Source organism: Phascolarctos cinereus, unplaced genomic scaffold, assembly GCF_003287225.1.
Source record: "Phascolarctos cinereus isolate Bilbo 61053 unplaced genomic scaffold, phaCin_HiC Scaffold_4;HRSCAF=312, whole genome shotgun sequence".
In the NCBI taxonomy this organism is placed as follows: domain Eukaryota; kingdom Metazoa; phylum Chordata; class Mammalia; order Diprotodontia; family Phascolarctidae; genus Phascolarctos; species Phascolarctos cinereus.
In genome coordinates, this window is record NW_027555847.1 from 727,326,274 (window position 1) to 727,398,362 (window position 72,089).

General features: G+C 42.0%; 1 protein-coding gene, 1 long non-coding RNA gene and 1 pseudogene across 2 annotated transcripts; 2 read left to right on the top strand and 1 right to left on the bottom strand.

Moving 5' to 3' along the window:
- Positions 1-683: 683 nt before the first annotated feature.
- On the bottom strand, positions 684-33,048 carry LOC110202540 (vomeronasal type-2 receptor 26-like). The gene is given in 7 exon segments (XM_020978753.1): positions 684-1,591; positions 11,141-11,264; positions 13,226-13,471; positions 22,942-23,008; positions 23,010-23,731; positions 28,758-29,049; positions 32,831-33,048. Coding segments are annotated over 7 exon segments (2,577 nt in total).
- Positions 28,080-28,572, top strand: LOC110202556 (mitochondrial inner membrane protease subunit 1 pseudogene; annotated as a pseudogene).
- A 17,373-nt stretch (positions 33,049-50,421) lies between the features above and the next one.
- Positions 50,422-55,619, top strand: LOC144457168 (uncharacterized). Its single transcript, XR_013486534.1, has 2 exons — positions 50,422-51,132; positions 55,198-55,619. It is a non-coding gene; the product is annotated as an uncharacterized LOC144457168 (long non-coding RNA).
- The last annotated feature ends 16,470 nt before the right edge of the window (positions 55,620-72,089 follow it).

Sequence of the window (72,089 nt, forward strand, 5' to 3'; positions counted from 1 at the left end):
ACTTGGTTTTGTGTTATCTGCAAAACTGATTAAGGTGTCTCCTTTGCATGTATCCAAATCATTGATAAAAAAATCTACTGAACAGTACAATGAAAAATATAGAGCATTGGACTTTAAGTGAAGATAAAAGAGGGTGATTCACTGATCCAAATGTCAGAGTATAGATTGCATTTGACAAAGAGAATAGTATGGAAATGTGATGTTGCCATAGACTTTCAAGATAATCCAAAATATCAGTTGTGGCTTCAAGAACATTATGTGTGGGACCCTAAAAAGTGTTGGCACTGCTACATTTCTGCTAAAATAAGTTCCTACCAGCTCCAGAGAGTTAATTGTTAAATTTTCAGTGAGAGCAATTACACCTTGAAATTGGAAAATGCTGCCAACAGGGCTTGATATATTGTTTTGGTGATTTCTAGACTTAAAGAAGTGATGGAGAAACTGTTAATGAGACAGATTAAATTTTTTTTAAAGTTTGTGGCATATTTTTAGGAAGCCCATTGTTAAACATTTACAAATACAAAGCTGCATTCCCTGAAAACATGTGGGAAATTGGAAAAACAATGAGCTGAAATTCAAATCTCAATGAGATGGCGAATCATAGGCATCACATGCTGATGTATGTTATTATTGAAACTTTTATGCTTCTGGCAAGAATAGTGAAACAATGTCCTAGAATAATTTCAACCCTTAGAATCCACTTTTTTCTTTATCCCTTCTTGGGTATTTCTTTCTGGCCTCAGTAGGATCACATAACATGTGGGAATAAAGATGCAGCATAGTAACCCAGCACTGGAGGCAAGGATGGAGATCTCTACAACCACCATGGCCTTGCCCTTGGTGCTCTGGTATGTGGGAAGGAAGGAGACCCACACACTGCAGAACACCACCATACTGAATGTGATGAACTTGGCTTCATTGAAGCTGTCAGGCAGGCTTCTGGCCAGGAAAGCCACAGTGAAGCTCCCTAGGGCTAGGAAGCTCATGTAGCCCAGGACACAGTAGAAGGCAATATCAGAGCCCTCATTACATTGAATGATGATGTGACCAGGTTCAGAGTGTGGGTCCATATCTGGGAAGGGAGGAGAAGTTCCGAGCCAGATGCCACAGAGAATCACTTGAATGGCTGAGCAGGTGAGGACAACAGAGTTGGACACCCTAGATTGTACCCATATTCTGATTCTACTCCCTGGTCTTGTGACCCTGAAGGCCAGAACCACCATAATGGTTTTTGCCAAAACGCAGGACACAGCCACAGTGAAGATAACTCTGAAAGTTGTTTGTCTGAGGAGGCAGGTGGTTGCAGTGGGACAGCCAATGAAGAGCAAGGAGCAGAGAAAAGAGAAGGTGAAGGAGATGAGGAGAGTATAGCTGAGAGCCCAGTTATTGGCCTTGACTATGGGAGCGTCTTGAAATTTTACAAAAACCCAGAGAACCAGAGTTGTCAGGAGAGAGAAAGAAACAGCTCTAAATGCTAGTGTTATCCCCACAGGTTCTGCAATATCCAGGAAGGTCACAGCCTTTGGGAAGCAGTGATCTCTATCCTTATTTGGGTATTCATCTTCTGGGCACCTCATGCAGTGGTCCACATCTGAAGATGAAAAGAATTCCCTCAGATCCTATCTTGTACAAGAGGAGTTACTGCTAGTGACCTCCTCTCTGAGACTACCTTCCTTCTACTCTACATATCTTCTCATTACCTTACTATTCACATATTGTGTTCCTTATTAAAAGGTGAACCCCTTGAACATAGGAACTCTTGTCCTTCTTTGTATTCCCAGAACTTAGCATTGTGCCTGGCTTTAACATGTATTTAAGAAACCCTACTGCCTCTTGCCTGGTCTGTAATTGGTGCACCACATTTGGTTGGTAGTGGCTCATATTGTGATTCACATAATGTATGACCTAATAAAGCAAAGTGTTCTAGAACCAGTTTCTACTGGGTTGATGTCAGGATATCATTTGTTAAAGAGGATTCACTGAAGTAAAATACTTTTAGATGCTTTATTACCAAAAAATGAAAATAACCCCAGTCCTAATCCCTGAGGGACTCAGTCATAAACCAAGTGATCTGCTTTCATGGAAAAGCCTCTGTTGCCTCATTTTCCTCTTGTGCAATTCATTTCTTTACATAATCAAACATATCTCCACCGTCAGACGTGAGACTTCACTATATGAGCATTTAAAGTTTTTTTTTGTTTTATTCCTACAAATGGGATTGTGATTTCACTAGGATAGTAAATCTTTCTCAGATCTTTACCCTGACCTTTGGAGATAGCAAGAAATCTGGAAGACAAGTTCAAATCTGACCTCAGACCTTTACTAGCAAAGTGACCCTGGGGAAATCACTCGACTTCTGCTTGTGTCACTTTCCTGAGGCATAAAATGGAAACAATACCATCTACCATCTAAGGGAAGGATCAAATAAGACAATATTTGTAAAATGCTTTGTGAAATTCAAAGAACAATATAAATGCCAGCTATTCTTATTTACCAATGCAGGTAGAGGTGTCTTGTCTGCAAAGTAGAGTCTAAGAGCAGTGATTCTTAGCTTGGGGTCCACAAATCTCCAAGTAGGTTTGTGGGAGGATTTCAGAGGGTCCAAAAATTTGGATGCATAAAAGCATATCATTATTTTTACTAATTTTACCTTAAATTTAGTATTTCCTTCATTTTTAAATAAAAAATGATATTCTGAGAAGGGGTTCATAATCTTCTAAGAATGCCATGGCATAAAAAAGGTTAAGAACTTCTGTCTTAGAAAATTCTGTGGGGCACAGAGGGATAAATTGATTTTCTCTGAGTTACAGATCCGGTATTTGGAAATAGGACTCGACCCCAAGACTTCTGGACTTCAAGAGCAGCACCATTTCTGCTACACTATTCTGCCTTTTTCTGAGCTCATAACTGTGATAATCACCTTTGAAGTGTGTTATTTCTCTTAATGGTGTATGTTTGTCATGTATTATTCTGTATCACTGACTCATTATGTGAACTGAATATTATGGCTTAATAGAAAGAGCTCTAGACCCAAAGTCAAAAGACATAGGCATTAATATTGGCACAATCCACACAGATTTGGAGGAGTCAAGTCACCTCTATGGGTTTCATAAATAAACTGAGATATTTGAAAAAGATGATGGCTAAGATCCCTTCCACCTATGAGATTCTATAATTAGTTTTCTAGCTTGTCTCCCTTGGTTGGCATATTTCAGTGACATACGTTCCATTCAGCAGGTGACTAGATGAATACAAACTCAGAATGTTCTACCACATGTCAGGCAAAATAGTCCATTTGAGCTTTTGAGGTGGTTTCTCTAAATTTGTTCATCTTGCCTTTCTTCTGAGCTACTTCAATTCTGCTTTGCTAGTAAAGCCCAGTACCTTCTCTGATGAGGTTGCACAATACTGAGCAGTCCTGTGCCAGCGTGTCCTGTGTCACATAATCAATTACAAAGTTCTTAAGAGAGAGCTTGAGAGTGTTCTTTTATCACTTCTTCTGACAGTCATATAAGTACTTGCCCTGTGTGAGTTCTCCATAAAATAGTATTTTAGCAAGCATACATTTTGCGTTCTAACAGCCAACCCATCAGAGTTGTGTTCTCTGCAGTAGAGTTTGGACTCTTGGTAGTTTAGTTCAAGAAAGGACCTCAATGTCTGGTATCTTATCTTGCCAAGTGATCTTTGGAATCTTCCTAAGACGACTCAAATGGAAGTGATTCAGTTTCCTGGCATGGCGCTGATATACTGTCCAGGTTTCACAGGCATGCGATGAGGTCAGCACAACAGTTCTGTAGACCTTCAGTTTGGTAGTCAGTCTAACACTTCTTCTCCCCCATACTTTCCTTTGGAGCCTCCCATACACTGAACTAGCTCTGGAAATCCGTGCATCAACCTCATTATCAATATGTACATTCCTGAAAATACATTTGACCCAGCAATACCACTCCTAGGTTTATTTCCGAAGATGATTAGAGGAAAAAGAATATGTTCTTTTATCTTCTTTTTTTATTTAGTATTTTATTTTCCCCCAGTTACACATAAAAACATTTTAACATTTGTTTTTAAAACTTTGAGTTTCCCATTCTCTCTCTTTCTGTCTCCCCACCCCACCCTCACTGAGAAGGCAAGCAATTTGATATAGGTTATACACATATAGTCATGCGAAATATGGCCATAATAGTCATGTTGTGAAAGAACACACACGTAAAAAAAAAAAAAACTCGTGAAAAATAAAGTAAAAAGAAAGGGTTTTTTCCATCTCTAGTCAGACACTATCAGTTCTTTCTCTGGATATGGATAACATTTTTCATCATAAGTCCTTCAGAATTGTCTTGGATTGTCATATTGCTGAGAATACCTAAGTTATTCACAGCTGATCACTGTCCATGGAAGTCTTTCCAGGTTTTTCTGAGAGCATCCTGCTCATCATTTCTTATAGTACAATAGTATTCCATCGTAATCACATACCACAACTTGTTCAGCCATTCCTCAATTGCTAGGCATTCTCTCAATTTCCAATTTTTGCCCTCAGAAAAGAGCTGCTATAAATATTTTTGTACATATAAGTCCTTTTCATTTTGATTTTATCTCTCTTGGGATACAGATCTTGTAGTAGTATCGTTAGGTCAAAGGGATTATAGCCCTTTGGGCATAGTTACAAATTTCTCTACAAACTGGTTGAATCAGTTCACAACTCCACCAACAATGCATTAGTGTCTCATTTTTCCTATATCCCCTCCAACATTTTCCTTTTCCTTTACTGTCCTATTAGGCAATCTAGTAGATATAAGGTAGTACTTCAGAATTGTTTTAACTTGCATTTCTCCAACAAATAGTGAGTTAGAGTATTTTTTCATATGACTACAGGCAGCTTTGATTACTTCATCTGAAAACTGATGATATCTTTTTGTCGGTTATCAATTGGGGAATGGCTTTTACTTTTATCAATTTGACTCAGTTCTCGATGTGTTTGAGAAATGAGGTCTTTACCAAAGAAATTTGCTTCAAGATTTTTTTCACAGTTACTAGTGCTGACTGTACTTCCATCCTAGTCTTCCCTTTATGTTATTCTGTCTCCTTTTACCCTGTCTCTCCTCAAAATTGTTTTGATTCTGACTACCCCCTCTTCCAAATCTGCCCTCTCTTCTATCAGCCCCTCTTCTCTTATTAATTCTCCCTCCTACTTTCCTGTAGGGTAAGATAGATTTCTATACCTAATTGAATGTGTATGTTATTCCCTCTTACGAGAGTAGGGTTCATTCGTTTGAGAGTGAGGTTCATTCACTCCCCATCACCTCCCCCTTTTGCCCCTCCACTGTAAAAGCTTTTTTCTTGCCTCTTTAAGTGAGATAATTTACCCTATTCAGCCTCTCTCTTTTGCTTTCTTCCAGCACATTCCTCTCACTCCTTAATTTTATTTTTTATACATCATCCTTATTAAGTCCCTTATGATTTCCTTTTTCTGTTTCCTTTTTATGATTTTCTTGAGTCTTACATTTGAAAATCAGATTTTCCATTCAGCTCTGCTCTTTTCATCAAGAATGCTTGAAAGTCCTCTATCTCATTGAATATTATTATTTTTTTTTTTTGCTGGAAGGGTTATATTCAGTTTTCCTGGGTAGGTGATTCTTGTTTGTAATCCTAGCCCATTTGCCCTGCCCCCAAAAATATCATATTCAAAGCCCTCTGATTCTTTAATGTAGAAATTGCTAAATGTTGTATTATCCTGACTGTAACTCCACAATACTTTAATTATTTTTCTGGCTTCTTGCAATATATTCTTCTTGAACTAAGAATTCTAGAATTTGACTATAGTATTCTTGGCAGTTTATATTTTGGGATCTTTTTCAGAATATGATTTGTATATTCTTTCCATTTCTATTTTGCCCTCTAGTTCTAGAATATCACGGCAGTTTTCCTTGATAATTTCTTGAAAGATGATGTCTAGGCTCTCTTTTTAAATCATGGCATTCAGGTAGTCCAATAATTTTTTAATTATCTCTCCTCGATCTGTTTTCCAGGTCAGTTCTTTTTCCAATGAGATATTTCACATTGTCTTCTATTTTTTCATTCTTTTGGGTTTTTTTTATTGTTTCTTGATTTCTCATGAATTCATAAGCTTCCATTTGCTTCATTCTAAATTTTAAGGAATTATTTTCTTCAGTGAGCTTTTGGACCTTCTTTTCCATTTGGCCGATTCTGATTTTCAAACATTCTTCTCCTCATTTGCTTTTTGGGCCTCTTTTACCATTTGGCTTAGTCTCTTTAAATGTGTTATTTTCTTCAGTATTTTTTGTGTCTCCTTTACCAAGCTGTTGACTCATTTTTCAGGATTATCTTGCATCATTCTCATTTCTCTTCCCAATTTTTCCTCCACTTCTTTTACTTGATTTTCAAAATCTCTTTTGAGCTCTTCAATGGCCTGAGACAACTCACGTTTTTCTTGGAGACTGTGGGTATAGGAGTTTTGACTTTGTTGTCTTCTTCTGAGTATGTGTTTATCTTCCTTATCACCATAGTAACTCTATAGTAAGAGGTTTTTTTCCCATTGTTTGCTCATTTTCACAGATTATTACTTGACTTTTAACTCTTTGTTACAGTAGGGATCTGCTTCCAGGGTGGAGGGTGCACTGTCTCAAGCTTCAGGGGTTTTGTGCCTCTGTTTTCAGAGATTCTTCTGGGACTTGTAACTTTTCAGTTTTTCCAAGGTGATATCATCTCAGGAGAGGTGTTACTACTCTCTTGGCCTGTGCTCTGGTCTATGAGTGATGACAAGCACTCTTTTCTGCCCTGGAACTGTGAGGAGGGTTCTCCCTCCTCTATGGCTACAAGCTCAGTTATGTTAGGGTTCCTCCTCACCCTGGGATTGCCACCTAGGACTGTGACTGGGATCTGTGTATGGGCAAAGCAAGAGAGTTCTGCCTCAGTATCAGCAAAAAGATGCCTGTAATCTTCTGACCAGTTGTTCGACCCCCTTACCCATCTGTGGGTTGAGAGCTCTGGAAGCAGCAGCAGTTGCTGGTGGTGGTGGTGATGATGATTCAGTGATTCCCAAGGCCTGCTCCTAATTTTCCTGGGCCAGCGTGTGCAGGCTTAGACTGCACTGGTCTATGTTCCACTGTCACCCAGGTGTGATGAACCTTTTCTGCTGACCTAAGTTGTCTTTGGTGTCTGGAAACCATTGCTGTTGCCATTGATCCAGTTGCCTTGAGGTCTGCTTCAGGTTTGCTGGGGCTTGCTCTATGATGGCTTGGCCTGTCTAGACTGCACTCCTCTCTCAATCTGGTAGAAGAGACCTTTCCTGCCAACTTTTCAAGTTGTCTTGGGATGGAAATTTGTTGGAGGAGTTTGGGGGTAAGCTTAGGTGAGTTCCTGCCTTTACTCCACCATCTTGACTCTGCCTTCTGTCATTCTCTTTAATGAAATTGTTAAACTCTTGCCATCTTTGCCACTTTGACCTCTGTCAAAGTCCTGTGATGACAGACAAGTGCTGAATAGAAGGTGTGGATACACTGGGTGCTATATTCACAGCTTTGCACCCAGGTTGCCCAGGCCATAGGGTATTTGTTCTTCTCAGTGGAAGCAGCAGAAGGATTTGGCTGCCCCCTGAGTGTCTGAGAAGCCTTTTAAGGGGTGCCCTGCTTGCCTTCCGATATGAAGAAAAGGCTAGGGAAAATGTCCTAAAATTTGTCTGCTTTACCCAACCCTAGCTTTATTTTTTTCAGCAGATAGGAATCCCTTTTGTGTCAAAATACAAAAAAGTACAAAAACTTCTGAAAGATCATTCCACTCACCATAGGTACACAGAATGTGTACACACTTATAGACAACATGAAGTCCAGAAGACCTGAATGATGAATAGCACTTGTTGCAGGTATGGCATCCAAATAGCAGCCCCGCGTAGAAAAAGGGTGACAAATGAATGCCAGCTCACTGAACTTGGAGGTTAATACACATTTTTTATGGATTGGCTGCAGTGAATGGGAGCACCATGAAGCTGGCCTAATATTTGCAGTCAAAACAAATCTAGTTAACTGTCTTGTATGCCTACCAAAAGGAGTGACCTCCAGGCTCATAACAACACAATTGTTACTTGCAGGAAAGTGCCATGCCACCATCATCACTGCCTATGTTTCTGCTGTGATGAACTCTGATGAGGGCAAAAAGAATTTTTTTTGAAGACCTAGAGAGACTCATCATCAATGTGTCAAAAGAGGACAATTCTGGGTGATTTTAATGCAAAAGTAGGTACAGACTACCAGATATAACAGGCAGTCCTTGGAAGGAATGGTGTTGAAAAGAGCAGTAGCAATGGCCACTTACTACTGAAGACCTGATGACCTTCTTATCTCCAACACTGACTTCCATTTTACCTAAATGCAATAAAACTTCTTGGGTGAATCCTCACAGCAAACATTTGACATTGAATAGACCTGTGATTGTAAGGAGAAGAGGCAGGCAAGATATGAGAGTGACAAAGGCAATGTGTGGGGCAGAGTGCTAGACTGATCTTAGACTTATCCGCTCCAGGTAAATATTCACATTTAACAAAAACAGTGTCCCCAAGGCAAGACATCTACCAGAGGACTTAATGTCAAAGGATTAGAGTGCTTCTTTGAGTGGGAACAGTTCCTTGCTAAAGTGGAGTGAAAGCTGAGCCAAAACAGGATTGGCAAAAATGCATTTGTAAAAAAAAAAGGGGGGGCAGCTTTCAAGGATTGAATGTATGGCACTACATTTACTCATGTATGTCAGAACATTCACACATATCAAGAATGGTTGGGCAAAGACGATGGAGAAATTTAGAGGCTGCTGAAGGAAAATTGAAAACTTCACAGGGTTTACCAGCAGCACAGTTCATCCATCTGTAAGAAGGCAGCATTTACCGCCATCAAAAGTAACGTATAAGTGAAGCTTAGAGAGATGTAGTATTCTTGGTTCAGTAAAACCACAGATGAAATTCAGTTTTACTAATAAGAATAATTCAAACCACTTTTATGATGTCCTAAATGTTATTTATTGGTCAAAACCTTTGGTGCTTCTCAACTACTCAGTGCTGCTGGAGCCACATTGATTAGTGAGGACATCATCCTGGAGAGATGGGCTCAACATTGACATATATCAACAGATTTTCATTCATTAATGCTGAAGCCATTCACCATTTACCTCAGGTTGAAGTCAATCCCTCTCTAGCCAAATATTTACCTGAAGAAGAGGTTTTGAATACCATTAGGACCCTCTCCTGCGGCAAAACACTTGCTGCTGATTCTTTTCCAGCTTAGATTTACAAGGTGAGGGGGCCATTGCTCGTACAAAATCTGACTGAAATTTTCTGTATTATATGGCTAGCAAAAGTTATCCCCCAGAAGTTCAAAGATGCTTCCACTGTCCATCTCTATAAAGATAAAAAATATAGATTGTCTTACGAAAATCATGGGCCTGGGGAGGATGAGGGATTCTCTCTATTGGTCATTACTGGCAAGATTCTTGCCAGAGTCCTCCTTAACAGGCTGATCCTTTACCTGGAAGATAGTCATCTACCTGAGAGCCAGTTTCACTTCAGAAAGGGCCAAAGAATAGTCAGTATGATGTTTACTGCCTAACACCTTCAGGAGAATTGCCAGGAACAGGACAGAGGTCTTGTGCACAATATTCATTGATCTAATCAAGGCCTTTGATACTTTCAGTTCCAAAGGTTTATGGGAAATCATGTCAAAATTTGATTGCCAGGACAAGTTCATCAGTATTGATCATTAATTTCATTACAGCAGGCTTGTATGGGTTCTGGATAATGAATGATGCTCTTATGCTTTCTTGGTCACCAATGGAGCAAAACAAACCGTGTGCTCTCTCCAGTGATTTTTAGTATGATGTTTTCAGCAATGTTGTCAAATACCTTCAATGAATACAAACATGGCATTAAGGTCAGCTACCAAACTGATAGTAAATTATTTAACTTGCAAAGGCAACAAGCCAAGAATGAAGTAGAGGGGCAATTGGTGCATAATTTTTTGATTATAGATGATTGTGCACTCAATGCATCCTCTGAAGCTGAGACACAACTAGGTATGGATCAATTCTCTATTGCTTGTGCTAATTTTGGCTTAACAATTAACACCAAGAAAACACAGCTGCTCCACCAGCCAGCACTACAACATCCATATGTGGACCCATCATACACAGTAAGGGGAGAAGCTTTGAATGTAGTGGACAAATTCACTTACCTTGGCAATATACTTTATAAGGACGCACACTTTGATAATGAGTTTGATACACACATTTCCAGAGCTAGCTGAGTTTTTGAGAGGCTCCAAAGGAAAGTATGGGAGAGAATTATGAGACTGCCTACCAAACTGAAAACCTACAGAATGTTGTGATGACCTCAGCGTGAAACTGTGAAACCTTGATAGTATACAAGTGTCAAGCCAGGAAACTGAATCGCTTCCATTTGAATTCTTAGGAAGATTCTGATGATCTCAAGGCATACCAAGTTACTAGACACTGAAGCCCTTTCTTTAGCTAAACTTCTTCACTCTTTGCCTTCAAATTTTACTGCAGAGAGTGCAATCCCAATGGGCTGGCCATATTGTTGAACTGCCAAACATATACTTGCCTAAAACACTATTACAAAGAGGACCCACACAAGACAAGTACTTATATGGTGGTCAGAAGAAGAAATACAAGGACAGTCTCAAGGTCTCTGCAAAGAACTTTAGAACCATTTCAGTGGCGTGGGAGACACTGGAACAGGACCTCTCAGCATGATGTGCCCTTATCATAGAAGGTGCTGTGCTCTATGAGCAAAGCAGAATAGGAGTAGGTCAAAAGAAACACAAGGTGCATAAGTTTAGAGAATCCACCCTAAATGTTCACAGGAACTATTTGTGCCCGACCTATGGTAGAGCATTCTGAGCTTATATTGGTCTGATCAGGCACAGTCGGTTATATTGTAACTTGACTCTAACATAGTGATGTCATTTTGGTCCTCTTCTAGAACAAAGGACAACAACCAAACTCTGCAGTTCATATCCTACTACTTGAGCAGTGATATTACTTTGGGTTGTATATGACTCCAAAAGCTCAACTCCACACTGTTCTGCACAAAGGTCTCAGAAAAGAAGCCCCCGTAGACATTCACCTATTTCATTGGAAATCTCCCCCTCTGGGCACCGGGAACAGCTGAAGCAGCAGACAGGTTCTCCCTCCTTAGTTGTCTTCCTGTATCCAGGGTGACAGCTGTCACTGCACACAGATTGGGGGATCTAAGTCATCGACAGGGAATAGAAAGAATACCATTTACTAAAAAGATGTTTGTGAAGGATGGTGCAGGCCAAGAAAGTGTATCATCTAATACCACTCTGATGATTCTACCTGACTTAAGTGTCAGTGGACATCAAGAGATCTTCTTTCTAGTCCTATCTCTGTTACCAGCTGTGGGACTCTTGCTGAAACTCTTGATGTCTGGGGGCTTGAATTTTATCACTTGTAAAATGAGAGCTTTGGGCCGTATGATCTTAGAACACTTACATCTTGTATTACTAATACACTGTGGATCATTGCATTGCTAATACCCCAAGTTGCAGAATGAAAGGTTGGCAATCATCCAAAATTACATTCAATATTGTAATATGGAAAGAGCATAAGCTTGTAGGATGTACCTGAGTTGACTTACATAATAAGAACCTGGTCAATGGGACTTAAGAGGAAAAGTACGGTGCTTTGTCTGTGGGCAGTCCATGTGGAAGAGGCTGGGCTACTTGCTTCCAAAAATGGGTACTATTTTGTAATGAGGTTTTGTTTTCCATTACAAGCATCCCCTTACATTTTCAAAATTTGCAATCCCATTGTTTTGTGAAAATGAGGGGCTATTTGATTGGCTGCAGAGCCAGAACTGGGAATGCATTCCAAAAACAGTAATTGGCATGGGCTTTTTTTTAACCTGTCTGAGTGAGAGACATGCTGTAAAGCCCTTGGTGGTTAGAGATTTTGGGCCCTCACCAGCCAAAGCCAACATGTGGTCAGCAACCACAAGCCCCTATATTCTGCCTCTTTGTATTTCTTCTGTCTTGCTTTTAGTTGAAGAAATCTTGGGAAGTGTGAGTTTACAAGGTTGGGAGAGTGAGTCATCACAAATTCAGTGAGAAGCATCTACATCAGCATTTTTTTTTTTTACCAGAGATGAAGCCAACACAGCCCTGAGAAGCAAGACCCAAGTCTAACAGTATAAGAAGCAATGGTTTGTCCAGTAGTGAAGCTGAATTTAGAATTTTCTTGGTGGAATAAATTCTTTTACAACTATTTTAAGTTTAGGACATAAAAATACATGTAACATATACACTGTGTATATACACATGTGTATATACACATATGTGTATGTATGTATGTGTGTATACACACATATTTTATATATATATATATATATATATATATATATATATATATATATGCAGCTGGTATAGGAGACAGCATGTTCTAAAGTGTTGGGTAGGGAGAAATGTTTCTACTTTTCATTTTGTAATATACTTTTGTAAAACTAACTGATGTCAATAAGTCAAACAATACTATAATATTGATCCCTGGTGATTTATATTGGGGAAAACATCCAAAAATTGGAACTTGAAGCAACTCATAGTGAAGACATCACCATGACCCCTCCAAATTACCTCTGGAGTCCCAGTAGGGAGATTGTAGAATTGAACTAGAGACACTGACTCATCTTTTTGAGAATCATTGGGATGAGAATTTTTAGAAATTTATAAGAACTAGAGTGCTATGGAGACACAGACTATTAGAGGACATTTAGATATTTAGCCAACTTGGCAAAATGTAGGTTACACTAATTTTCCTTTCAACAGAAAGAAAATTTTGGGCAGTAGCTGAATGAAATTTTATTTTAACTCAATTGAACTGAATGGAAGTTTCATCACCATTCATGAAGATGCAGGGAAGTGGATAAGAGCAATGTTAGTTTTCTTATCTGTCAAATAAAGAGATATACAAGTTTATCTTGAAAGACCTTTCCTCTTCTGCCCTATGAGGCTAAATATTGCTATATTTTGAAACACATACTTTATTGCTTTCTTTCCTCTTATTTACCTAAAAGTTTGTTTTAAAGGCAAAAAACAAAAAAAGAAGTGGAGTAATATTTTCTATACATATTTATGTGTGCCTTAGAGTGAGATGTGTTCTTTTGACTGATCATGTAAGTTGATATATCTCTGACCTCTGGACCTAACCATCCCCAGTTGATGGCTTCCTCATGTATTGTGAAATCTTGGCCAGATGGAGCCTTGGGGATAAATTCACCCACTTTCACCAGGAGTTCGGTATCATTAGGAAGGTACATATAATTCTTGATGTCATATTGAGCCTCAGAGCTTCTTTTCTCATTCATAAACACCTCATCACCAGCACTGTTTTTAAATTGAAGGTCCTTCAGAAAGGAGTGGAGTTGAAAGGGAAGAGAAATCTGTCATTTCTTGGTGTTCGTGGTCAGGGTGCTCCCAGAAGTAAGACCTGTGCGCTCTGCCAGATATGCTGGGGCTGGCCAACTGAGATTTGTGCCCCTGTTTGAAGTGGTGATACATGTGAGCTTGAATTCTGCCTCACCCAGTTACTCTCTCTGTGTCTTTGGGCAAATTACTTATCCTCTCTCAGCCTTGCTCCTTAAAATCAGGTAAAAAAAAAATCTAATAAAATGTACCAAAGTGTATTGTATATTTTAAGGGACTATGAAAATGACAGCTATTGTTAGTTGTCAGCATTATTTTTTTCTTATTTATTGTGAAACCTAAAAGGGGTCAACACAGTTAGAAAAGGAAATTTGTTTCTTGTAAGGGAATCTGTCTGCCTAGGAAGGAATTGTTTTCAGACATGCCATGAACTTAGTGGGATTAGGCTCAAGGCTACAATGTGTTTTTGGAAGGGATACTTTATTCAAAAGGAACAAGGCAGTGCACCAATTTAGTCACCAATTATAAATAATCAAGTTGAATAGTAAGTTGTTCTGGATCCTGCTGCCTCTCCCTTGTCCTCAGTGCCTATAAAATTTGAGAGTTGAAGGGTCTCTGAACAGCAGCTGTCTAATATAAATTCTCATTGTGCCCTGTGGAATGCCTGTATCATAATTAACAAACTTCTTTTCATCTTAAGCTTGCTATTTTCTGATTCATTTCATCTTCTAGCCTTCACTGAGATGAGGATCTAACCTGAAAAAAACTGATTCTTTTGTTATCTTTTCCAGTTCTGACTACACTTTCTCTTATATCTCCTGATTTACTTATGGTGTAGAAGTCAGAATACTCCACATTTCCATTCCAAGATCTTCTCTCAATCCTCTTCATTAAGCAACTTTTACTTATACCTTCATAATATCCACATTTATAAACCAATCCAAATCTTGCTGGTTGTCATCTCCTGACCCCAGAACATTCTCTTTCTTCATAAGGAAAAAGCTCAGTGATTGAAATCTTTATCTTTTTTTTCATATTAGGAGGAATGAAATAGAATTTCAGATAGCCTCATACATCCTTTAATGCCTCTTAATTTATTCACTTGCCATTGTCTCATCCTCAGCTACACACAGAAATGGTTTGTTCCTTGATGTTATGATTACTTACAAGTGTTCCACTTGCATGTTCACCAACTGAAGCATTCTGTTATCCTTATTTATTTTTTTCTTTATTCCAAACTTTTATCATTCTATGTTTCCCAGTGTCTGAGTACTCCTAGATCTGTTGTTCATCTTCGCTATGAACCTTATTCCCTCTTACCCTCATTTCTTTCTTTTTTGTAAAAAAATATTTATTTTATCTTTAGTTTATGGAGTAAAACAAGCATGTCTATAACAGTATCATAAAAATATGATTGCGTACAAAACTACAAATCTAATATGTATAACTTGTTACTCCTTTTAAATATATAATAAAGTTATCATGTAAATTTTTTTGCCTTTTTTTTCTTTTCTCCCCCTTGCCCAGAAGATGGCTACCATTAAACAAAAAATATGGATGTATATGTGTGTGTATGTATGTATGTATACACACATCTATATGTAAAATCATGCTATATATACTTTGTCAGTTCTTTTTCTGGATGAAGACATTTTCTTTCTTCTCATGTCCTTTGTACTTAATTTGGGTATTTATACTAGACAAAATGAAATATTCACTTAATGTTCCTAAAACAATATTGCTGTTGCTATATACAACCTTGTTTTAGTTTTCTTCATTTCACTCTTCATTATATTGTGTAAATCTATCCATGTTTTTCTAAGCTCTTTGAGCATCTATCAATTGGGGAATTACTCATATTCTTAGAGATTTGACAAAGTTCTTTATATATTTTATATATGAGATATTTATCTGATAAACTGCCTGTAAGTGTTTCCCAGTTTTCTGCTTTCCTTCTGATCTTGGCTACATTTGTTTTATTTGTACCAAAACTGTTTAATTTAATGCAATTGAAATTATCCATTTTACACCTCAATTTGTTCACCATCTCTTATTTATTCACATATTATTCTCTTATGTATGTCTGATGAGTAATATGTTCCATGTTCTTTGATTTTTCTTGTAATATTTATCTTCATATCTAGGTCTTGTACCCATTTTGACCTTATCTTGGTGTACGATATTGGGCTATGTTCAATTTATGCCATACTGCTTTCAGTTTTTCCAGTAATTTTTTTTTTTACCAAATAATGAATTATTTTCTTGAAATCTTAAATTTTTACACTTGTCAAATACAAGACTACTATATTTATTTACTGTTATAAATTGTATGTCACCTAACAAAAAATAGAAACATTTATCTATGCTTCCATTTCTCATCTATTATCACATAGTTTTGATAATTACTGCCATATAATACAATTTAAGATCTGGTACTGCTAAATCTCCCTCCTTTAAATACTTTTCATTAGTTCCTTTCTTCTTCTTGTTCTTCCAAATGAAGTTTGTTATTTTTTTTTCTAATTCAGTAAATTCTTTTTGTTAATTTAGTTATTTCTTTCCAAAGCTCGCATTAGCTATGCTCTCCACCCAAAATCAGGGTCAAAGTCAAATAGACTCTTTGGATTGACTAAGGGATATGGTTACACCATCTGCAACCTGTATAAAATCATTGAACCAGTTGGAACTGGGATACTTTGAGGTCTGGAATGAGAAAGAAAGGAGTACATACATCAAAATCTGAGCCACAAAGCCCTGGCAGGAGAGCAGCACAAAGCAAAAGGATAAATAGGAAAGTAGGACTGAGATGAGGCAGCAAAGAGATAAATAGAGGAAGGTCATCTGCAGAAGAGTCTGGTTGACGTTACTACATGTAGCCATCTTTTCAAGGACTGAGAAAAATTCAAAGAAAGGGTTTTCTCTTTCTCCAACTTTTCCTTCTGCTTCTTGTTTACTCACAGGCCTTGTAGTATACTTTTGTGTTTCCTTACCCAAATATTTCTGATAACTTGAATTTTGCTTGCCAGTTATGCCATGGATCAGTTAGTGATTAATATAAATATAAATTATATCAGAGAACTCAACCTCTGCCCAAATGTCAAAACTTTTCCTAACAATGTCTTCAGAGTGATCTTCATAGTAATCTTTTTTTTTTTTTTGGCTTTTTGGTGAGGCAATTGGGGCTAAGTGATTTGCCCAGGGTCACACAGCTAGTAAGTGTTAAATGTCTGAGGCTGGATTTGAACTCAGGTCCTCCTGACTCCAAGGCCAGAGCTCTATCCATTGAACCACCTAGCTGCCCCCATAGTAATCTTAAGTTTCAGTTTGGTACAAACTCCCTTTAGCAACAAAAGGGAAGAATGTTACCCAGAGAGGTTTTTATGTTTTTGAGAAGCTTAAAATAAGCTATTATAAATGTCATGTTTGTATTTATGTACTTTATGTTTAGGATGAAAATATATACTAATAAGAATGCTCTTGCATCCTTTATTCCGTTAACAAGTAATTGATTTTGTTCTGTAACTACTATTGTTGTGTAACTGCTTAAATCCCAGTTTTTTTTCCTCTGAATTTAGTTCAGAGTTCAGGGGGACAATGATGGGTTAGTTTTTAAAATCCAACTCTTTTTTCCTCAAGGAATTTAACTGGCCTTGGGGAATGTGTATGAAAGCAAGGGAATTGGGCATTTCTTTACACAGCAAGGCTATCCTTCAAGAATGAATGGTTTGCTGTCAAAAGTCTGGGCCACTATCTTGAACCTACATTCAAACAATTAGCAATTATTCATTTTATGAGAGAAGTAGAGGGTCATTGTTTGCCCCATTACAAAATTTTCAGCTAATTATGTGGTTCTTTGTGCCTCAGCTCTTTAAGCAGTCATGTTGCTTCACTCTCATGATATCATCTATCCAGTTCTATTTTTGTTCTGTACTCTTCAAAACCTATATAATGAAAATTATTCTCTTGTTTGGGGTCTTTGGTATAAATAAAGGCAAGCCATTAATCCATTTATGGACAGGCAGAATGCACCAGCTAGTAGATATTGTTTTGCTTGGAGGTTTGTCTCAGTGTACCATTTTCAAAAATGAAAACTATATGTATTAATGTACATATTTGTTCTGTTCCACATTAGAAGTTAAGGTCCTTGAAGACAGGAACACTTTGTTCCCTTTCTCTATATCCCTTGCACTGAATGCACTGTGTGGCATACAGGAAATGCTTCATAAATGTGGATTGACTTAGTGATTTAAAAGTATGGACTGTTTAATTCTTTGTATTCATTTTCCCAGTGTCTAGTAAAAAGCCTGGCACAAAGAAAGCACCTAACAAATCATACAATTGTTAAATGATTGATTTTTGGAGAATGAGAGACTTTGAGTCTTTCCATTTGCATATGAAAAGTCCAGTAGAGAAAAACAAACTTGGCTCTTGAGCATAGACTGACTTTTTCCTTTTTTCCCAGCCATTCAATCATATAGACCAACAGGAGAACATTAGAATTTTTTCCTAAATGGGCAACACTGAAAACCACAGATTATTGGGCAAATTGTCATTGTCTATTTATGGCCTAGCCTGCAGAGATGAGGATTTGGAAAATTAATTGGATGGTCATTGTTAGTAAAGGCGAGATCTCTCCCTCAGGAGGCCCAGTCTTGCTGTTGGAAGAGTTGTCAAAGTGAAAGGCCTGGGAGCTGGCAAGTCTCAGCACTGAGGTCCCAAGGGAGCAGAACTCAGAAGGCTTCTGCCAGTCCAAGTCCAGAAGTCTGTGCTCTTTTAAAAAGAAGCCATCAGTTACTCAGCAAAGGAGTGCAACTGAGACTGGAGATGGAGATGGTGAAGAATTCAGCTGGGATCAAGGAGCAAGCCCAAGAGAGTCCAACAGCATGATCTAGCCAACAGAACCAAAATTATCTTGGGGAAACATCAGGCACTGTCTATTAATTGATTCATTTACCACATATGTCACAGAGCTTTGGGAGGCCTTTATGAGGAAAGAACATCAAAGACACTCACTTCTGAAAGTCAGAGTTGCCTTAGACACATGTGTGCCTCACTACCATTGTCCTTTGATTTGTGTTCACTATGTGCGTGGACATAACATGTATTTTTTTAGTCTTACTGCTTCTTCCCTCCCTTCTTTCCCCCCCCTCCCTTTTCTTTCCCCTTTTCCCTCCTACTGCCTATAAGGCAAGTAAGATTTCTATGCCTAACTGATTATATTATACCCTTCTTGAGCCAAATCTGATGAGAGTAAGGTTCAAACAATGCTCCTCACCCCTTCTTTCCCTCTGCTGTAACAGGACTTTGTGTCTTTTCCTGTCATGTAATTTACCCTTGTCTGCCTCCTCCTTTCTCAGTACATTTCTAGATCAGATTGATCCACTAATATACACCCTCTTTATGTATACTCCTTTAACAAGGTGTAATAACAATACAGTTCTCAAGGGTTGCAAGTCTCATATTCCCTTGTAGGGGTTTAAACAGCCCCCCACCCCTTATTAACAACATATTGTATCCTTCTGTCCCATTTACCTTTTTAAGTCCTTCTTGAGTCCTGTACTTGAAGGTCAAATTTTTTGTTGAGCTCTGGTCTTTTTATAAAGAAAGTTTGGAAGTCTCCTATTTCTTTGAATATCCACCTCCTCCCTTGAAAAATGATGCTCATTTTTGCTGGGTAATTGATCCTTGGCTGTATTCCAAGCTCCTTTGCCTTATGGAATATCATGTTCCACGCCCTGTGGTCTTTTAATGTAGAAGCTGCAAGGTCCTGTGTAATTCTGATTGTGATTCCATGATATTTAAATTGTTTCTTTCTGGCTGCTTGCAGCACCTTCTCTTTCATCTGGTAATTTTGGAATTTTGCTATTATATTCCTTGTCATTGTCAATTTGGGATCTCTTTCAGGTGGTGATCAGTGGATTCTTTCTATGGTTATTTTTCCTTCTAGTTCTAGGACTTCAGTGCAGTTTTCCTTTATGATTTCCTGAAAGATACTGTCCAGGCTCTTTTTTTCATCATGATTTTCAGGTAGTCCAATAATTTTTAAATTGTCTCTCCTGAGTCGATTTTCCAGGTCGATTGTTTTACTGATGAGATATTTTACATTTTCATCTATTTTTTTCATTTTTTTGTTTCTGTTTGACTGATTCTTGCTCTCTCATAGAAACATTAGTTTCCATTTGTCCAATTCTAGTTTTTAACAGATCGTTTTCTTCTGTTAGTTTTTGTACTTCCTTCTTCAACTGGCCAATTGTGTTTTTTAGGGACTTGTTTCCTTCAGTATACTCTTCTGTTAGATTTTGTCCTTCCTTCTTCAATTGGCCAATTGTGTTTTTTAGGGACTTGATTTCTTCAGTGTATTTTTTTTCCAATTGGCCAATTGTATTTTTGAAGGACTCTTCTACCTCTCTCATTTGACTATTAAAATCCTTCTTGAGCTCTTCTAAGAAGGCTTTTTGGGCTTCAGACCAGTTCATGTTCCCTATTGTTGTTGCAGATGTGGGTTTGTTGACAATGTTGTCCTCTTCAGAATTTCTGTCTTGATCTTCACTCTTCTTATAATATGAATCTATGTTACGTTTCTTTTTACTAATGGTGTTTCTTTATTCCCTGGCCTTTAAAGAGATTGAGCTCTCCTGCTGGGGAAGAGAGACCACTGACCCAAGCTTCTTGTGTTGGGAGCCTAGGTCTCAGTCACTGGCTTTGTGTGCTGGGGCCTCTTATGCTGGCAATTGGAGGCTGTAGGTTTCTGGTAGCTTACCTCGTGTTGGGCTGGGATCAGCAAGGCTGGAACTTTCAGGCAATTCTAGGTTGCCTGCTTTTCCTTTCCTTTAGCTTTCTTCAGCTCCTTTTAAATGGGTGCTGCAGGGTGTTTATGCACTGAGAGATTCCTTTGCGGTGGAGTGCCGAGGCACCTGGTGGTTTTCTGAGCTGGTTTCCACCGGTTCCCCCTCCCCCCACTGAGGCACTCAGAGGTCCAGGTGTTGGTGTTTGCCTGCTCTACTACCTGGGCTTCAGGATTTCTTCACAATTGGAGGCTGCAGGGCTCCGATAGCTCACCTGTTGTTGGTTTGGAATCAGCAAGGCCGGGGCTTTAGGAAGCCTTTAGCTTGTTTACTTCACCTCTTTTCAGATGAATGCCACAGGATACTTATCCGCCTGGGGCCCCTTGTAGTTCTGCCTCCCTTGTTTTTGCTGAGGCACTGGGAGACCCGTTTGCGGGGGCTGCTTCACTGCTGCTCCCTGTCTTTCTTCTAGTTCAGGTGTTCCAAGGTTTTTTTTCTGGGGTGATATTTTCCGGGTTTTCAGAGGTTGATAGGGGAGAGTGAGAGCAACTACCTTTTCACTCCACCATCTTGGCTTCCAGAAGTGAAAGTCCTAACATGTATTTTTTTAAAGAATGCATCCCAGTAGACTAAGAGTGTTCAGCGAAATAGTTTGAACAACACCTTGGGGATGCAGTTTGGAAAGAGGAATTCTTCGGGGGGAATGATGCTAAGTTCAGTTTTGGTCATATGGAGCTTAAGGTGCTTATAGGACATCCCATTTAAGATGTAAAAAAACAGATGAAAAGGCAAAACTGGAGGTCAACAGAGATGAGAGAATTAATTCTTGATATATATTTTATATTTTATTTTGCTCTGTTAAGTGATTTTGTTCTGCAACCAGATTCCATATTCTATGTAACCAACCTGAAGCTTCTTTTCTATCACTAATGTAGAAGTTTGTGTTTGCAAAAGTTCAGCCTTCTCTTCCCATGAAGTTAGATACAAATGGATTAAGTTTTTCCACAATCAAAGTTAGTTATGGAAAAGCTCTGTTCTCAATATTATCGTAAAATATTATCTCTACATTTTCTGCAAGATGTGTGTCCTTGAGAAGCTTAACTAACAGACCTTGTACCATCTTTTAAAAAGATGTCTTAACTAAGCCCCTAGGAACCAGTTTGTCTATATACACTGGTCCCTATCAGTGACCTCAGGATGCAGCTGCTTCCCATAGATTCACAAAGTCATTCCTTGGAGATAGAGACGTGTGATCTTCATCCAGTATGTAGGCGATTCCCACTTTCTTTTATGTAGCCTATTATGATTTTGCGACCCTGTGATGTTGCTCATCCCATAATCAATTACATATTTGTCTGTTCTTTCCTTTCTTCATATAAAAATGCCTTGGATCTTAAATTCAGTGTCTTTTTGGCCAGAGGCAATGCTACTTAACCCATTCTTTATTAATAGGTTTGGAGACCTATTTATAAACTATTATCCTGCACAGAGAATTCCCTCCCTTTACTTTTTTGATAAATTTCACATGGGACAGAGAGGTTAGGGCAGGCTAAGAATATGCAAGAATCATCAGGATAGAGATGATCATTGAAACCATGTGATTTATTGTGATCACCAAGTGAAGTATTATTGGAGAGAAGAGAGGAAAGCTGAGGACAGAATACTGGTGACACCCAATTTTGGCATAATTGAGACAAAACCCAAAAAACTTCTAGAAGGTTAGAAGATGGTTCAAATCAGTCAGTGTGCCAAGAGTCAACAGACATTGATTAAGCACTTAGTATGTGCCAGAAACTCTGCTAACAAAGAGAAATATAGTCCTATCCCTCAAGGAGCTCACAGTGTGTGTGTGTGTGTGTGTGTGTGTGTGTGTGTGTGTGTGTGTGTGTGTGTGTGTGGAGTGGTGGGTGGGGAGACAGCATGTAAACAACTATGTAGAATAAAATAAAAAGGAGGAAATGGAAATAATCAGAGGAAGAAAGTCAGTAATATTATGAGGGTTAAGGAACAGCTTCCCATAGAAAGTAGACTCTTAGTATGGACTTGATGGAAGCCAGAGAAGACAGCTGATGAAAAAGAGAGAGCAAATATCAGACGTGCAGGACAGCCAATGAACACGTTTGCAGTAGGGAGATGGAGTGTTTTGTATGAGGAACTGCGAGGAGGCCAGTGTCACTCAACCTCCTAGTACATGAGAGTGAGATTGGAGATGTAAGAAGCCTGGAAAATTATGGAGTGAGCCACATGTTGAAGGTCTTTGAACGCAAAACAGTGGATTTCAATTTGATCCTAGAAATGAAAGGGAGAAATTGGGGTTAGGATTAGTGAAATAAAGTATAATTGAGATGAAAAGTATTTCGTGGTTTCAAAAAAACATGCACCCAAGGATGAGATGTATGAGGCAATTTTAAACAGTAAAGTAATAGTGCATCTGAAAGTAAAATCCACCATTTTAGGTGACTAAAGTGCAATACATGTTAACAATGGGACCAGAAAGTCCCCTAAGGTAAAACTAACATAGGATGAATGGAGAAAGACATAATTCCCGTATTTTGAGTTTTGTGTTAGCTCTGCTCTATGCTGCCTTGGTTAGATTACTTGTCAAGCTCAGAAATTCTTTGAGCGAAGGCCCTACTGCAACTTCTGTGATTAAAACATTAAGAATCAGCAAATGACAAGACCAGTTCCTAAAGGAAACTTACCTCCCAAGGATGAAGCACCCAGCTTTCTCCAGCTTCCTCAGATGCAATCTCTGTTTTCATCAGAAGCCCAAGCCACAGCATACACTGCATTGTAGATGGTGTAACTCAGGCCAAACCTAGTCATCTCAAAAAGGAATATAGGCAAAGCCTCCAATGTAGCATTTGGGGCACACTGCTGTAGTTCTTGCTTTTCATAATCCTCCTTGCACTGGAAAGCTGATAACCAGAACTCACTAAGTATGATGTCCTCTGGATCTTTATTAGGGTTCACTGTCCTGAGAAAAGACTTAAAACCAGGAACCTCACTGGTCATGTATGTAAATGTGAGAGCTCCACTAAAAGCATAGCTCTCAAAATAGTAGTGTCTCATGGTGATGTCCCAGTGAGAAGTGGTGATCCATATCTTAGGTGTTGGAACAATTGGCATTAGCGAAAATCTGAGAACCATTAATGAGTCTGTATCACCATGGATGACAACTGCCCTAGCTGAAGATCCAACAATCCTAGGGATAAAATACATCTGTGATTCTTCATGTGATCTTTCACTGACAGGAATCTTCTCTGTCAAGGATGCACAGACACCATGCTTTGCCATCTCCCCTGTCACTTCTCAAAGGAATTCCTCACCTCTGAGATCATCTGTGGTCACCAGAACTACCCAGGTCCATTTAAAATGTACCAATAGCCAGACCATACCTCGAGGCAAGGAGGAGTCTCTGGGAGCCATCTGGTAGAGAGAAGGAAATTGGGCCTTGTCATTCAGGATGGGATCAAAAGGGCCAAAGTTGAGCTGGACAATAGGAAAAACATGGGAAATGTTAAATTCTATGAATGGGCTGGTAATGATAGAATTGTGGGAAATTACACACTCTCAAAAAGTAGTCCTTTCTCTATATGGACAAATGCTGTGGTTTTTAGAATACACTGACTGTTATAGCAGATTTTTTTTTATGCAAAAATTTTATTTTTTAATTTTTTTCCTTAATAGTATCTTATTTTTTACACTTATATATATATAGTTCTCAGCATTCAATGTTGTAAAATTTTGAGTTCCAAAATTTTCCCCTCCCTGCCTTGTTCTCCTCCCACCTGCCCAAGACAGCAAGCAATCCGATATAAGTATATACATACAATCATGTTAAACATGTTTCCACATTAGACATGTGTGAAAGAAGAATTAGAATAAAGTGAAAAACCACAAAAAAACCACCCAAAAAATAACAAAGAAAAAGTGAATTTTGTATGCTTCAATCTGCATTCAGACTCCATAGTTCTTTGTCTGGATGTGGTTAGCATTTTCCACCACAAGTCTGTTGTAATTGTCTTGAATCATTGTATTACTGAGAAGAGCTGAGTCTATCACAGTTAATCATTGCACAATGTTGTTGCTTTGTACAATGTTCTCCTGATTCTGCTCACTTCACTCAGCATCAGTTTATATAAGTTCAGGTTTTTCTGAAATTTGTCTGCTCATCAGTTCTTACAGCACAATAGTGTTATCTTACATTCATCCCATAACTTGTTCAGTCATTCCCCAACTGATGGGCATCCCCTTAATTTCCAATTATTTGCCACCACAAAAAAAAAGCTGCTATAAATATTTTTGTATATGTGGGAATTTTATCCCTTTATTAAGATCTCTTTGGGATATAGATCTAGTAGAAGTATTGCTGGGTGGAAGGGTATGCACAGTTTTATAGCCCTTTGGACATAGTTCCAAACTGCTCTCCAGAATGGTTTGGATCAGTTCACAACTCCACCAACAATGCATTGATGTTCCAATTTTCTCACATCTTATTCAACATTTATCTTTTTCCTTTTCTGTTACATTAGCCATTTTGATAAGTGTGATGTGGTACTGCAGAATTGTTTTACTTTGCTTTTCTCTAATCAATAGTGATTTAGAGCATTTTCTCATATGATTATAGATAAATTTATTTTCTTCCTCTTTAAACTGCCTGTTCATATAGTTTGACCATTTATCAATTGGGAAATGTTTTGTGTTCTTACAAATTTGACTCAGTTCTCTGTACAACTTATAAATGAGGCCTTTATCAGAAACACTGGCTGGAAAAAAGTGTTTCTCAGCTTTCTGCTTTCCTTCTAATCTTGGTTGCATTGGTTTTGTTTGTAGGAAACCTTTTTCATTTAATGCAATCAAAATTGTCCATTTTGCATTTCATAATATTCTCAGTCTTTTGTTTGGTCATAAATTCTTCCATTCTCATATCTGAGAGGTAAACTATTCCTCACTCTCCTAATTTGCTTTAATATCATCCTTTATGTCCAAATCATGTACCTGTTTTGGCCTTATCTGAGTATAGTGTATGAGTTGTTGACTATACCTTATTTCTGTGATCGTATTTTCCAGTTTTCCTGGCAGTTTTTATCAAATAGTGAGCTTTTATCCCAGAAGCTGGAGTATTTGGTTTTATCAGCCTGTAGATTACTATAGTTATTTTCTACTATGTCTTCTGTACCTAACCTATTCTACTGAGCCGCCTCTCTATTTCTTAGACAGTACTAAATAGTTTCAATGTTTGCCTCTCTGTCATATAGTTTTATACCTGGTATGTCTAGGCCATTTTCCCCATTAATTCCCTTGATATTCTTGACATTTTCTTCTTCCAGATGAATTTTATTTTTATTTTTTCTAGTTCTATAAAATGATTTTTGGCGGTTTGATTGGTATGGCACCGAGTAAGTAAATTAATTAGGGTAGAATTGTCATTTTTAAAATTATATTAGCTCAGCCTACCCATGAGTAATTGATATTTTTCCAATTGTTTACATCTGACTTTATTGTGTGAAGTGTTCTGTAATTATGTTCATGTAGTTCTTGGGTTTATCTTGGCAGAAAAAATGCTAAATATTTTATATTGTCTGCAGTTATTTTAAATGGAATTTCTCTTTTTATCTCTTGTTTCTGGGCTTTGTTGGTAATTTAAAGAAATACTGATAATTTGTGTGGATTTATTTTATACCCTACAACTTTGCTAAATTTGTTGTTTCAAGTAGTTTTTCAGTTGATTCTCTAGTATTCTCTAAGTACGCCATCATATCATCTGCAAAGAATGATAGCTTTGTTTCTTCATTGCCTATTCTATTTCCTTGCATTTCTTTTTCTTTTCTTATTGCTAGAGCTAATATTTCTAGTGCAATATTTAATAACAGTGGTGATAATGGACATACTTGTTTCACCCTTGATTTTATTGGAAATGCTTCTAGCACATCCTCATTACATATAATGTTTGCTCATGGTTTTAGATAGATGCAATATTTTAAGGAAAACACCATTTATTCTTATGTTCTCTAGTGTTTTTAATAGGAATGGGAGCTGTATTTTGTTGAAAGCTTTATCTGCATCTAGTGAGATAATTATATGATTTCTGTTACTTTTGCTATTGATATGGTCAATTATGCTGATAGTTTTCCTAATATTGAACCAGCCCTGCACTCCTGGTATAAATCCCACCTAGTTAAAGTATATTATCCTTGTGATAAGTTGTTATAATCTTTCTGCTTATATTTTATTATTTTTGCATCAAAATTAATTGGTCCATTTTTTTTTCTGTTTTGGCTTTTCTTGGTTTAGGTATCAGCACCATATTTGTGTCATATAAGAAGTTTTGTAGGACTCTTTATTTGCCTATTTTTCCAAATAGTTTATGTGGTTTTGGAATCAATTGTTCTTTAAATGTTTGGTAGAATTCACTTGTAAATCCATCTGGCCCTGTAGATCATTTATTAGGGAGTTCATTGATTGTTTGTTCAATTTCTTTTTCTGAGATGGGGTTATTTAAGTATTTTGCTTCCTCTTCTGTTAATCTGGGCAGTTTATATTTTTGTAAATATTCATCCATTTCACTAAAATTGTCAAATTTATTGGCATACAGTTGGGCAAAATAGCTCCTAACTATTGTTTTAATTTCCTCTTCATTGATGGTGAATTTACCCTTTTCATTTTTGATACTGGTAATTTGGTTTTCTTCTTTCTTTTTTTGAATCAAATTAACCAAAAGTTTATCTATTTTGTTGGTTTTTTCCATAAAATCAGCTCTCAGTTTTGTTTATTAGCTCAATAATTTTCTTAATTTCAATTTGATTAATCTCTCCTTTGGTTTTCAGTATTTCTAGTTTGCCATTTAATTAAGGATTTTCAAATTGTTCTTTTTATACCTTTTTAAATTGTATGCCCAATTCATTGATCTCCTCTTTCTCTATTTTACTCATGTAAGCATTGAGAGATATAAAACTTCCCCTAAGAACCACTTTCATTGCATCCCATATGTTTTGGTATGTTGTTTCATCATTGTCACTGTCTTGAGTGAAGTTACTGATTATTTCTATGTTTGTTGTTTGACCAACTCATTCTTTAGGATTAAATTATTTAGTTTCCAATTAATTTTTAGTCCATCTTTCCATGGTACTTTATTACATGTAATTTTTATTGCATCATGAACTGAAATGGATGCATTTAATATTTCTACCTTTGTGCATTGGATTGTGAAGTTTTATGCCCTAATATATGGTCGCTACTACACAGAGGCACTATCCCAAGCTTTATATGCTGAGAGCCAGGGGCCTGGTCACTGGCTTTCCCTGCCAAGGCCTCAGGTCCCTGTGGTTTGTCCACTGTGCGGGGAGTGACCTGGCCTACTTGCATCTGTTGTGCAGGGGTTCCAGAGCTCACACTTTGCCTTTATCATTGAGCTGGAAGCCTCACTACTGGCCTGTTGAGCCAGGACCAAGGGGCCTCCATTGTTGATTTATGTTGTGGCTAAGAACCACCTGGCAGCTGGTCTGGACACCATGTGTGTGGCACTGTGCTCTCCTTTTACCCAAGTGAGACAGACCTTTTTTTCTGAAATCATTCAAAGTTATCTCAAGCTGGAATATTGTTTCACTGTGGTGGGATTGGTTCATAGACATGTGGACCCCTGTCGGGCCCAGGGACATGATTTTCCTCAGGACTGCTTCCCTGAAATTTTAATTCCCTGAAATTATGGATTGACCACCTGTGTTTTGAGAAAACTTTAGCATGTGGCTTTCTGGAGATACCACCACAAGAACTGAATGTATTATAGAGCTGGATTCAGGGGTGGGAAGGCCAGTGGTGTCTGAGTCTGCATAAGGTTATGTTTCAAATTATTCTAGGAAAAACATTTCAAATTCTTGGCTATACTCTTCAGTGAGGCTGTATAGCTCACTGAGCTATGTTGATGGTATTGTCATGTGTTCTGGACCATCAGTGGAACCTACAATCCAGAATTCTGATATCATCTTCACCGAAAAGCTTAGCTGACATTTTTATGTTTTCCAATGAGATAACAACATAATTGCCAAAAATCCGAGTGACCCTAATCAAATATTTGTAAAAGAGTAATTGGTTTGGAAGGAGATACAATTTTCATGCACAGCCCATCAGATTACCTTAAAAGCCAGAGTTATGTATCAAGAGGTCATGTTTGGCTGGAGGGTGCTAATCTTCAGAATTCTACAGGTTCCAAGTGCTATGGACCTATTCCATATGGACTAATTAGGGGATTTATTTGCTTAAAGATTTGACCTCTGAATGATTTTGGATTTCTACATGACAGCCCCAATGGCCACAGATTTTCTGATGAATAGTCACAATTTAGGCATTCTCTAAATGCTTAGTCCTTCCCCACCTCAACCTGCCATAGGGTTAAGTAACTCTCATTCTATTCTTTGTGTACAATTTGGATATAAGTCAATGAGAGGTCCATCCACTAGCTCCTAAACTGGAGTGGCCTGATGAAAGTTTAGAAGGTAGGAGGCCCAATATCACCTACCTGTGGATGCTTGTAGAGCTCCAGCAGGGTCCCCATCTGGACAGACAGAGCTGATGTGGCTCCTCCAATGACATCCACAGACTTGTCCTGCCCTCTGCAGCTGAAGTTAGGGACTAGCTGACCCCCTCCTGTCAACCACCGCAGGGAGCTCTCCAAGGTCCTCTCCTCACTGTGGTAGGCCTTGTACACCTGGAATCCCAGAGAAATGTTGGGCAAGAGAACAGGGTCCCTGTTGATCTCCTCCACAGCAAACCTTACAGTCATGGCCTGCTGGTAGTTTTTGTGCAGCCACCTGAAGGGGAGAGAACCAGAGACCACTAACAAAGCCTCAAGAGAAAATTCATTTCAGAAGGAAAGCTTTCTCAGTTATGTGATGGTCAAAACGAAGCGCTCCAGGTCATTTTGCGTTTACATTAACAACAGCAACAACAGCAGCAGCAACAATAATAATAGCAACTAATTTTTATATGTTGGCAAGCACTGTGCTCAGCAACTTACAATGACTATCTCATGTGATTCTCACAACAGCCCTGGGAGATGTGAGCTATTATTATCCCCATTTCACAAATGGAAAACTGAGGAAAACAGAGGTCAACTGATTTGTCCAGGGTCACACAGCCAGCAAGTGTCTGAAAGTGAATTTAACACAAGTCTTCCTGACTTGAGGCCTTTCTATCCATTCTTGCACTTTTCTGCCCGAAGTTGATTATTAATAACAGGCTCCCTCATTCCTCTACTACTCCTCTCACATGATTCCTATGATGCTTCTGGCCATTTGTTTTCAGCTCTTAATTTGTATGTGCCTACCAGACACATGCCTTTATGCCACTAATAAATATTGAGCCAATATGATGTACTAAATAATATCAGTGATGCAGATGGTCTTTGTTCACAAAGGGCTCTATGATACAGTAAGGGAGGCAAGAAATGCCCACGTGCCTTTAATACAAGGTAATATGGGATATGTGCACATACAGAATAGAGAAAAATGTAGAAATGATGAGTAGGGGGAAGTTCACTTTGAAGTAAAGTCATTAGAAAAGACTTCCTGACTTTTGTCATAACTCTTGAAAGACAGGCTTTAGCCAGTCAGCAAGCATTTATGAAACACCTAGCACATGTAAAGGGTGGCAGTAGGCACAAGGAATTCAAAGTAAAGATGGAAAAAATCCTGGAGACTCTCTGAATGAATAGATTGATGGGCCTGGGCTCTGAGTTTAAATTCCACCTCAGACTTTGGGCAAGTAGCTTAAACCTCAGTCTGCCTCAGTTTCCTCATCTGTAAAAGGGAGTTAATAATTGCTCCTAGCTCCCAGGGCTATTGTGGGGATTAAATGTAATATTTGGAAAGTATAAAGGACAACACCTGAAACATAATACACACTAAATAAATGATTGTTTCTTTCTTTCCTGCTCTCAAGGCGCTCATAGAATGGGTATAAGGAAACAGGTGGCTAGGTGGCACAGTGGTACTACTGGCCAGGAGTCAGGAAGACCTGAGCTGGAATCCAGTCCCAAACTCTTACTAGCTGTGTGACCCTGGGCCTAACAAATTTGTACACACAGCATTTCCAGTCAGGCCTTCCCAATGCATCTTCATTTCAAGACTAGAAACTAATTGAGGCCTCCATTCCTTTCTCTCCACTGCTTTCTGTTTGCTATTATCTTTAATTGGAGAAGAGCAGAAATCAAAGTCACCTAAAAATTACCACTTTTAACCAGTCTTTAACCAGAAAATCCTCAGCAAAGAGCTCTCCTATTCATGTCAATATACTCCAAAAATTTTACAATTTTGAAATGTTTCTCTGTAAGCTCTCTACTTAAGGAAAATCAGAACAGCTTTCTGGGAGGCAGTAGCTGAGAAAAGAATCCCCCAATCTGCCCCTTCACCCTTTTGTTCATGTCCAGACTCATTTTACCTGCCACAAGCACCTCTTTTTCCCATGTGAAAAGTTGCCTGCCAGGTCTCTGAGAATTTGAGATGCTGTGTCCATTCTTTCCATGTCTTTTTTTTAATCAGCTGTCCCCCCAAGCCCAAAGGCATACCCCTTACAAAGCCTTTTTTGGCCCTCTCTACAGCTAGTGTTCTCCACTTCTGGTATTCATTTTGGTTATATCATATTCATATTCACATATGAATATGTTCTTGTCTCCAATAGACTGTACATCCTTTAGGACAGGGACTACCACACAGCCTCATATCCCCAAAATGTAGCACAGGACCTGGCACAAGGCAGTGCTTAATAAATGTGAGATGAATTGGTTGGTTTCTTTCCAGATCACTCATATTCTCTGCAATTAGAATGAGGCACTGGAGAATGAACTTTTTTGTCTCCATCTTGGACCATGGCTCAAAAGCATAATTGATCAAAGGCAACACAGAGATAAGGGAATTTGATTCACAGCAGCCTTTTGGTCTAAAACTGCACAGAGGCCAGGAATATTTTCTCCCTCTAAAGCCAACCATTATCAACCCTTTCAGGTTGAAAATAATGAAGGAGAATAAAAGGACACTAAACATACTGAAGCATTCAAGAAATAAAAGTAATTAAGAATATAAGAGCTTGCATTCATGTAGTGCTTTAAGGTTTTTAAAGTGTTTTATATGCATGATCTGACTTGATCCTCACAAGAACCCTGGGAAGTGTGTGACGTTGTTATCCATAGAGAGGCACAGAGATGTTGGGTGTTTTGCCCTGCATCACAAACCAGGTAAATGTCTGAGAGAAGATTTAAATCAGATCTTTTTGACTCTAAGTAGCAGAATGTGTTTCCTTATGTTAGACAGTTAAAAGATGTAATTGAGGAGGAGGGGAAAGAAGGGCATAAAGTGAAATTGAGAAACACAAAGGTACCTCGATAGTTAGAGAAAGACAGAGAGACACAAGAAACGTGCAGGCAGACAGAGATCTAGAGAAGTTAGAATGCCCACCTAACAAGAACCATTTGCAATTTCCATAATCCATCTCCTGTAATCCTACCCCTGCACTACCCTCTAACTCCTCATCTACCTTACAGTGAATCTCCTTAGAAAGAAATATTGTGTAGGAGAAATATGCATATGTTTGTGTGTGTATATGTGTGTGTATGTAACAGTCTGAACCCCACCACCTCCTTTCCCTCCCTCTGCCTCTCTCATGATGTGCAGACTCACAGATATTTACATTTGAGGCTGCACTGCTAGACAAAGGATTCCTGCTGTATTTACTCCTCAGGATGCAACAGGAATAGAGCCCAGACAACATTCCAGTGTCAGTCTGGCAATGAGAACAATGTTCATTTAGTCTAATAAAATTCTGGAAGTAAGGTCTCCTGCTCTGAGTTCAGCAGAACCTCACTTGAGAAACAAGCACCTAACGCTCACACATCAGTCAAGGGGAGATCAGAGCACTCTATACATCTCTAGTCCTGCTAGGCATTTCCTCATCAGTGCTTTATATCCCTGGATTCATGTTTACTCTAGCTGGAGCCCAAACATACTTCTGTCTTCCAAAGAAATGCAACCCTAATGATCCCCTGGTTCTTAGTTGAAATCTATCCAGCTATGGTTGGGTTCTCTAGTTTGGAGCACAAAGACCTGGATTTATAGGGTCAGTATGGACACTGAGGGTCAGAGTATTGGAGGTGGAGGAATAAATTATAGTGAATCCTAGTAACTCTTATCTCTGGAGCTTCTCAGGGGCAAGACCCATTGTTAAGGAAGAAGTGCAGTAGAGAAAGACAGAGAGACAGATACAGAAAGACAGAGTTAAAGAGAAAAGATACATAGAGACAGAAAGAAACAAAGCTAGAGAGAAACAAACAGAAACAAAAGAGATGATGATATTACCAAAAAAAAAAACAGAGAAAGATAGAGACAGAGAGAAAGAATGTTATCTATCTTCAGCTTTGTAAGACAATCAGAGAAATGAAAATTGATTTGCAAAAACAAAAGTTGCACAAGGGAGGAGGCAGTGGGAGTATCATCGGGCATAGCAACTGGGGCTTCCCTGTTTGCCATTTCTTTAAAGAGAAGAAAGTTTTGGGAAGTCAGCTCAATTAAAATTAACTCCCTCATACAGAGAGGTACTTACTGATAACTCCTGCAGTCCTTGTTGGGCTGACTTGTAAAAACTTCTGCTCTTGCAAAATTACTCAGTTTTATTGAATACAGAGGGAGAAAGCTTCCAATCACCAGGTCCCCATCTCTGCTGATGCTGGGGTTGATTTTCGAAAAGCAGAGGGTTTTCTCACTCCTGCACACTGAAGCAAGAAGCTGTAAAAGCAGTGGCAAGACCAGGGTACAAAGCATCCAGGGAGGAACAAAGAAGCTGCCTGTATCACAGAAAAGTCAACTGCTTGAGTCATTGACTGATGGGGAGCTGTCCAGCAACTGAAATATTGCTGATGTCAGGCTGAGTCCTCCATCAATAACTGAGGAAACACAAATGAACACAAGTCTGGACCTTGTCCAGGACAAGGACAATGATGTAAGACCAAAGGCTGTATTTATAACAATTTATAATATCCTCTGGATATTCAACACCACTATGTCTCTCAATGCCCTCATAGTTAGATATGGAAGAAACTGCTTCTTTTTCCCCTCCACCTCAGCCACAGAGACATTTGGAATCATCAGGTACTCTGGAGACTTTCCTTGCCTGGGGCTTCTCCAGCTGTGTCTCTGCATCCAAGGGAAAAACAGAAGTGGAATAACATGCTTTAACATCTCCCTATCATTTCCCAGTAGAGCTCACGGGATGGGTGAAACTTTGGAGGCTTAGTGACCTCTTGTCACCTTGGGGTACTTGTGTGTGCTTCTGCATAAGAACAGGGCTACAGGGACTCTGAGTCTGGCCCATGTTACTACTCCATGTAGAAGGCTCTGGTAGGGCATCCTGGATCTGGCTGTATCAGATAGGACTCAACATGAACAGACAATACCAAACACTTTCAGTTCAGAGAGCTTCACTGAGAACTGACCACTCATGGCCACAGTGTCCACCATGTTCTTTGAGGAAGAGATCATGTGTGCCTGGGTTCATGTACCCACAATCCAGAGTAATCACTCCCTAGGTCCTAGCTTTGGATATGGCCATAAAGCTCCTCTCTTACCATGCTCAGGATCATAGCAGCTTAGAGATGGCCATTGCCTAGTCCAACTTTTACCAAAGAGTTTTTCCTTATGCAAAGGCCAGCCTGGGAGCTGCCTCAAGTTCTCTGCCTCAGTGGGGACATATTCACAAACTCTTGGGATGCACTGAAATCACTGGAGGCTTAATGAGCAATTCCAGTACTTTGAATAAATGTAGTTGAGAGAAGAGGGAAGAGAGTGATTCTGAGTCATCCTTAGGTCACTAGTTGGGAGTCCATGGAATACCACGGTAGCTGCTAGTCCTGAGCATTCCAGGTAGCATGGGTTTCCAGCCCCAGTGTCATGATATAGGTAATCTGCCCAGTTTGGAGTGAGCTAGCTTCTACAACTGCATCTAGTGCAGGAGACTGTGACTGACTGACCTAGAGTACCTGATATGGATGCTGGCTGAATCAGCACAAACTGGGCCCAAGCACCCGGAAAGACAGAGAGAAAGTGAGTTGTGAGTCAGGGGCCAGGGACCCGCTCTCTCTCTGCCCTCCTTACCTAGGAGGGAGAGGAGAAACAGCCCCTCTAGGCCTTGAGTACCCCCTTTCTCAGACTCCTCAGACTGGTGCCTTGGCAGAGAATGAGGAGGCTGAGCAGAAGAGGAGTTCAGGCCATGGTGGAGACACAAGTTTCATGTCTTTTATCCATCTGACATTCCTTCATGAAAATCTGCTCATTGTCTCCCACCCCAGTCATGGCCCCTAGTTTGGGGCAACACAGAAGGAAAGACTTTGAGAGGAGGAGGGGATGCCGAAAAATGAAAAGGTTGTGACTCCACCACGTGGGAGGGACTCAGAAAGGTAGTGAAGCAGCTGCTGGGCCATCATACAGCCCAATCACAAAATAGCAGGGTCTTGGGAGCCAACCCAGTCCCACACTGTCACCTGGTGACCCACTGTCAGACGTCCCCCTGAGCCTGGTGCAGGGGCTGCCACGAATGGTGGGTTAAGCACTGAGTGTGGAATGACTGTTGGGGGCTAGTGAAGCCCAAAGAGCAGTCCCACACTACCATCTGGTGGCCATGCCGCTAATGTCACCCTGAGGCTTGTCCAAGTATTGATATGAGAGGTGAGGGCACCAAGGTAGAAGTGATTCCCTGCCTTTGAGGTATCAAAATCATTGGATCTTGTGCTTTGAATTACTTGTTACTGTTGTTGTTATTATTGTTATTGTTTTCCTACAAGGTTCCCATTGTATATATATTTTTAAATCTTGTCATTTTTTAAACAGAAATCAGGCTTATTGTATTTCTCAGTTATTACAAGTGTGGCAGGAGTGGGCAGTAGACACCCCTGTCAGTGCTAGGGAGACAGTGACTCTTTCTCACTTTGAGAAGGGAGCCCAACCATCAGCCTATTAGTAGGAAAGCTCTCTCTTATGATGAGCACTGTCATATCATTCATATTTCATAACTAGACTCTCAAATAGAAAAGAGAGAGAGACAGAAAAAGGAAAAAATATTCTGTGAAATGAAGATTACTGGGGATATGAATAGTAAAAATTAGTAAAAGGGCAGAATTTCTCGGAGCCAAGATGGCAGAGTAAGAAGTAAGTTGCTCTCACTCTCTCTTATTGACTTCTGAAAGCCCAGAAAATATCATCTCAAGAAAAAGCCTGGAATAGCTGAGCCAGCAGAAAGATAGAGTGCAGTAGTCTTGTAGCCCAGAAAGCTTGGGGGATTAATGGGAAAGGCTCCTCTCACTCTGGGGGAGGAGAAGTACAGGATAGGAGGCATCAAAGCAAGCCAGCAGCAAGCCCTACCTCAGCAAACCTGGGGGAGATCCTGAGCCCCAGGATGGTGGAGCAGACAAGTGCCAACACCAGGAATGCCTCCCACCAAGTGCCTCAGTACAGGCAGGGGAACCAGTAGACACCAGCTCAGAAAACCACCACATTTGCCAGCATTCTGTAGTCTCCAAATCTCCTGGTGCTTCAGCACAACCCCAGGTGGTGCAGATCCTCTAGCAGCCAAAGATTTGAATGATTTAAAGTAAGCCTTGGGGAGCAGACATCCTCCATAGGCCAGACTCCCCCCCCTCACCCTGACAGCTCCAGTGTTGCTGCCCTCAACTCAGTATCAGGTAAGCTGCCCGACCCCTACAGCCTCCAGCTGCCAGCACTGGAGGCCCCAGCGCACAAAGCCAGTGACCAGGTCTCAGGAATCCAGCACAAGAAGCTTGGATCAGCGCCCCCTGCACTCCAGCAGGAGAACTCAATATTAAAAGACAGAAAATAGGTGAACACCATGAACAAAAAGCAGAAATGAACAAAGGCCAAGTATTCTTATTACAGAGAAAGGGAAGATCAAGGCACAAATTCAGAAGAGGACAACATTGTCAATATACCCACATCCAAAACCTCAAAGGGGAATATGAACTGGTCTCCAGACCAAAAAAATTCTTCTTGGAAGGGCTCAAGGAGGATTTTAAAACTCAAATAAGAGAGGTAGAAGAAAAAATGAAAAAAAAAAAGAAATGACAAGTATGCAAGAGAGAGTCAATAGCATGGAAGAGGAAGGACAAAAATTGACTGTAGAAAACAAGTCCTTAAAAAATACAATTGGCCAAATGGAAAAGTAGGTACAAAATCTAATAAAAGAAAACAATTAATTAAAAATTAGAATTGGGCAAGTGGAAGTTAACTACTCTATGAGATATCAAGAATTAGTCAAACAGAAACAAAAGAATGAAAAAAGGGAGAAATTGTAAAATACCTCATTGGTTAAAAAAAAAAAACTGACCTGGAAAATAAATCTAATTAAGTGGTGAAAAGACATTGTTCTGGGAGAATGGAGGCAGACAAGGGTAAATTACATCACAGGAAAAAGCACAAAAACCTATTACAATAGAGGGAAAGAAGGGAGAGAGATCAAAATTCTTTGAACCTTACTCTCACTGGATTTGGCACAAATAGAGAATAACATAAGGAATTAGGTATAGAAGTCTAACTTACCCTATAAGAAGTAGAAGTTGGTAGAAGAAAGAAAAGGGAGAGGATAGAAGTAAAGGAAGAAATAGTTAGGGTAAAAGGGAAGGAAGGGGAGCAGACTAAGGGAGGGCCATGATTGAAAGGAAAACTCTACTGAGGAGGGAAAGGGAGAAAGGAGAGAGAAAAGCATAAACATGGGGCAAAGACAGGATGAAGAGAAAGACACAGATAGTAATCATAACTGTGAATGTGAATGGGATGAACTTTCTCATAAAATAGAAGCATATAGCAGAGTGGATTAAGAACCATAATCCCACAATGTGTTATTTACAAGAAACACATTTGAAGAGGAATACACACAGAGTAAAGGTAAAAGTCTAGAGAAGAATATGTTGTGTTTCAGCTGAAGTAAAAAAAAAAAAGCAGGGGTAGCAATCCTGACCTCAGACAAAGCAAAAGCAAAAATAGATCTAATTAAAAGAGTTAAGGAAGGAAACTACATCCTGCTAAAAAGTACCATAGACAATGAAGTAATATCATTACTAAACATATATGCAGCAAGTGGTATAGTATCAAAATTTTTAGAGAAGAAGTTAAGGGAGTTATAGGAAAAAGCAGACAATAAAACTCTGCTAGTGGGGGACCTTAATCTCTACCTCTCAGAACCAGATATATCTAATCACAAAATAAACAATAGAAAAGTTAAGGAGATGAATTGAATTTTAGAAAAGTTAGATATGGTTTGCCTCTGAAGATAACTGAATGGGGATAGAAAGAAATATACCTTTTCCTCAACAGTACACAGTACAAAATTTGACCACATATTAGGGCATAAAAAACCTCACAATCCAATGCAGAAAGGCAGAAATATTAAATGCATTCTTTTCAGATCATGATGCAAAAAAAAAATTACATGTAATAAAGGGCCATGGAAAGATGGATTAAAAATTAATTGGAAACTAAATAATCTAATCTTAAAGAATGAGTGGGTCAAACAACAAATAACAGAGACAATAAATAACTTCATACAAGAGAATGACAATAATGAGACAACATACCAAAACTTTTGGGATGCAGCAAAAGCAGTTCTTAAGGGAAGTTTTACGTCTCTAAATGCTTTCATAACTAAAATAGAGACAGAAGAGATCAATAGATTGGGCATGCAACTAAAAAAGAAAGAAAAAGAGCAAATTAAAAATCCCTAATTAAATACCAAACTAGAAGTTCTGAAAACCAAAGAAGAGATTAATAAAATTGAAATTAAGAATACTAATGAACTAATAAATAAAACTAAGGGTTGGCTTAATGAAAAAAAAACAATAAAATAGGTTAAACCTTTGGTTAATTTGACTAAAAAAATGAAGAAGAAAACAAAATTACCAGTATCAAAAATGAAAAGGGTGAATTCACCACCAATTAAGAGGAAATCAAAAAACAAAGTAAAAAGTGCACAGCAGAGAACAAAAGAAAACCAACAAGGAAGTAAAGAAAAGCTGGGCAGCTTTGAAAACATTATGTAGTATTTATTATATAGTTCTTCTTGAAATGGAAATTTATTTTTATACTAAATCCTCTCTTATGATGTGTTGTGTACATGGCAATGGATTTTGTTTGGTTTTGTTTTGTCATTTTGTATTTAAGTGTAAAATTAAAAAAATACAAAAAAATAAAAATAAATCATCCTGTTCATCATTACTTCAAGCAACATCATATTCCATACCAGTTCTTGAATGCAAATCATTCAGACGTTCCCCTCATCACTGGACATGTCATTCATTTCCCATCTGGATCCCCATTCACTCTAAAGAAGGCTACAATTACACATGATTATATATACTTGTACATAGATATGTATAAACATAGACATATATACACATATACACTCATACACTTTTATGTAAGACCATACTATGCTTATTTCTTCCTATTATCTGTTTCTTCATAGGATCTTTGAAATTAATTTGGGTGTTTATAATAGTCAGAATGACTTAGTCACTCAAAGTTGTTCTTAAAACAGTACTGCTCTTACTGTATACAATGTTCTCTTGGTTCTACTCATTTCACTCTTCATTATTTCCTGGAAGTCTCTTCATGCTCTCCCCCCCCCTTTTTTTCATTGTTTATCCAATTATTTATAAACCACACGATCTTTGAAAAATGATTGCTACAAAGGATATATGATACACATTCTATTAGCATTTACTCCAATTCTCAAAGAATGAAGTTTCACATATATTTAGCAAATTCTCACATTTCAGGATCATTCCAAATGAAAACTAGTTTTCACTCCCAAATTCTGTACCAAGAATACAATATATTACAACTTTTAAAAAAAAATTGATTTTATGTGACCCTGGGCAAGGCACTTAACCCCAATTGCCAAAAAAAAAAAAAAGACAAAACAAAAAAAATTGATTTTAGGGGCAGCTAGGTGGTGCAGTGGATAGAGCACCAGCCCTGGAGTCAGGAGGACCTGAGTTCAAATCTGACCTCAGACACATAACACTCACTAGCTGCATGGCTCTGGGCAAGTCACTTAACCCCAATTACTTCACCAAAAAAACCCTGTTCTTTGTCTTTTGAATGGATTTATTTTAATGTTCTAATTATATATTATTTTTAAGGATAATATATTTTACAGTTCAAATATTGACATTAGTGATGCAATCATACTATAGAACAAAAAAACTGTCTGAAAGATTTCCCCTCTCATGGTCTTTTGTACACAACAGGTATAACCGAGCTCAAGATACTTTTTCCCAACACACATACATTATAAAGATTTCAATTTCCACAATTTCAATAGAAAATCCTAAAGATTCAATCAAAAAGTTAATTGAAATAATTAATAATTTCAGCAAAGTAACGGTATATAAAGCAAACCCATATAAGCCATCAGTTTTCCCATATGTTACCAACAGGACCCTGGAGAAGAGATACATAGAGTATATCATCATATCATTGCAAAAAAAGGTTTTATTACCTCATCCCCTATTCTGATTCCTTGTTTCTTTTTGTTCTCTTATTGCTGTTGCTAGGATTTCCAATACAATATTGAATGATATTAATGACAGTGTTCGTCTTTGTTTCATACCTGAAAGGGAAAATTTCTAGTTTATCCCCATTACAAATGCTTGCTGATTGTTTTAGGTAAATGCTTCTTATCAATTTAGGGAAAAGTCTATTTATGCCTGTACTTTCAAGTATTTTTAATAAAAATGAGAGTTGTACTTTACCAGATGCTTTTTCTGCATGTATTCATATTATCATATGATTTTGTTGCTTTCATTATTGATATAATCAATTATGTTAATAGTTTTCCTCATGTCAAAGTTTGCAGGGGTGGGAAACCTGCATCCTAGAGGCTACATGTGGCCTTCTAAGTCCTTGAGTGCAGCCTTTTGACGGAGTCCAAGTTTTACAGAACAAATCCTTCTATTAAAGGGATTTGTTCTGTGAAGTTTACATTCAGTCAAAGGGCCGCACTTGAGGGCCTAGGGGAGCATATGTGGCATCAAAACTGCAGGTTGCCCACCTCTGTAGCTAAACCATCCCTACATTCCTAGTGTGAATCCTGCTTGGTCATAATGTATAATCTTTGTAATGGATTGATATAATCTTTTAGTTAGTATTTTATGTAGGAATTTGCATCCATATTCATTAATGAAGTTGGTCTATAGTCTTCTTTCTGTTTTTCCTTTTTATGGTTTAGGTATCAGTATCATATTTGCTTCATAAAAGGAGTTTGGTAGGACCCTTTCTTTATCTACTAGTCCAAATAATTTATTTAATATTAGAATTAGTTGGTCTTTAAATGTTTGATAAAATTCATTTTTAAATCCATTTTGTCCTAGTGGTTTTTTTCTTAGGAAGATCATTTACGGTCTGTTCGATTTCTTTTTCTATAATGGGTCTATTTAGATATTCTATTTCTTCTTCTGTTGATCTGGGCAGTTTGCATTTATGCAAATATTTTTCCATTTCACTTAAGTTGCTGAATTAATTGACGTATAATTGGGTAAAATAACTCATTATAATTGCTTTGATTTCATCTTCTTTAGTTGTATAGTCACCCTTTTCATTTTTGATACTAGTAATTTGGTTTTCCCCTCTCTTTTTCTTAATCGTATTAACCAATGATTTAGCTTTTTTTATTTTGTAAAACTATCAGCTCCTAGTTTTATTTATTAATTCAATGGATATCTTACTCTCAATCTTATTAATTTCACCTTTGTGATTTCCAATTTAGTATTTAATTGGAGATTTTTAATTTGTTCTTTTTCTAGTTTTTTTTAATTGCATACGAAATTCATTGATCTGTTCTTTTCCAAAGGATTGTTTTAGCTGCTTTGAGAGCCCAGCTCAGATTAGATGACATCAGTTGGTAGCAGATCCTATCAGTTCAGCTGGGTGACTTCCACCAGCAATGCTCAGCAGCAGCATGTGAAGACTACTGAAGGGAGATGTTGAGGGTCATCTAGGATTGAGATTAGGTGAGATTGAGAAAGGGGGCCAAGTGTTTGAGAGGAGAGCAGGGTGTGAAGTGGAACAGATTAGAGGGTCCACACAGGAAGAGAGGCAAGTGAAGCCAGAGCAGAGGTGGGTGATGGCCTGGGAGATCACAGAGAGGAGGTCACTGGACAGAAGAGACATTGAAGAGGGATGAGGCAAAGGAGAGGAGCCAGGAGGAGGGCTAATGCTCATTAACTGAAGTTTCATGGGAACATGGACAGGGATCTCAGATGCCTTGCAATCCAAATCTTTCATTTTTTATTAAGGAAAATGAGACATGGAATGGATAAAGACTTGGATAAGGATATGGTTGGTAAACATTTGAGGCAAGATTTGAACCAAGATTTTCTGATTCTAAAATCAGTGACTTCCCCACTATGCCACACCATATTTATTTCCATAGAGGAGGTGTCACATATACACCTTGGTCCAGGAAGCTGGACTTGTATCTCTGGTTTCCTCCCCCTCCCTCAGGAGTCAGACCGTGGCTGTGCCTGCAGAAAGCAGCACTCAGACTTTAGTGGTAACTAAATCACTGACAGAACAGAGAAGTGAAGGCCAGGGGTTTTGCCTCACTTCCCCACAGGCCTGGATCACTGTGCTATTGCTACGAGAGTCATAAGAATGACAGTAGTAGTCAGCCTCATCCTCAGCCTGGAGACCAGAGATGGTCAGAGAGGTGGGGTCGGTTGAGGTATCTTTGGTGTCAGCTAATCTCTCTGGAATCCCAGAAGGAGGGAAAGTATCATCACAGATGATGAGACTGGGGCCTGGCCCTGGTGCTGTTGGTACCAGTGCACAAAGTTGCTATCAATGCTGCCACTGCTTAGAGTGCAGGAGATTGTGACTGACTGACCCAGACACTGATGCTGGCCAAGTCAGCATACATTGGGCCCAAAACCCTAGAATGAGAGAGAGAAAGAGAGTTGTGAGTCAGGGGCCAGGGACCCCCTCTCTCTCTGCCCTCCTCACATAAGAGGGAGAGAGAAGACAGCTCCTCTGGGCCCCCTTTCTCGGAGACCCCTCAGGCTGGCACCTTGGCAGAGAGTGAGGAGGCTGAGCAGGAGAGGAGTCCAGGTCATGGTACAGACTCCCCCGGAGCTCTGCTCCCTGGGGCCCCTCAGCTGCAGCTGGACTCTGCCAAGTCTTTCATCTCTTTTATCCATCTGACAGCACTTCATACAAACCTGCTCTTTGTCTCCACCACAAGCATGACCCCTACTCTGAGGCTAGAGACAGGGGAGGACTGTGGGAGGAGGAGAGGATGGTTACCAGTGCAGACACTCTGACTATGGGAAAGGCTCTCCCCATGGGAGGGACTCAACAGTGGGGTGAAGCAGCAGCTGGGGCATCATACAGCCCAGTGGCCAAATGGCAGGGTCTTGGGAGCCCCTTGGATGGTTAGAGAGAAACCCACGGGATCCGAACCCAGTGCCACTTGGTGGCCCACTCTCAGATGTCCCCCTGAGCCTGGTGCAGGGGCTGACATGGATGGTGGGTTAAGCACTGAGAGGGTGGGACAGCTGCTGTGGGCTGGTGAAGCCTAAAGACCAGTCCCACACTGCCATCTTGTGGTCATGCCACTAATATCACACTGAGGCTTGTCCAAGGACTGACATGAATGGTGAGGGCACTAAGGTACAAGAAGTGATTTCCTGCCCTCCAGGTAACACATTATTGAATCTTTTCCTTGGAACTAGTTGTTTGTTTCTTTTTTCTACAAAGTTCCCAATGTATCAGTTAAAAAGAAAAAAAAACCTTGTGTCAGAAATCAGGCTCATTGTATTTCCCAGTTATTACAGGTGTGGCAGGTGTGGGCAGTAGGCATTGGCAGTGCTAGGGAGGTAGTGACTCTTCCTCACTTTGGGAAGGGAGCCCAACCACCAGCATATCAGTAGCGAAGCTCTCTCTTTAACTCAGGGCACTGTCATATGTCATTCATGTATTTCATAAATAGACTCCCAAGTCTTTCTGTCCTCCATCTCACCTTGGGTTGCACCTTGTTTTTTATGTGTAAGTCAGGTTTCTGACTTGGAGCAGCAGGGTCTGGGGGTAAATTCTTTCCAATGACTTGCAAGCTAGAGAAGAGGAGGGAAGTATGTCGGGTGTGGGGAGGAGGAGATGGGGAGGTGGTATTCCAGGAGAGGCCTCTGCCTTCAAGGGAGCCCCATCAGATGTGGTCCAGGAATCTTTTTACCCCACTCCCACTTTTTACCTCCCCCCAGAAGTCCACAGTGACAAGTAGCGTTAAAGTAGCATGGAGGAAAGGTAGGGTCTAGGGAGTGGTTCATGAAGATTGAGAAGGGCTTGTGTGGGTTTGCATGAAATAGCCACTGACCACAGGAAGAGACCAAAGCTGAGAGACTCAAGGACAATAATTGCAGGGAAATACGTTCTAGGGGATAAAAGGGCTGATGATAAGGAGTGATCATCTCAGTGCAGGCACCATTAGAGGAGTTGGCCTTCACAAGGAGGAGGACCACCTCTTCCTTATTATTTGGAATGAAGAAGGGGAGGGTGGGAACAAGATCCTCAGGACATGACTGATGGCACCATGGTTGTTGTAAACAGTAAAACCAGCTCCCTGGGGAACTTTTACATGTACCCACCCACGGGACCCTGGGCCATCACTTGGCAGTGATCTGGCTTTATTCTGTTCCTACATAATGACTGGCCTAGTCTGAGTGTGCTGTGGAGATCAACCATTGCCCTGCCCAGGATGGGCCTTGTGAGTAAGTTCACCCCAATAAGACCTAAGCACTACCTAGTTGTCATGTACCTTTTTTGGTATCTCAGGAACCTTTTCTTTTATGGTGGCACCATCCCTCTTTATGGTCTACCACCCTACAATTGTTGTAGTTAGCAAGACACACAAAAAAAAGGGCTGAGAGAGGTCTACAACAAGGGTAATCCCAAGGTGATCTTCAGCATGCCTGGAGGATGGTGTGGCCCATATGCTACGTGCCTGACGTGTGCCAGGAGACAGGCTTCCATTTGGGAAATCCTGGATTGACTGTCCACATCCCTGAGGGGAGGGGGCACTACATTAGGTGCCTGTGCCTCACTGCAAATGCTAGTGGATTCCCAGAAAATGTAGACTGGCTTGTGCTGCTTGATGGAAGAATTGAGGGCGCCTCACTTCAGAAGAGGAAGGTCAGGTGATTAGGGAAGGCAATCCAATGGGAATGAGAAAGTAGAAACCCTGCCTGTACTTTTGCTTGCCTGAGAGAGAGACTGCAGGTCCTGGAGGTTGTATAGATCAAAGAATGGAATGCTAAGAAAGAGAACCCCTGGGAAGACAGCAAGAAGACCATTGGGAAAACAAGGGAAGATCTGGAGGGTGGTATAGAGGGTAAAAGATAGAGAAGATTGAATTAAAGGGGGGAAATCAGAAAATCTCAATCTCTCTCTCTCTCTCTCTCTCTCTCTCTCTCTCTCTCTCTCTCTCTCTCTGCTTTCCAAACTTGTATCAAAAAGGTAGACAGGAGAGAGAGACAGACAAAAAAATACTGAGTGAAGTAAATATTGTTTGGGATATGAGTGATAAAAATAGTTACAAGCAGATAAAAAAGATCACTGCGTATAGTGACTGTGATCATGAAATGAAACGATGCTCTCCAGCTATACATTCTGAATGTATAGCTATTCCATATCCCAGAATTAATTGGAAGGAAAGCTGCAGCAAATTTGGACAGCTTACTAAAAAGCAGAAGCATCACCTTGACAGCAAAGGTCCCTATTGTCAAAGCTAACATTTTTCCAGTAGCAATGGATGACTATTAGAGTTGGACTATGAGGAAAGCTTCAGTGCTGCAGAGCTGACGCTTTGTAATTGTGATTATAGAAAAGACTTTTGAGAGTTCCTTCAACATCAAATAGATCAAATCACTCAATCCTTAAAGAATTAATTCAGGCTATTCACTGGAAGGTCATATATGGAAAATGAAGTTGAGATACTTTGGCCACATTATGAGAAGATGAAACTCATTGGAAAAGACTGTCACGTTGGGAAAGATGGAAGACAAAAGAAGGGGAAGAGGATGAGACGGAGAGATTGTGTCATGAAAACAATGAACACGAATTTGGACAGTCTTTCAGAGTTAGCGAATAGAAGTGCCTGGTGTGCGATGGTCCATGGGGTCAAGAAGAGTCAGACAAGGTTAAATGATTGAACAGCAACAGAAACAAGAGAAGCAAGTAGAAGAAGATAAGTGTCAGGTTAGAATATGAAAGAAACAAGATAGGCAGCTTTAAAGGGCTCTAATCAAAGTCTACTAAAGGGATAAACAGACAGAAAAAAGAGAGAAAGTTTAAGCAAGTAGGTGGGAGCTGAGAATGGATACAAAGTTAAGAAAGCTGCAATCTGTCTGCAGTTCCTGTGTAAAGAGAGAGTATGAACATGAAGGGTTTGGGGACTCTGGAAAGAAAAGTTTCATGGACGCAAAGAAAAGGGCCAAAATGAGAGGTTGTCCATTAAATCTTTGGCAGCAGGCTGAGAGGTGCTGGCTCCAGCAGAACGAGGTCTGCATTTGCATGATTATGAAGAGGGGGGATTGAGGGAGGAGGGTGCCAGTAAATTTTCAAAGAAATAAAATGGGTTCAAGTAGAGTCACACACCACTGAAACAACTCGACAACATGTCAAACATTAAGTCTCTGAACTAACTCATTCTTTCAAAATGACATGGGAATAATTGGACAAAGATAAAGAAGCCTGTGAAACAAACAGAGGGACCTATTGATTTGTGAGGTTAAAATCAGAAACATCTTCTGTTTTACTTAGGTTTGTTATTTCATCTGGGACTACAACTTGTTTGTAGCTCAGGTCCTGAGAGGAATGCATACTACTCAAGAATTGCCTTAAAGTTGGCCTCATTACTTAAAAGGTCTCTAAGAGCTGAAGCTAACGTTTGTGTGATGTCTATTCCAGTTGAACATGGTCAACAAGTGAACATGTCTTCATACAGACACTTCACTTGACATACACTGAACTCTCTATAAAATTGGGAATTAATTACTTAATCTATTTACATATCCCATTTCAGGTCTTTTATTAGAGTTGGAGTAAACTCTTTTGTATAACCATTGAACCAAGGAATGGAAAGCATGTACTTACAAAGAGTGTTGTTACCTACCTGCTCATGTATAGGATTAGAGCCTTATCAGTATGTAGTCCTCTTAATGAAAGAATTGGAATTCACTGGAGTGGAGAATTTTAAGAAAGCAGCTAGACTAGATGATCATATATGTGAAATGTAAATGATTCTAATGGGCTATGTACAACTTAAATTCTCTGAAGTTTCAAGTGAGCCAGGAGTTTCTCATTCTAATAGCTGTATGGTTAAGAGTCACAAGGTTTGAACTAGTTCTCACTACATGAACTAGTTATTGAAGAAGTAAAATTTGAGAGGTTGTACTAACTTGTATTGAGACCTGTTTTGCAAAGGATTTTAGCAGAAACACCTCAGGATCTCTGCAATTAACTTGGAACCAGAGAAGTGAATCTCCTGAAGAGGAGCCCCTGCCAAACATCCTTGACAATGAGACATCTCCCACATTATCCGAGAACAGATGTTTCCAGAGGCTAGACAACTACATGGCAGCATCTGGGATTCAAGATGAAATATGCTGATTAAAAAGACAATGGGAGTGGGTTACTAAAATACAAGGAGACTTACTGCCTGTGTGACAGGGACTTTTTACCTAACTTTTCTGGGCTCAGTTTCCTCACCTTAAAAAGGAAGGAGCTGGACTACATGGCCTTGGAGAATATTGTAGTTCTAGTTCTAGACTCAGGTTCTAGGTGAGAATGATTCTAGATGAGAAGAATAGACAGGCTGTGGGCTTTGTCTAGAATACACTGAGTGAGGCTAGGCCACCACTGAACTTCTTGAGCCTCATTTTCTCAATTCTTTTAAGGAGAGGCTTGTTCTGGATGCTCAGTGAGGCCCCTTCCTGCCCTAAAACTGTGAGTTGTAGTGACTTTGGACTTATAGAAGACCCTTCGTGAATGAGAAATAGATCTGACTGGCCCCACATCATAGAATTCCTATTCCTGTTCTTCCCATTGAAGAAGTTTCTATGGCATTCAAAGGGGACTGTGATGGACAACTGGAGCATTGCAGAAGCTCCAAATTTGGGCCACAAGACAAGGAGTCTATGCTGGATGATCAGCCATACATAAGCTCAGGAGGCCATGAGAGGCATGCGTGGACAATATGAAATGTGACCTAACACCCATCTGTTACTTCAGGAAATGTGGGAAATTCCAATTCACGTAGCCAGATGAAGGTCATGGAGAGTTGTGGAAGCTGGACAGTGCTGACCTCAGGGCTCACACATATTTCCATTGAGGAAGCATTTCATATACACCTTGGTGCCTGAGGCTCAAGCAGGCATGCCTGGGGCCCCCTTTTTCCTCCCCCTCTCATTGGGCTAAGGATAAATGTCTTCCCCCTGGGAGCATCATCCAGGACCTGGTGGTAAGTGAGCAAGGGAAGCTCACAGAAGGGTTTTCTCTCTCTTCCCTATAGGCCTGGACAAATGTGTGCTTGAGATTGATGTCATAGAATTTGCAGGATCAATAAGCCTAATCCTTGGGTTGGAGACCAGAGACAGTCAAGGAAGCAGAGATGGTTGAGGTGTCTTTGGGGGTAGGGACTCTCTCTGAGATCCCTGAGAGATGGCTACCATAGTCCTGAATGACTGGCTTGGGCACCCTACCTAGCATTCCTGGTACCAGTCTCCACAGATGGTCTCAATGTTACCAGCGCTTTGAGAGCCAGAGATTGTGACCAGCGGATGCATAGAACCTCAACTTGATGCTTGCTGAGTCAGGATGAACTAGGCCCAAGAATCTAGAAAGACCGAGAAAAGTTGAGCTGTGAGTGAGCCTCCAGGTACCCTCCTTCCCTGTTCTCCAATGGAGAAGGGTGAGAGGGTAAGAGCTCCCTGGCTATTGAGAACCCTCTCTCTCTGAGCCCCTTCATGCTGGCAGGGCATGACGTCCAAGTTCTGATGGAGATACACCCAGAGCTCTGGACCAGAGGCCCTCAGCAGGTGCTAGACTCTGCCAAGTGTCTGATCTTTCTCATCCCTCCCCAGAGCCCTGTATTCTGTCTCCTTCTTTGCAATTCAGCCCTGTTAGGTCCCAGAGGCTGGGTCTAGAGCCACAGAGGTCTATGAGTGCAGGAGAAGGTGGAAATCAGGACAGAGTGCCCTGACTCTGACCCCATGAGATGGGCTGGGGAGGAAACAGCTGCCCAACATCTCATAGCCCAGTGGGAACAAGTCTAAGACCTGAGGGTCTGGGAGTCCCTGGGAAGGCATGGAGTCTCATTAAGTCAGCCCTCTCCTTGCCTCAGTCTACTGGCATTCTTCAACTTGTCCAATTGGGGACATGGATGAGGAGGGCCATTGTCCACTGGGCTTCCTGATGTCAGAATCACTTGGTGATGTTGGTGAGGTTTGGGAGAGCATCCCCAGAGCTTACCAGTCACATTGGGCTTGATGTAACCACTCAAGAAAGACTAAAGGAGGGAACAAGGCATGGAATCAAGGTGGCCAGAGATGGAGAGTAGAGATTCCAGAGGAAGCTCCAGGATAATGGGCTTTATTTTCTCAGGGACATAATAAGGAAAGTTTTAAGTGCTGAAGGGGCAGGGAGATGGAAAATCAGGAGACAGAGAAGAGAACTCCTGGAATAACCATTGTAAAGATTGCAAAATAGAGTTAATTAAGGAAAAGTCCCTAAAGGATGGCTTAGCTACCTTGAGGGCCCAGTCCAGAAGAGATGACATCATTTTACAGTGGACCCTTCAGCTCAGCTGGTGACTCCCTGCAGCAGTGGTCAGCAGAAGTTTGTGAAGAGGAATGAAGGGAGATGAGGAGGGTGGGTGGCCTGGGAGACCACTAAGTGAAGGTCTGTGGGATGAACAAGGAGGTGAGGAGTACATCTAAGCAAACCAAGGCCAAAGGGAGCAATGGAATGATGGCGGCTTCACAGTGCTTGAAGAAGTCATTGGCCCATGAATGGAGAGATGGAAGGGACCTTAGAGGGCCCTCATTTTACAGATGAGGAAACAGAGGCCTTGGGAGATTAAATGACATGGCTAAAGTCATGTAGTAGATAAAGATGAGAGTCAAGATTGAAACCCAAATCCTCTGATTGGAGTGAATGGTTTCCCTGCTGTACCACACTCCATTTGCTTCCCTGCACTATGTGCCCCACATCCACGGTGGTACAGGAGGCCACTGTATGTACCTCCTCTTTCCTCTCCCTCCCTCGGGGTCACACCATGGCTCTGCCCACAGGACACTGAGCAGCCCTCAGGCCCTGCTGCTGACTGAGCCAGTGAGGTGGCAGAGCAGCACAGCTCAGACGTTTTTGTCCCACTTCTTCATAAGCCTTGGCCACTGTGGACTCATAGTAGCCACTTTTATAGTAATAGGATTGACAGCAGTAGTCAGCCTCATCCTCAGCCTGGAGACCAGAGATGGCCAGCAGGCAGAGTTGGCTGAGGGCTCTTTGGAGCCAGAGAACCTCTCTGGAATGCCTGAGGGATGGCTACTCCAGTTAGAGATGATGAGCCTGAGGGCCTAGCCCTGGTGCTGTAGGTACCAATGCCTGGTGCCACTGCTTCAAGTGCAGGAGATTGTGACTGACTGACCCAGAGACAAGCACACTGGTGCTGGCTGGGTCAGCACAGACTGGGCCCAAGTACCTGGAAAGACAGAGAGAAAGAGAGTTGTGAGTCAGGGGCCAGGAACTCTCTCCCTCTGCTCCCTCACCTAGGAGGGAGAGGAGACAGACCCCTCTGGGCCCCCAGGGTCCCCTTTCTCTGAGACCCCTCAGGCTGGCACCTTGGCAGAGAGTGAGGAGGCTGATCAGGAGAGGAGTCCAGGCCTTGGTGGAGATGCCCCCAGAGCTCTGCTCCCTGAGGCCCCTCAGCTGCAGCTGCACTCTGCCAAGCCTCTCATCTCCCTTACCCCTCTCCTAGCCCTTCATGCAAATCTGCTACCTCCTGCTCTTAATGCAGGTGTCTGGGGTGGGGGTGGGGATGGGGTGAAGCCCCTCAGACAGTTTAGAAAAGAATTCCCCAGTGTCCAAACATAGTCTCACAGTGTCACCTGCTGGCCCCCAAGCAGATATCACCCTGAGCCTGGTGTGGGTGTTAACTTCGGTGGTGAAAGTCCAATACTCTGATATAACCTGGGAGCTCAGGGTACTAATGCCTTGCAGGCCTTTCCTTGTAACTTAGATTTTAGGACATCTTTTCTAACCACTTCCTCATGCAAGGAAGTGAAGAGTATGGTCCTGGAGAAAAGCTGTGAAGATACCCAGGGGGCTGCTTCAGCCCAGTGAGAAGATGACCCACCCACAAGGTTGCCGAATAGAAAAAGGAGGCAATAGAGCTACTGCTGAAGTGCAGGATTGTTTATATAGAAGACCTCTGGACATTCTAAAAAAAAAGCCAGAATGTCTTCTGCATAAGGAATAGAACTTTGTTTGACAATATGTCAAGTGCGGAACACTGGCGAAAAGAGGAAGCCCCAGCTGTTTGATTAAGGGTATAAAAATTGAGGCCACTTGGGGGAATTTCGTATTCTTTCTCAAGAAGCATTTACATGCATGTATACGGCCCATATGTGTATGCACTCTGGCTACTATATGTGTGAATCATTAAATTTCTCATTAACTGAAGATCGTTTCTACCTCCTAATTTTTAAGACCCAACAATTATGCGGAAGAGGATTTGATTTCTTTCAAGGTGCAGTGGAACCACGGTGTTGAAAAGTGGTTGCTCCTAAGCAGGTAAGAGGCCATGCAACCGTTAGTTAAAAGCCTCCCCGAAGTGGCTCCCAGTTTGCCAACTTTGGAAACAGAATCTAAACACACTAAATTGGCATTTGGCACTGATATCCACATTCATTTAGGGGATTTTGAGAGCCAAAGGTACCTTCTGGCACTCTCTAGAGGAGATGATTATCAAATTGGACAATCTGGTATGCTTCAGGAACTTGAAGTGTTAAGTGTTTCTTTTGTGTAATGTCAAGTATGTTGTTAACTCCTCTGTGTTTGGTCACTTAGTAAATCCAAACTGACTTTTACCTGATAAGGCAGAGGAAAAAGAGTAAAAACTTATCTGCACAAGGCTTTCAAAGTCTTCAAAAAGAAAATCTCAATCTCTCTGACTCTCTTTCTCTCTCTCTCTCTCTCCCCTCCACCAAATTTGGGAGGCAGATAAGAGACAGATAAGAGGAAAGGGAATCTTCTCCCCATCCTCCAGAAATTTATGTCATTGTAAAATAATTGAAGATTAAATTTGTGACTGAACTGTAATTTCTCTACTGTGCATTTCCAAATTGTGGTTAGAATGTTTTTTTTTATAAATGTTGGGATATCTTAGTGACTTTTGGGGTACCACCCTGTAAAATTGTTTTTTTGAGGAAAGAGTGAAACATTGTAAAAGTTACATAGAAACAGTACTTAGATATTCTATCACTCTCTCCCTGAACAGTGACCAGGTTAGTATTTTAGTTCAAGAGAGGAAGTTAATTTCACTGACTAAAGAAAAAAAAATGGAACTGAACCTACTTTAAAAGTATATGCAACAATATCCAGAATGTTGAAGGGTAAAAAGGATTTGCGCTTTGCTGTTTAAATGTATCTGGTGCTTAAGAACCTCATGTTATTAACTCTTTTCCTGACTATGAAAAGATAAAGTCTTGTTTAAATCAGGGAGCAGCTTGAAAATAAATAAAATTTAATTTGGGAGAATGTTTTGCATTACTACTGTATTTTTTTCTATGAAGGAGATAACAGGACTTAATTGTTTAGGTTTACAAGAAGCAAAGTCACCTAAAAGAAATTGGAATGGATCATGTACTTTAAAACTCTTAAAAATCCAAATAGTAACAGTATTGCAATTAATTGGTATTGAATAATAAAAATGTGTGCTAATGTGCAAAGGAAAAATTCAGTGGAGTGAAGGTTAATTCTGTGTATAGTATGGGATATATGGTTGTCAAATAAAGATGAGATGGAATTGAGAAAGTAGAAGATTCTAAGTGTAATGTCAGATCAGAAGAGGAAAGAAAGCAGTTTGGAAGGGGTTTGATCAAAGTCCACTTACTGTTGTTCTGTTGTTTCACTCATATCTGATTCTCCATGACCCCATTTGGGGTTTCCTTAGCAAAGATACTTGAGTGGTTTACCATTTTGTTCTCCAGCTCATTTTACAGAAGAAGATACTGGGGCAATTTGGGTTGAGTGACTTTCCCAGGGTCACCCCGCTAGGACATGTCTGACACTGGATTTGAATTGAGGTCTTCCTGATTCTAGACCCAGCACTGTATTCACTGCACCACAGATTCACCCAAGTCCACTGGAAGTACATACCAGAAAGGGAAAGCTTGACCAAGGAAGGGTGAGAGGAGGACAGGTGGAAGCTTAAAGAAAGTTATCAGCTGTTTGTGTTGACAGCGTGAATGGAAGATTTGAAACTAAAGGGTTTAGAGTTGGGAAAGAGGCTTGAGGAATGTTTTTGATTTCTGATGTGAGGATTTAAGAAAAAAAAATAAATGCCTGTTTTTACAGTATTCTATCCAGTTACAACATTTGCCTAATGGAAACTAGAGTGATAAATTTGTAACATGCAATTATTTGAGGATAGTGTATGAAAATTCTGAATTTGAAGAACCACTAGAAGGGTATATATTGGTCATTGTATGAGGAATAATTATTCACAATTTTATTATTACATAATAGAGGTTATGTGTACAAGGTCCATGTTTCAGAATACGGTCATGGATCCTGAAAGGAGGTGGGTGGAGAGTATACAAGACTGCCACTTGAAATCATTGGTAGTAGACTAACTAAAAATAGTGGGGTGGCAATAAATGGCCTTTGGAAGAAATGGAGATTCTGAATGATACCATCTGTAAACACAGATCCAGCTGCGATTGAATATATTCCAGTATCATTTTAAGTGAGATGTGTTCTCATGTTAGGGATAATTGTAATCTTTAATCCTCTATAAGTTCATAAAATCTTATTAAAAAACCACTAAAACTGGGCAGCAAGACAATATGTCAAGAAACTGAAAAAAGAAATTTTGTTAGAAGTCTAATTGGGTAAAATTTACTCTAGATGGGTTTTGAATGCACTCTGGCTACTGCATGTGTGAATCATTAAATTTCTCATTAACTTAAGATTGTTTCTACCTCCTAATTTTTAAGACCTCACAATTATGGGGAAGAGGATTTGATTTCTAGGGGATCAGTACAGAAACTGATAAGATAAATGAAGTGATTTTCTATGTAAGACAATTTGGAGATGAATTCACCTGAAATGATGTCATTTAAGTCCATCATATTGTGCGTGCTATCATTGTGTTCCTAAATTGCCTTGTATCATGAATTGTGGGGAACCATTGCATAAGAAATGCTGTTAAGGGGATGATTTATCTGCATCATTTAATGCTTTTGATCTGGACACTATGAGATTATTTATAATGAGATGCTATTGTCATAATAGTGAAACCAACCCAATATCCAATTGGGTATATTTTGTTTTAAAGGACAGAATAATAATTACTTAATGGGTGGGAAAAGGTTTGTTTGTTTGTCTGAAAAAGAAGGTCTTTCAAAATCTCTTTGTCTGTGAACTTGCCAGGTTCCTCAGAACATTCTACTTGGGGCAAATTCATGAAATTTTACCGGCCTCGTGAAAGAAGTCCCCAAGTATCATGAAATGCAAAAATGATGAGTTGGTTTTCACAGAAGCTAGGATCCTCTTTTCTCTTACAAACACACAACACCAAAATGAGAGGAGGGGAGCCTTCCAAACTGATCTAGAGTCTAGAATGTACTTACTTGGTGATTTTGACTATGAAGATCAGGAAATTATACCCAAAATGGGATACATTGAAGTTAAAACTTGAGGCAGCTCAGTCTCAACATACTCTAGCCTTAGAGATTTATTTGTGCCTTAGGGAATTAAAATACAATAGCTTAGGAGATGGAGGCCTAGGTTTACAGTAAGTATTCAGCATTTTGTGAATTTTGAGTGACCTGTCAGATATTCATTATATATGTGGAATTCGAGAATGTGATTATTCTGTTCAATTCTAATCATTTCTTTTCATCACAGGATGAGTTTATACTACAGGGGGGAAAAGAAGAAAAGGATGTTAAGTATATTATTATTTTTATTTTGGAAAGACCTGTTGAACTTTTTATTTTTAACTGCTACAGCAAAATCGTGAGAGAAATAATACTAATTGTACCTAACTCTAAGGTACGATTAGTGAAACTTTCTCTTTGAAGTACAACTTTTTGGGAAAGTTATCTGATATTGTTCTGAATTTTTAATCCAGGTATAATTGTCTGAATTATCTTGAAGCCAGTAGTCCATCATTTGAGGGAAATTCCTCATCCTGCACAAAAGGTGTGCAATCCAAGAACTACTACAGAGGAATGTCTGTGCTTGGAAAGGTTGAGAACATGTTCTTAATTTCAGAATCCTATTGACTCAGTTTCCCCATTGTGTTTTTTTTCCCTTTTTGAATAAAAATGTTTCCCACCTGGTTAATCCTCAGGCTGGCTAACATAACCTATGAGTAAGGTACAACCATGATACGTGACAGGCTGCTCAAAAAGAAAAGTTCATTAAACTCTTAACTGAAATCAAACAGAACTAAGGATACTTTGCACTGTTATGCCTATGTTAAGTCACTCTGTGTCTTCAGGCTCAGGCCTGGAGGAACAGTCTTGATGTTGTTACAACCCTTCTTCTTTTCATAAAAACATCTCTATAACCATAGCAGGTAAAAATGTAATTTTTTTCAGAATGAATCTTGTTTTTGCAATGTTCTAGAGGCTCTGAATTATGATGAGGGGATGCACATGCAAGGGACCTCACTTGAACCTTCTTCGTCTAGCTCTGCCTTTTCTGAGGTTAACTCTAACCCACAAGGCTGCAAAAGAGAAAAAAGAGGCAGGAACATTTCTGAAGAGCTCCAAGATTGGTTGTGCGGGTGACCTCTGGACATTCTCAAAAAGGGAATGTCTTCCAGAGAAGCAAAAGGACTTGGTTCAATATGATGTCAACCAAGGAGCAATGTTTGGAAAAAGAAAAGAAGTCAGAATTGTTTGAACAAGGGCATGAAAATCGGAGTGACTTGGGGGGGATTTTGTAGTGTCCCTCGAGGGCTAGCCGGATGCCTGTATTCAGCCTATACAAATATGCATTCTGCTGACTGCATGTGACAAACTATAAACTTCTAATTAACCAGCCAATTTCTGCCTCCTGATTGATATGACCAAACAGTTCTTATTGTTGTGATCATCATTGCGAGCTCATTGAATCTATGACAGGGTCTCAAGAACACCCACCACACTGTACTCATTCCCACAGAGGAGGTAGGTACGGAAGCTAGACTTGTGTCTTGTTTTATCTCCCTCCCCCAGGGTCAGACTGTGGCTGTTCAGGGAGTGTCCCTCAGACCCATTGAATAACTGATGGAGCAGACCAGCACAGCTCAGAGGTTTTTGTCTCACTTCCTCGTTGGTCTGAACCACTGTGGACTCATAGTAGCCACTTTTATAGTAATAGGATTGACAGTAGTAGTCAGCCTCATCCTCAGCCTGAAGACCAGAGATGGTCAGACAGGCGGAGTTGGCTGAGGCTTTGGAGCCAGAGAACCTCTCTGGAATGCCTGAGGGACAGCTACTGCAGTTAGAGATGATGAGCCTGGGGGCCTGGCCCTGGTGCTGTTGGTACTCATTCACATATTCACTGCCAAAGTTGCCACTGCTGCGAGTGCTGGAGATTGTGACTGACTGACCCAGAGACCCAGACTCTGATGCTGGCTGGGTCAGCACAAACTAGGCCCAAGTACCTGGAAAGACAGAGAGAAAGAGAGCTGTGAGTCAGGGGCCAGGGACTCTCTCCCTCTGCCACCCTCACCTAGGAGCCCCTTTGGCCCTCCAGGGTCCCCTCTTTCTGAGACCCCTCAGGCTGACACCTTGGTAGAAAGTGAGGAAGCTGAGCAGGAGAGGAGTCCAGGCCATGGTGGAGATGCCCCCCAGAGCTCTGCTCCCTGAGGCCCCTCAGCTGCAGCTGCACTCTGCCAAGCCTGTCTTATCTCCCTTACCCCTTCCCCAGCCCTTCATGCAAATGTGCTATGTCTCTATTTCTTCAGTCCTCTTAGGGCCCAGAGAAGGAGCCAGACTGTGTGAGGAGGAAGGATGGGTAACAGGGCAGAGACTAGATCTGCCTTATAGGAGGGGCTAGAAAGGAAGCAGCTGCTGGGGCATAGTCCGGTCCACTGAACACAATGGAGGGATCAGAGGGGCTTGATTTAGAGCAAAATCTCATCAGTCTCCAAACACAGTCTCATAGTGTCACCTTGTGGTCTTTAGGCACATATCACCCTGAGGCTGGTGTGGTTCCTGACATCAGCGGTGAAAGTTCAGTGGTCTGACATAACCTGGGAGCTCAGGGTACTGTGGGCCAGGAAAATAATGAGGAAGAGTGGGGAAAATTATTCCATGTAAAAGAAGTACAAAAGGAGAAGATTATTCAAAGAAGGAGAAAGGAGTAGGAAAGTACACAACACTTGAAACTCATTTTCATCTGAACTGGTCAAAAGCAGGTAGAATATAGATATGCACAAGTGGGTTTGGTTATTTTCAGTCATGTCTGACTCTTCGTGACCCATTTGGGGTTTTCTTGGCAGAGATATTGAAGTGGTTTGCCATTTCTTTCTATAGCTCATTTTACAGATGAAGAAACTGAGGCAAATAGGATTAAATGACTTGCCCAGCGTCACACAGCTAGTATCTGAGGCCAGATTTGAATTCAGGTCTTCCTGACTCCAGGCCCAGCACTCTATCCACTGTACCACCTAGATGCCCCAACAGTTGGGTACAGAAATCCATTTCATGCAACAAGGAAACAGGAGGGAATGTGGAGAGAAAAGAGGGAGAAGTAAGACAGTGAATTCAGGTGTAGATCACAAAAAAGGGTATGGAAAGAAGAAAGAGAGGGATGAAGGAAGGGAGGGAAGAAAGAAAGAAAAAGGACAGAAGAGACCTATAATTGTGTCTGGGTAAGGGAAAGAGAAGAGGCACAAGACTGGAGCAGAGCACAATCCTCACCACTCTCTCTTTTTTTTTTTTCAAAGAGAAAGTGGGAAGCAAAGGGAAGAAAAAAGGATAACATAATTGGATGGAAGGAAATACACAATTAATTCTCATACCTGTGAATGTGTGATGAACTAATGCATAAATTGGAAGAGGATAGAAGAACAGATTAGAAAACAGCATCCAGATATATGTTGCTTACAAGAAACACACTTGAAACATAATATTTAATGGAGTTAAAATCTATTTATAATATATAATATTTATTAATATAATATTTATAATATATAATAGCAAAATCTATTATGCTTCAGTTTAACATTAAAAAAAAAAAGACAGGGGTACCAATAATGGTCTCAGAAAAGGCAACAGCCTAAACGTATTTGATTAAAAGAGATAAGTAGGTAAACTACATTGTACTGAAAAATACTGCAATGTTAATATCAATTATATGTGTGCATGTATGTATATGTGTGTATACATATATACACAGGTGTATGCATACATATATATACACACACACACGCTGAGCATTTCAATACTTAAAAGTTAAGTGACTTACATAGAAAACTATAATAGAACTATATTAGTAAGGTACAAGGATCTGAATAAAATTTTATAAAGTTAGATATGATAAACATCTGGAAATCGTTGGAGGGGAATAAAAAGGAGTATACATCATTCTTAGTTATGTATGGCACCTACAAAACCTGACCATTTATTAGGCTTTAAAAATCTCACAGAAAAGCAGAAATATAAAACATGTCTTTTATGGACCACAGTGTAGTAAAAGTTATATTCAATAAAGTGCAACTGAAGAATGAAAAATTAACTGGAAAATTCATTAATCCTTTCTCTTCTCTTGGGCTAAATCCAATCAGGTGATATTAACTGAAATAAATATAAAGTCTTACACTTACAATCAACTTCACAAGTACAAGACGGGATTAGATAATAGTTTATCTGAAAAAAGCCTAGGAATTTTAGTGGACTGAAAGCCTAACATGAGTATGGGGCAACCAAAAATATTAATTTAATCTTGGCCTCCATTAAGAAATGCATAGCTTCTAAGAATAGGGAAAGAAACTAAAATACTTAAGGGTCTTGACTCATGGCATAAGTCTATGCCATGTAAGCATCAATTGAAGGAACTGGGGATATTTAGCTTAGAGAAGGGAAGGGAAAGAGCGAGACATGATAGTTGTCTTCACTTATTTGAAGGCTGTCATGTAGCCAAGTTATATCTCATTTGGCTAGGGAAGGCAGACCTAGGAGCAATGAGTAGAAATCACAAAGAGCCAACTTCAGGCTTGATGTTACGAAAAACGTGATAACCCAAGTGGTGCAGTGGGTACGCCTCAGATACATCCTAGTTGTATGACCCTGGGTAAGTCACTTAACCTGTGCCTCAGTTTCCTTATCTATGAAGAGGGCATAGTAAAAGCTCTTCCTGCCCCGGGTTGTTGTGAGGATCACATAAGATAATTATAATGTGCCTGGCACATAGTGAATGCTATATAACTGTTAGTTATTATGACTATGTCTATACAAAAATGGGATGGACTGCATCAGGAGGCAGTGGGTTCTTGCTGGGGAGCAAGCCACGGCCGGTTGACCACTTGCTGCGCGGGGCATAGCAGAAATTATTTTTCAGGTTTGGGTTGGACTAGGTGGCCTCGGAGATGCCTTCCAAAGCAGACACTGTGGTGCGTTTTAAGTGTGCTGCTGTGATCGGTCATTGTCAATAGGTGAAGGTGGCCCCATTGCAGTTGAGACTTCTGAAATGGTGCAGGCTGCTGGGGCTGGACAGAGGTGGCTTGGGCCCTCATACCCGTCATTCTTCTTGTCTCTGCTTGGCCATGCCATGTCACCAGAGGGAATACTTGAGGTTGCTGGTGGCATAACGAACAGAGTGTTGGGCTTAGGAAGAATGGGTGCAAATCTGGCCTCAGACACTTACTGTGTGGTCTTGGGCAAGTCTGTTAACCTACGTCATAACAATAAAACCAACTTGGCAGGGTCGTTGTGAGAATCAGATGAGATACTTGTAAAAAAAAAGTGCTCAGTGTAATGCCTGGCACACAGTAGGCACAGTAGAAATGCTTATCCTCGTCCTTTCCCATTAGGATTAGGAGAGGCCTAACTGGAGGTGTCAGAGGTCCAGGCCCCAAACCCTGGGGGAGGTGAGGCCCCTCTTTCACACTGCAAACATTCTTGCACCCCCAGTGAAACTTACCTCATGCTTTTCTCCTCTCCATGAAGCTTGGTTTGAGTTCCCATGCTATCCACAAGACTCCTTTTCCAGGTCGACTTTTCTACTCCAGAGGGAAAGACAGTCAGAATCCCATGGTTTACCATATCTACCCTCTCAATCTCCATCTGTCTATCTATTGACAGCTAGGTGGTGCCATAGCGCATACAGTGCCAGGTTTGGAGTCAGAAAGACTCATCTCCCTGCGTTCAAATCTGGCCTCAGCCCCTTACTAGATGTGTGACCCATTTGCCTCAGTTTCCCCATCTGTAAAAGGAGCTAGAGAAGGAAATGGCAAACTACTCCAGTATCTTTGCCAAGAAAACCCCAAATGGGGTCACACAAGAGTCAACAGGACTGAAATGACTAAATAACATATGTCTGCAGATATTTATACATAAATGTTGTCTACATACATGAATAGAAATAAATTACATACGTAAATTAACATGGACTCCTTTCAGCTGCGGTTCCTCATAGAAGACACACACTCCATCCTAAGGTACAAAAGGTGAGGTCTCCATGTCCTCCAAGTCCAGACTGACTGAGCACATCTTGGGAGATCTGGAAACCCCTCCTTCTGGGTTGATTCTCCTCCTTGCCTCTGCAGTGGCTAGGACAAGCTTTGTGCCTTCTGAGCTTCCAGATGGGACACATTTCTGGTCACATTCCCAAACTTACCTGCATGGCTTCCACCTAACATGGGCCCAACATAACGCTGCATGGAGATGCCAAGCCCCTGGGATCCAATCCTACTTTTCTACTTCTGTGTTTTGTGAGCAGGGGTAAATATCCCCTATTATCACTGTGTTAGAGCTTCCTTATCTGTTGAATGGAGCAGGAAGTGATATGCTACTTATCTGGCACAGTTAATTTGAAGAAGAAACAGGAAAAACAAAAACAAAAATGTGGATATCATGCTCGGGCCATCCTACTTATTCGACCCACCAGAGTAGCCAGTGATGCTAAAAGCAAACCATTTTTAATTAGTGCCCTTTAACACATATGAACAAAAGCGTGAGGCTTACAGTGACAATCGGGGTAAGAACACTGTGTGGCAGGCAGGGATAACCAGGCCCTCACAGCCACAGCATTCAGTGAACTGAGGTAAGATGAAGGGGATTCAGCAGAGGAGTCCTAGGAAAGGGCCTCCCTAGGTTTGCCATTCCCAGCTCCCACTCCTGGGGTGATTCCAGTTCAGCGATCCATCAGGTGTGGTTGCCATCTCCTCCACCTGGGCAGGAGCCAAGATCTCTATGACTAAAGGGAAAGTGGGCTCTGTGTGTGTCCTAACTCAGCCCCTCCTGGGTCAGCCGGGCAATCGGCCAGGACCAGGATTAGAGCATGAAGCAGGGCTTCTCTGGGGTTTACTATTGGGTTCCTGTTTCTGGTGTCATAGCCAACAGCTCTAGGCTGTAATCAGGTGTGAATGTTTCTAGCATGGAAGGTTCCAGGCACAGGAAATTCCAGAAAATGGAGAAATTGCCAGGCAGGAGGAAGGGAAAGGTCCAGAACAGAGACAACCTATCACAACAAAGCCATTTCCTCAAGTCAAATTTTATTGGACTTACAACAGGCCCTGTGGGTCAGTTACTGCTACTATTATCACACTCTGGAGTACGTGGGAAGCAGACAACTGCAATTGTGAAGAGGTCCTTGCCATATGAGGATCACTTTGGAGGAGCTTGGGGAGCTTATCTTCAAGAAGTCTCAGGTGGATGCATGTTGTTTCTGAGTAATCGAAGGGGTTTAGATGGGTTCTGCCACTCCAAAGATCATGACCAAGAATAATGGGTGCAAGGTGAAAAGAAGTTTAGGCATGATATCCAAAGCAGAATGGGCTTCCTCAGAAAGCTAGTGGGTTCCACCTTACTTGAGTCCTCAGGCAAAGGCTGCCGGATACATTGGAGAGGGCATTCTTTTTTCTCTAGTCCCTACTTGGACGGGCCGGCTATTGAAGTCCCAACTTGGAAGGTCTGTCTTCTATCATTACTATTCCCTAGAGCAGACCCTGTCAGGGAAGCAGCCATTACAAACATGCTTAAACCATAAAGATGGGCTGGGCCACAGACCACAGAGTCATTGTTCTGAGGTCCATCCTGCCTTCCAGATTTAGGTAGATGAAGGTCCCTAGGGACTCCACCAGGGGAGGAGCCTAAAGCATAATCCAAATTCTTCTCCAGTGCAGCCACCTGCAGGGACGAGGGTGGGAGGGCACAGTTCAAGAGGGTAAAGAGGATGATCTTTATTATGCTGTACCCGCTTGAGAACTCTTGACTCCAGGCTTTCTTCTCTTCCTGTTGACATCCTTCAGTGAAAGTGAAGGCTGTATTTTTATTGCACTTTGAATGTTATGAATAAGTATTGAAATTTTATTTTTAAAAGAACCATTTAATGGTCATGATTTCAGGGATGGAGGACAATGAAATGCACACTGTATGAGTGACTCTGTAGCTGGGGACAGGGGCGGTCAAGATACACAGCACAGCAACCTGTTGCTTGGGGTCTTCTGGACAGATCTCAATGTCTGTGCAGTCACATGACACAGTGGATCTCCTGTTCCAGCCTTCTTGCACTTTCCTCTCATCTTCACACAGCAGGGCCCAGCCACACTGGCCTCCTCCATGGTGCCTCTGCTCTTTCCACCTCCCCAGACCCTTAATGTTCTTCCTCCTCATCTCCACCTTCTGGAATCCCTGATTTCTTTTAAGACTCAGCTCACATGCTGCCTTCATGAAAGCCCTCCCTGACCCTCCCTGCCACCACTACCTCGTGTATGCTTTGAATCTATCCTGCTTGTAAGTATACATGTTGTCTTTGCTACAAGAATATAAGCTCCTTGAGGGCAGGGGGCTATTCCTCTTTTGTCTTTGAATTATGAATTCAGTGTACAGTGCCTAGCACACGGTTAAGTGCTGGATTGACTATTATCCTAACAGAGAGTTCAAGACTTAGTCAAATGTCAAAACCTCTGGATGAGGATAGAAGCATACACCATACACATAGATTGTTGGCAGCCAGATTCCGTGACTCTTGGAAATGAGGAAATGGGCTTGCTTTTCTTTGGGGACAACCAGTCAAAAGAAACCTGGGCTGAGACACTTTGGTGCTTCCCAGGCATTTGCTACCAAAAAAAAAAAAAGATAGAAGCCAATACCCTGCTCTACTTGGGTTTATGTCACAAATGCCAAGAGTCACATATTTCAGCTGGGAACAGAGAGGTAGGGCCAGGGAAGGAAATATAAACAAGTCAACAAGCATTTATTAAGCATCTACTGTGTGCCAGCTGCTGTGTCCCAAAAGAGACATGCTTCTTGCTGCAGTGCAGGCTGCCCTTCTCCTTTCATGGAAACCAGATACTATCACTCTACAGTTTTCCTCTGAGGTTCCTTCCAGTTTTGTGATTCTGTGATCTTGATCCACAAGGAAAACTCATGAACCTCTTCCAACAGTAACAATGGAATGATTCAGTGTCTTGTTTCTATGACAGGAAAACTTCACTGGCTCCCTCTTGCCTCTATACGAAGACTCTCTCACTTTGGCATTTACGCCCATCATCTTTGGCTACTTCGTGTGTGTGTGTGTGTGTGTGTGTGTGTGTGTGTGTGCGTTGCCTCTCTTTGTAATTTAGGTTGCATGAATTTAGAGATGTACTTGCCGTCCTCATTAGAATGGAAGCTTGTTGTGAGCAGGGACAGTTTCATTCCTTGGATTTGATCCCCATAGCCTAGCACAGAGACTGACACAGCAGATGCTTGATACAGCCCTTCACAGCCCGACTCTGCCCTCCTTTTCCAAGCTTATTATTCTATATTCCAGCCAAACTGATGTTCTTGTGTGTATGAGACGCCATTTCCTAGCTCCATGTCTTTCTGCCCTTCTTCACCTCTCCCGTGTGGAATCTCTAGCTTCCTTCTTTAAAGGCTTAGCTCAACTGTCCTAGAGCAAAACTTTCCTGCTCCCTTTAGATGTTACCTCTCAGTCCTCATCAAAATATCAGATACACTTTCTATTTGCATATTGTATCATCTCAGCAAATTATAAACTCCTCAAGAGAAGGAATAGGTTCTTTTTTCATTTTTGTGTGGGTATCAGTCTCTAGTATGGTGCTTTATATACAGTAAGTGCTTAATAAATGCAGTTGGACTGGATTCGGTTGGGCTGGAGACTTAGAAAAGCAAAACATTGTACCAGAGCCAGAAATACATACACTGTACTTTGTCCCAGTTCCTGGCTGTCCTTTCCTCTCTTCTTATTCCCTTCCATGCCTAAATTCAATGGTCAAGGTTGGTGATGGTCCTCCAAAGCAATCCTTTGAGTTTGTCACGTAAATCTGAAAGGAATGAAGGTCTTTGCCTTCCTGATTACTATACAAGCCCTGGAAGGCAGCACTGGGTCAAGGTACTAGGGTGGGCTTCACTGAAAGGTGATCTAGCAAATCCTCCATCTTCTAAAAGTTATCAAAACCAGTGATTAAGTCCTTCAGTCCACATGGCCCTGCCAGTCTTCCAGAGAGGGCAGCCATCTGACCAGTCCCATGGCTCTTTCCTTTGATGATTATCCTGGATGGCTCTGAGGGTAACATGGCTGTAGTTTGCTCACTGAGGCCCATACACAGAACCAGGCCTGGCCTTGGACCCCTCATGAAGGACAAATTCAATTCAGCTCCAGAGGCAGCAGGCTACAGAGGAAGGAGCATAGGGCCTCAAAGTCAAGATGACACCAGCTGTGTGACCCTGGGAAGGTTCTCCAAACTTCAGTTTCCTTAGTTGTAAAATGAGATTGAGAGCTCATCACTCACAGGGTTGTGGAGAGTATCAAATCAGATGTCTATAAAGTACTTTGCAAACCTCAAAGCCCTGTATAATCAGCTATTCAGCATTTATTAAGTCTCCGCTGTGTTTAACACACACTATTGAACGTTTGGGCCACAAGCTAAAGGTGAGGTTTGTACCATTAGGTGGCCTCTAGTCTCCTCATTGAGAGAACACATTCACAGGTGTATAGATCTAAGGTAATTTGAGGAAGGAGTGAGCACTGACACCTGACAGGACCCAGAAAATACCAGAACAGAGGCAGCCTCTGAGCTAAGGCTTCACAGAAGGAAACGGAGGAGAGTTAACGGAAGACATGGGGATGCCTGCCTGAGCAAAGAGAGGGCAGTAGGAGATGGCAAGTCAAACTCAGGGAATAGCTAATGGGGCCATTTTGGCTTGCAAGGAGGGTTCCTGAAGGGGAGTGACATGGACAGGCAGCTGGCTCTTCAACGCTAGGTTGGGAGCAATAGTTCTTTGGCTTATAGTTCTAGCTGACCAGCAGGCACGGCCAAGAGGATGGCCGCCTCCTTATAAAGCATCACCACCTGGGCTGGAGCTGCGTTCCCCATCTTAGCAGAGCCAGGCACAGGACCAGGCAGAGCACATGCCTAGCCAACACAAGCCAGCCCCACTAACTGGATGGTAAACGTCCTTGTTTACCAGAGCATCCCCAGGCTTTGACCCATGGGATGAGGAGGTGTGACATGTCAATGGCCAAGCCATAGGTTCCCTGGGCCCTGGCGATCAGGTTAAGGACAAACAAGCTCCCCAGCAGAGGCCCCCAAAGGGCCGTGCCCATATCAATTCAATTCAACAAGCTTTTATTAAGCCCCTATTCTGTGCCAGGCACTGTGCTGCATGCTGGGGGTACAAAGACAAAAGTTAAATAGTGCCTGCCCTCAAGGAGCTTCCATTTTCCTGGTCATCCTCCTCCTATTACCCAACTTCCTCGAGCCACAGGGACCATCACAAGGGCCCTGGCTTCTGGTGCCAAGGTTCTAGTATTTGGCAAGGAGCCAGAGCCATGCCCCCGCCCAGCCAGCCCCAAACCAAGGAGGGCCACGCTGTGCCATGGATCACCGCCATCAGCCCAGACACGCGTGTGCTATCACCACTCAACACCGACAGGGGTGCAGACAGGCTGACCACCCAGGCTCCGGATCTGGGGTTCCCCCAACAACAAGACTGAAGCTGCATCTCACCCAAAGTATGATCTTCAGGCTCCGATGGGGCCTGCCTGACAGACCATAACTTTATTGTACTTAAATCCCAAGCAGGAAGCTGCTGTAGACATTGCTAGCCTCCAAGTATTTGGGGTAGAGCAACCAGGGGCAGAGCCCCCAACCCTGGCATATCCATAATGGGAGTGAGGGCCACAGCTTTTCTGGAGGGGGGGGGGTCTCTAGAATACCTCTTTGACTGGGTCCCTTCCCCCATGCCCACCTTTCTACCATTCTGCGCAAGGCCTTGCAGAGCAGCAGCCCCACCACCTCCGACCAGGTTGAGCCTATGGGTGGCCATGGGGCATGTATACTTCATCGGATCATACAATCAGAGATCACAGATTCCAAGTCTGGAGGGCTCCAGAAAAGATGCAAGCAGGGGTACCAAGCAGGAGGAGGGGGGATGTTTAGAGCAGAGGAGCCTGTCCCATGTGAGTCTTATGGATCTCAAAGAGGCTGGAAAAGAGCAGGTTTATATAAACCACCATGTTCTCAGCTTTGATAATCCTGGAGAGCCCTCCCCACTCTGTTCTTCTGAGAAAGAAGAGGCCATGCTTGTACCCTCATGATGTTGTCATGGTCTCCAGGAGGCCGCACCCAAGGACAGGCCACACTCTGGCCTGAAGCCAGCTGCACCTTCTGCTATTATCCCGCCTGGGTTTGTGAATGGCCAAGCCCTGAACTCTGGCCTTTCGAGAGTCCTCCTGGGCTCTGGCCCAGGGACCAAGGCTTCACAGGCTTCTGACTGCCATCTTGAAGTTCCACAAAGACCTGACCTTGCATTGAGGATGGAGGACATGTGGACTCCATGGGTGGAGGGGCTAATGATTGGACCAAGGCCACACCTGTAACACCATCATCCTACTGTCACCAGACTGTGACTGCATTGAGCATGCTCCTGAAAACCTGAGGATGCAGCCTGTTTATCAGGCTAAGGCTGTGGCTGGACAATCTCAGCCTCAGGCAGGGCTGGCAGTATCCAGACAGGAACCAAAAGGTCAAAGCAATTTTGGGCCCAGATAATGGGGCTAAAGCTCTATTTTGCCCAAAGCAATGAGCCCAAAGTCCTACAGGACCCTGGACACCAGCCTACAAATCCCCTGCCTTTAGGTCCCAATGATGAGATGGCCTGAACAATGATCTGAAATTGGGTGGGACCTAGGCAATGGGATGCAGGCCCTGCCATTACCAGAGCTGCAGGCTGAGGATAGCCCAGGCCTCCCATGCTCTGAGGGGTGAAATCAATGCGGAGCAGGACATGCAGGCTCTAGCAAGGCCCATCCTCGACAACACAAGACACACTAAGGTCATCCTAAGCCCAGTCCACGGGCAAACTGTCTGCCCTTGTCCTCTCCCCCAGGTTTTATCAGTCTGAGATGACAGGGTTGACATGCTGGGAGGCCTCAGTGCCCAGTTCACACCACCTCCAGGAAACAAACTCAAGCTGGGGACAAAGGCCTCCTCAGGCAGGGAGCACCTTAGCATGACTAAGGGGGAGCCGGGTGCTGGAGGAAAGTGCCACCAGGCTGTCTGCCATAGCCCTGGTCAAGCTGTAAAAAGCTGCAAACTGAAAGAAAAGCTTCAAAACAGAAAGATGGTACACCAGGCTCTGCCTTGGACCCCCATGAAAATTGGGTCCTATCTATATTATTCACTGGTCAGACACCGAGACTCTGGCTGTGGACATGGCTATGCCCAGGCCAGAGCCATCCTCTTCCAGGACACACACTGGTCTCTGGTTGAGGGCATGAGCTGTTACCTGGCAGTGCCCTGGACGTTAGCTCTCATTTTCCCTTGGCCACTGACAGCCATCCCGAAATTCCCCAAGGACTCAAGTCCAGGGCTGAGGAGGTACGACATCTCAACCACAAATCCACATGCTGGCCATGCCCCAAGCATCAGGGTAGACTGTGACTCTGCCCCTCCCACAGAAGCCCAGGCAAAGCTACAATCCCTGGGCATACGGAGTCCCCCAGGTTCCAACAATTGCCAGCCCCAGGACCAGGGCATCCCCTCCACCTTCCAATGGCTTGATTCTCTGCAACACAGCCAACAGTGAGCCATGACCCACTGCACCCTCACCTCTTAGCCAAAGTCATTCTGCCCTCCATCAGCCCAAAGCACAACTCATGCCCCAGACCAGGCAGCCAGCACTCCACCAGACAGCAACCAAAAAGCAGAAGCTACTTTGGGTTCAAGTCTGACAGGTCCAAAGTCGGGCCTTGCCTGAGTCAGTGATCCTTGGGTCTGGCAGACCCTTCCCCTCCTGCCACAGCCAGGTCATCTGAGGGCTGCATCTAGCCCTGCCTTACCCCCCAGTGCCCACGCCTTGGGGGTGGGGAGGCTGACCAGAGCACTGAGGCTTAGTGGGGAACTTAGTCCAGATTATTAGGGGGATGGGAGTGGCAGGGCATGGCCACCAGGCTGTATCTCCTCTAAAGAGGGTTCAGGGGAGGGAAAATGGAACCATAGCTTCACCAACACCCAACCCTCCCCACTAGCCATTCCTGCATTGAGACTGTGCTATGAGGCTTAGGACATCCCCGGAATGGAATTCCATCTCCCTTCCATGCCAGGTGAGCCTTGTTCAGACTGGGACATGAGCCCAAGAATGTTCAGGGACCTCTCTCTATCAAGGGTCGCATGGTCACCCCTGATCCCGACACGCTGGTCTGGGCCCCTCCGAGCCCCAAACGTATTATCGATGCACGGGCAGCCAAGAATAGGGCACAGATTCAGCAAGGCTGTGTCTATCTGGTCACAGTCTGAATGGGTCTGGAAGAGCATTCTGTCAGTCAACAAGCATTTATTAAGTGCTTACTGTGTGCCAGGCACTAAGCTAAGCACTAGAGATGTAAAGGCAGGCAAAAGTTAGGGCCTGCTCTCAAGAAGCTCCCATCCCAGAGCGGGAGACATCACATGAGTAACTGGGTCCACACAACATCTATTTGGAGCAAACAGATGGTCATCTGAGAGAGAAGAGCACCTCTCCAAGGGCTCACCCTGACCACACCGTGTCTGTGGCTCTCCTGTCCCCCGTGGTTTGGCTCCAGTCACATCCCGATAACCACATGAGGGCAAGGGGCAATGCCCTGGCTGGGGGGGTAGGCCGTCCCAGAACATCCTGATGGCTCAGCCCACGCTGAGGCCTCACACCATCTGTCACCAAGGTGACTGAGCCAGAAGCCCCATACTGTGTCACCCATGGCCCAAGGCCCCATGGCGGCATCCTGACCTCATGGGGGGGCTCTCACCTGGCTGAGGCTGCCCCACAACTACAGGCCCCAGCACCACCAGGGCCCCTGACCTCAGCACCAAGACAACAACCAAAAAGGAGAAACTGTTTTGGTCCCGGATCGCTAGGGCAAAGGGCTATTCCAAAGCAATGAGGCTGAGGCCCTAGCAGACCTTGGCCATCAGGCCACAACTTCACTGTTCTTGGATCCTGAGGACAAGACTGCATTTGTCCTCAGCACCTTGGGCTTGGCACAGAGCCCCGAGCTGAGGCTGCCTCGGAGCAGGGTAAGAGTGCGATTCGGCTGGCTCTGGGTCCCCTCACCCCCGCCAGCAGCTAAAGACAACCCCGGGCTGAAAGCCAAAGGTCACCCATCGCTGAATTCAAACTGCACCAAAAGGCTGAGGGTCAGCCACATTCCAAAATCACGGATGGGGGTTTAACTCCTTCTTGCCACTGGCCTAGAGTTCTAGCCAGCCCCCAATACCCTGCCCAGTCTAGATCAGCCTGGGATAATGAGGCTGTGACATGGCATCAAAACACACAACCTAAGACAGAATGAGGGGCATGCCCTCTGGGGCTCCAAACACCACCATGGGCCCTGTCATCCACTTGTCCCTGGGAGGGGAGTCACACGAGCCTGGACCAGGCCACAGGGCCAGGTGGCCTGAAAAACTGGCCCACCTCACCAACTCTAGGCTCTGGGTTTGACCCGAACCCTCTGTGAAAAGCTAGGAGCCAGATAAGCCATTAACACACCCTGACAAGCTGACTCTGACTAAGGATTTGGCTGTACACACCCATGGCTTAAACAGAGGCATGAAAGCTACACAGCCAGTAGCTGCCAGGCACTGGTTACTGGGTGAAGAGGAAGACCCTAAGCTTGGGCCTACTCTATGCTCACCAGGCCCTGCCCTGTGGCTGCTGAGGCCTTTTGGGATCCTGACACCTTCCTGAAATTCCCCAAACATTTGCCCCCTGGGCTGAGGGCCAATGACAGCTGGACTACCGGCCCGGGGAGTCCTGGAGCCCCAGAGTCATCCTTCTCTGATGAATAGGCCAAGGCCACATCTCTTGCACCATCACCCTTCTATGAGCAGGCTCTGCACACTTGTACCACACTAGCGTCACAAACTCCAAATCCTGATGGCTCTCTCACTGGAAGAGGGCTGACGCAGCCTATGAGGACCAAGCCCGCCCTCCAAACTCCCCAAGGGCTGAGGCTGAGCAGTCCTAGGCCAGAGAACATCTTCCTTCTGTCCTCACCCATGTGCCCCCGGCATCATTCTGGTCCAAACCTCAGGACGAGGAGCCTTCCCTCCGGTCCGTGGGTTCTAGACACATCCGAGGCACCATCATGCTGTCATCACCAGATGATGGCCCTTGGCCCAATTTGGGTGCTTTGTTCATTGGGTGGCAGCCAGACCTGTGCCGTCCGGAGCCATGGCCTGAAGGTTAAGCATTAAACTCTGCTGTCCTTGGACTACGCTTGAACCACTACGGGGAGGCCTCTGGGAACAATTCCTGGGTGAGGTCCATACGGCAGGGTCAATGCCTTCTGTGCCACCTGGAGGCTGCTCTGGCCTTCTAGCCCCACCCAAGATAAATAGCATTCTTGCATGGGGGCTGGCTTAACACGGTCACACTGGGGAGGATCGGGTCACTACATCCCAATATCCCACTCCTGGGATAACGTTCCCACTGTCAATCTGGAAGAGGAGCTTGGAAGCCCAGAGGCCAGGCCACCAGGCCACCACATTCACCATGCCCCAATCATCACAATGAGGTGCTACGGTCCCCCTCCCCAAAAGCTGAGCCAGTACTGTGGATTCTGTAGGGTCTGGTTAATGGGCCAAGGCCACGTCCGTAACACCATCATCCTACTGTCACCAGGCTATGGCTCCGTGGGCCCCCACAAGGGCAGGAATTCTAATTCTGGTGATATTCTTGGGATAGAGCCCAAGACAGGCCATACCCTGAATGAACTCTAAGGGCAAAGCTGCCCTACTCACATACTCCATCCCCAAGCTGGAGTCGCAGCTGGGCTGACATGAGATAACTTTACCCTGATGCCTGAGGCCCGCCATCCACTTGAGGCTTCCCAGGAACCTGACCCACCCCGAACCTCCCCCACACACACTGTGCCTCAGGAAAATGTCCTTTTTGTATGCAGTGAAAGACTAAAGCGGCACAAACATTTCACCACCACATGTCTCAGAGAAGCTTAGGAGGAGACAAGCAATTTCTGGCCACCAGCATGGAATTTCAGATGGGTCTATTCTAAAGACAGAAAACCTAACATCAGTTTAGGAGAAGCAGCCCAAAACTGCAGAGGAAAGCAGCTCTGGACCACACCGCCTTGAGGACCAGAACCTCCACTAGCAGAACAGTATTCAGAGGCTTAGCAGATCCTTTAACTCCTACCAAGAGCCCCCAGACACCAAGTGCCCCAATTTAAGGGAACTGGGCTCAGGTTACAAGACAATGAATCCTAGGCCTCAGTCCTTTTCCCCACCCAGGCCACTGCAAGACCAGGCCATGGCCTACCTTTAAACATGCCCCCCTCCCCCCCCAGGTTAAAAATCGGAACAGTCCTCTGCCATTGACTCTTTAGGACTGCCAGGATCCAAGATGTGCCAGAGCCACATCTTGCCAGGGGAGAACACTTGCTGCGGCTCGGTCCTGCCCAGAAAAGCGGCCAACAGGCCGACCTGGCCTCGGGCCCCCAGGCTAGGCTCCATCAGACTCTGGCTTGTTTGTCTGACGTGCCCCAAGAACCTGCCCAGCGGGATCACTATGGCCTGATCATCAGAGCGAGGCAGCCCAGGAGCCTCTCGCAGAACCAAGGGCCTGCCCTGGTCACTGCTGTGTCACCATCATCCTACTGTCACCAGAACATGGTTCACTGGACCCTTGACTCTGTGGTAGGACTACACGTGCTCTGGAGCACTTGCTGAGAGACAGCCAAAGTTCTGGGCCCTGTGGACAAAGCTGGGTGATCTGCCACACTCTATCTCGGATCATCAGCCTGGGACCACTGCTGGGTAACCCCGGTCATTCTCGGGGCCTAGGATGCAGGGCTGATGCTCCCCAAGA